The sequence below is a fragment of the Solea solea genome, chromosome 9 (genome assembly GCF_958295425.1).
Source record: "Solea solea chromosome 9, fSolSol10.1, whole genome shotgun sequence".
Lineage (NCBI taxonomy): Eukaryota > Metazoa > Chordata > Actinopteri > Pleuronectiformes > Soleidae > Solea > Solea solea.
Window position 1 is genome coordinate 20241051 of NC_081142.1, and position 72089 is coordinate 20313139.

At 38.4% G+C, this 72089-nt stretch overlaps 3 protein-coding genes and 1 long non-coding RNA gene across 8 annotated transcripts; all 4 read right to left on the reverse strand.

The window, feature by feature from the left end:
• Nucleotides 1-3975: 3975 nt before the first annotated feature.
• LOC131465144 (regulator of G-protein signaling 13-like) lies at nt 3976-7767 on the reverse strand. 2 transcript variants are annotated; one of them, XM_058637518.1, is made up of 5 exons: nt 6539-7767; nt 6150-6209; nt 5769-5830; nt 5481-5647; nt 3976-5294 (listed from the first exon to the last, which is right to left on the reverse strand). In XM_058637518.1, the coding sequence occupies exons 1-5, from the start codon at nt 6616-6618 to the stop codon at nt 5106-5108; spliced, it is 558 nt and encodes a 185-aa protein (XP_058493501.1). In that variant the 5' UTR covers nt 6619-7767; the 3' UTR covers nt 3976-5105. The 2 variants fall into 2 exon arrangements, with proteins under 2 accessions (XP_058493501.1, XP_058493500.1); XM_058637517.1 differs by having other exon boundaries at nt 5769-5833; nt 6539-7252.
• Nucleotides 7768-10866: 3099 nt separating this feature from the next.
• On the reverse strand, nt 10867-13821 carry si:ch211-117l17.6 (regulator of G-protein signaling 21). The gene is made up of 5 exons (XM_058638712.1): nt 13620-13821; nt 13445-13540; nt 13304-13359; nt 12378-12544; nt 10867-11410 (listed from the first exon to the last, which is right to left on the reverse strand). Exons 1-5 carry the CDS (start codon nt 13694-13696, stop codon nt 11225-11227), a joined length of 582 nt encoding a protein of 193 aa, XP_058494695.1. The 5' UTR covers nt 13697-13821; the 3' UTR covers nt 10867-11224.
• Nucleotides 13822-19020: 5199 nt separating this feature from the next.
• LOC131465955 (uncharacterized) lies at nt 19021-48226 on the reverse strand. The gene is made up of 3 exons (XR_009241357.1): nt 48134-48226; nt 22325-22425; nt 19021-19491 (listed from the first exon to the last, which is right to left on the reverse strand). It is a non-coding gene; the product is annotated as an uncharacterized LOC131465955 (long non-coding RNA).
• A 411-nt stretch (nt 48227-48637) lies between these two features.
• On the reverse strand, nt 48638-58410 carry LOC131465138 (regulator of G-protein signaling 1-like). 4 transcript variants are annotated; one of them, XM_058637507.1, is made up of 5 exons: nt 58323-58377; nt 52889-53002; nt 52323-52384; nt 49963-50129; nt 48638-49736 (listed from the first exon to the last, which is right to left on the reverse strand). In XM_058637507.1, exons 3-5 carry the CDS (start codon nt 52363-52365, stop codon nt 49548-49550), a joined length of 399 nt encoding a protein of 132 aa, XP_058493490.1. In that variant the 5' UTR covers nt 52366-52384; nt 52889-53002; nt 58323-58377; the 3' UTR covers nt 48638-49547. The 4 variants fall into 4 exon arrangements, with proteins under 4 accessions (XP_058493490.1, XP_058493488.1, XP_058493487.1 ...); XM_058637505.1 differs by lacking the exon at nt 52889-53002 and having other exon boundaries at nt 49963-50126; nt 58323-58410; XM_058637504.1 differs by lacking the exon at nt 52889-53002 and having other exon boundaries at nt 58323-58409.
• Nucleotides 58411-72089: the final 13679 nt, after the last annotated feature.

Genomic DNA, 72089 nt, shown 5'->3' on the forward strand with positions numbered 1-72089 from the left:
TCCTGTTCATGAGGAAGCAACTACGAACCAAATTTCCTGATAAGTTGGGACACTAAAGTTTGTAATTAGCTGTTGCAACTGAACCTTAATTTAACATACAATAGACATTCACGTCCGGATGTGCCATGTCAGTAATCATTACTGGACTAAGTCACTAAAGATTATGGCGACTTTTACCTTCAGTAAAAAGGTCTGGAACGATTACCCCAGGTAATGCTAACCCTGTGCACATAGGCCAGCAGTAAATATGTGTGTAAATATTCCCTCACATCCTGTTTACTAGTAGTTCTCAGCGGGTTTTCAAGCACGGAGGCGTTTGAAGAAGCATCCAGTTTTGCGCTAGGCGGTCAGACAAGTCTGCGGCAAGCCTGCGGCAAGCCTCGGGTGTTTTTCGTCCACATGACGGACACCGTTCTGGATCAAAAGAAGGTCTAAGGCCACAGGACTTCTGATTTGCTTTAGGTAAGCACCTCACTGTGTAGTAGGCCAAGGACATGTAGCTAATAAAATGCAAGTCAAATCCACCACTTGGCTAGTTAGTTAATATTAATTTGACTGAACTCCTAACTGTTGTATGGGTAATTCCAACGTTATGGATGTGGCGGAGGCGACGTGGTGCGTATATTACCCCTCCCACTTGTGGTAGTTTTATTTGGCCTGATGAGCTGATACGATACTCAGTATTGGTCCGATACTGGTCAAAATCAGTGGAATCGGATATCTTCAGCTGAGTCATGTTGTTAACAGCTTCATACTTAAAGGAGTGTATCAGACTGATTGGTAGATACTTGAATTTGTGATTGCGGTATCGTGCCATCCCTAAAAATGACATTACTCCACCTACCCATGTAAAATGAATCCTCGTGCTTTTGTCGACGAAGCCACACCGTTGTAACGTGTAGAATGAGGCCTGGTATTGTCACAGAGTTTCTGGTCAGGAGCATACATTATGTCTCTCCAAAGTGCCATTATAAAAGTTTCTGCATCAGTGGCATCTTCACATACTGTATATATAGATAGATAGATAGATGGATATATCATCCATACGATAAGCACGGATGCTCCCCCATACCATCACATGCTGGTTTTTGCATGTGATGGTAATGTTCTTTTTTTCTTCTCCCCATAACAAACAAAAACATAATTCAAATGGCATTCACTCCATCTCGAATGAGAACAGGCCCAGAAAAAAACACATGTGCAAAAACACTCTTTGCAAAATGCAATTTCAGGTTGGATTCCGTGATAAAGCATCAGACTGTGTTATGTGACAATGACTTTCCAAAGTACGAGGTTATGTCCAGCATGGTAGCATAAAAAAAAAACACCCTGGAGACAACATTCACAAATATTCTACAGCAATTTCCCCTGACTCTCAAAAAGGGAGGAGTCAGTTCTAAATGTTGTGTTTTAATAGGCAAGAGTTGAGCTGTGGGAGACTCTCACACACATTAATATGATGATATAACTAACTTTAATTGGTTAATTTGTTGAACGCAAACATATTTAACCCATTGTGTGACATTGCTGAGAGTTGAATTACTTTTAAAGGCGTTCCTTTGGCAGCATGAAACCTGTTTGGCTTTGTATTAAGTTTTTTTTATTATTATTCTTACTCTTGCACTTTGCAAATTGTATTTTTTATAATCATCATTTCACTATTTTTGCACTGCTCTGTCAATAAACTGCAGTTGAGCGAGCGTGCCATCATTGTTTGCAATGCTGTTTGAGTAGAACAACACAAATAATAGCAGTAATATTTCAGGAGCTATTTGCACAATGTGACTTCAGTTTGTTTTGCAAGTGCAAAATTGCACCAGTCATCTAAACAAGCAGCCTCAGGTGTGTTCTGTTTGGAGATGCTCTGCTGCGTCCTCCTGTGCAGCAGCTAGTGTTGAAACTTTGGCAGAAATTGAAGAAAAAAATAATCACATCATTTTTCTTTTTTTATTAATTGATTGTAATGACTTCAAGTTATAAATATAAAAGCATGGGTCAGTTCTCCAGGTCAGTGCTATCAGCCAGTGTTCAAAGCAAAAACGTAGAACTTTTTAACTTCAGTGTCTCATTATGATGAGAGTAGTACAGTGGCGTCAGAAAAATGACACCATCCACGTTTGAAATGGTCCCTACATGCTTTGCATAAAAGGAGACTCAATTTACCAGCTGCACCTCCAGCACACTCACACACCACCACAACAACCCCCATTGTTTTTATTTGGTTGTATAAAGCAACGGTGTCGGTGTCATTTAAAATTCAATGCACATCCATTAAAAAGTGCACACTGGAAGTTGTCATTAGTTAAACAAACATTCAATACTCACAGTTTCTTTAACTCTCCTTTTTGACAGTCTGTAGAGCAGGGGTCCCAAACTCGTGCATCTTTGTGGTTTTGTTTTACATAATAAATAATACGCCTTTATTACCCCTTACTGAACCCCTTTTTTTTTTTTTTTCACTTGACCGGCCCCCAACTGACCAGACTAGAAGCTCATAGGGGCCCAGGTCATTTGAGTTTCAGACCCCTGCTGTAAAGGTATGAAATGCACATTTACGAACGTCAGTGTGCATGTGGGGGAGGAGTGGATAATTAACACTAGAATTCATTAATTTAATTCTAGTGTGCTGGGTTTTCTGTGGGTTCTCCATGTTTCCTTCTGCCAAAAACATGCAGATGTGTGGATTGAGGTAAATTGGACATTTACCATAGGGGTGAGTGTTAAAGAGGATGATTGTTTGTCTCTATGTGTTTTGTCAGCTGGGATTGGCACTAGCGCTCCCATAACACTCATGTGGAAGATTAAGCAGTCAAAGGTGAATGAATGAATGTTATGTGCCGTCTCAGTTGCCTAACAAGTGCTATTAAACTTTCTCTATTAAATGACAATGTCGATTTTCCTAAAAGATAAAGCACAAACAGTATTAAACAACCTAATTTCATTATTGTGTTATAGAAGGGCTTCAGTAAAATAATTCCGTCCATCTTTTTTGTCTTGTGACCAAACTCCATTGTGTGTTGTTGTGCTCAAAAACCACAGGGGAAATGGAAAAGTGGAGTAAGACGCTGACTATGAGCTTATATCCGCCGACTCTGAGTCACGCGCGTGTTGACTAATCACAAGCTGCAATTCTGATATCTACTTCTTTTTTTCCTCAAAGGGCACTTTGATTTCATGCAATCGATGACAGCGTCTTCACTTGCATCAGCGGAGCTTATCAGTGACAGTGTTTCATTACGTGGAGGGAGAAAATCTAGTTTCTCACAACGAACGGCCGATTTCACAAGAAGCCGGATGTCTGCGCCTTCCTGTTTTTTAAAACCGGTTGCATGTCACACAGGCACTCAACAATTAGTCAACAGATATTGTCTTTGTGATTTAAAAGAAAAAGTAATGGTAATTGTCCCTCAGTTTTCTTCATTATTATCATTATTTATGAGGACATTTTCTTTTCTGTTTCTCTGTTTTTTTTTCACACGACTTGAATGGAGTGTAAAGTCTTGGCACTGTCAATGCACTTGCTTTGGCGAACATCACTCTTCCGCCAACTAGAACTTGGCACCGGCTCCGTGTTTCCATCCTAATGCGGTGGAGGCTTTGCTTGAAACATCCCATCCATTTTCTAACGCCGTGTGCGAGATCTAATTCACCGTCATCTTTAAACAAACCCCAGCACTGAGTGTGTAGCATGAAAAGGCACGAATGACACAAAGTGTAGTGGTGCGTATTTTTTCTTGTCTGTGTATATTTGTGAGCAACAGAAATCAGATAAACCCTCTGCAAAGTGAAACTTGAAAGGGCTTTTTGGGGGTTAAGACCTGGTTTTAAGGTTAGGTTAAGAGTTCGAATTAGGTATTTAGGTGTGAAAGTTAAGGTTAATAATGCATTAGCATTATGTCGATGATTGTCCTTGTAAGGCTGCTGCGTGAGAATGTGTGTGTTACTGCAAAAAAAAGAAAAACACCTTCTTCCATATAAGCAGTCTAAATAATTTAATGCAATTGAAATAAATCACTAACATTCAAACAAGCACACTGACACTGCAACACAGGTTCTACTCAAATGATACAATAAATAAAACAATGTTTAGCTTTTAAGTTAATCCACTCTTCACGACCCTAAGGATACATTCAAACGACGTGTTTCGGAAAGCAAACGCTCAGGCCTATTTTTAGAGCATGCAGTGAGCATGCCCTGCTATGTGTGTGCGCATGCAATGTGAAAACATACTAATTCTATTCCATTTCCACTCAGTTTATTAGACAAAATCACAACTGTTGACACTCGCACAAGTGTTGCCAGGATTCTTATGTGCTGAAGAGTTAAAGACGACGCCACCATTTGTTTAATGCAGGCGTTTGTTTAGATTATGTCTGTTATCATTTAAGAAAAAAAAATAAAAAAAGTACTCATCCCTAGTATTTTCCATGAGAAAAATCCCTTTTACTTTACTTGTTGCATTTTCACCTTAAAGATAATAAATATTTTCAACAAAATATCACCCACAGGCAGACTAAATCTAGAAAATAGAATTTTTGACTCTCAAATCAGTCCAATCCAGAAAAACGACAAAGGAAAAGTACGATTCTCTCTTTAAAAGAATCCCAGTAGTAGCCATCTTCCGCTTCCTGTTGATTTCCTCAGATCTGTCTTGAACAGCTCTTTTCTTTTCTTCCTGACAGCTTATCGTATGTCAGTGGCAGTTAAATGCCACCAGTAAATACTGCGCACACTCCCTCTCACACACAACCGCTAATCAACAGATGCATCTTATACATCCTCTATCGTAATCTGCACAGGAAACACCTCTGCAAAGAAGGCCAAAGGAGGTCCGTTGCACGGTTCGCTCACGCAGCTCCGCGCTCAGTACAGGCGTCCGTGACCCCGTGGATTCTGTGCCTTATCATCCAATGCACGTGCACGCTGCAGGGTCATAGGTCGAGTCATGGTTTGCGCCTCTCCCTCATTGTGAGGTGTGAGGCCTCTGTGTGACTCTCCTGCCTTCTTTGTTGTCAGTTCTTCCCCTGGAAGGAGCTCAGACATTCCAGTTATGGATTTCTTTTCTCAACGTCCTTTCTCTCCCTCTTAACCCGCTGACTTTGCTTTCATCCCTTTGTTGCGTCGGTGGCAAGGCTCTCCAGGAGAGTTCTGTAAACGTCAGAGCGGAGGAACCGCGGGTACGAGTCTCTCTCCATCAGCCCGAACACTATCTTCTGAGCGTCGTCAAAGCAGTGCATGGTGGGAGTCTTGACATTCCTTTTGATCTGCTCTCGGGTGTGATAGTCGATGTTGATCTGCAATGTGAGACATGAGATAGGAATGAGGGCATCCGAGCCAAGAGCGAGGTTGGAGCAGGCACTTCTGTGCGATACTCAGTAAGCTCCAATCTCCATTATTCAGTCTGATCTTAGCGTACACAAAGATTCAAGTTCATGTTTAAATGTGTATGAATGGAAAAAGCCCTCTGTGAGTCGCATTACCTCTTTAGGAGATTCTGTTTTGATGAACTGCTCGTAAATCTTCTTGGCTCGCGAGGACATTCTGAATGAAGGCCTGATCTTCTTGTAGTCCTCACAGGTGAGCCAGAACTCAATATTCTCGTCGCTGTACTCGGATTTGAGAAAGCAGCTGAAGGTAGCCAATCCGTCTGAAGAAAACGACAGAGAATATACCAAACGTGAAGCACAGATGTAGTTCTCCTTAAATCCCTATTCTCACAAATATAACTTTCTGCAGTATTTTCATACTTGGGGGAGAATGCAACCTACATTTAGACTCGAGAAGCCTTTCCAGTGACTGTGACCATTGTTGGACATCTTCTAAACTTAGCCTGCTGGGAGAGATTGCAAGTTGGATTACTCAAGCAGAATCAAATTTGGGGGAAAACAAAGCAAAGGGAGAGAACAGCAGAGGCTGCGAGGGAACAGAAGCAGTCCAGTCAAGAAAGCACAGCATTACGGGCTTATCAAATTTGTACAAAAATGTCAAGTCATGGGATATGATGGTGTGTGCGTGCATGCTGTGCCAAAGCAAACACGCTGTCTCTCGTTCATTTGAATCCTTTCATGATGCCATAGATGGAGATGATAGGAGCAGGCTGGCTATTTTAAAACTGAAATGTATGCAAAACACTCCGTAAGTCTCCTTACCTCTCTGAGCCTGATGAGTGTGAGAACATGCACTGGAGTCGACACATGAAGTCCTTTCCTCTGTGTGAAAATAAGAAATATGTTATCATTTATCCCTTGTCGGAATGTGGTGAGTCTCCGTTAGTGACCAGAGGAGAGAGTGACGTTAGGTTAGAAAGCATTGTTAACTTTAGGTTATTTCCCGGAAACCTCACCAATGATCTTTATAATACAGTATTTTCCTGTTTGTGTGTGTGTGGTTTTAGTCCTTCAGGGTTTGATAAGAGAACCTGAAGAAGCAATCCCTGTTAAACATTTACAATGACGGTAAAGAAATACGTTTTTCATGAAGCACCGAGTTGGCACATTTACTGGAAAGCCCGGCTGCTTAAAGTCAAAGTTTCACTCACATGTTCTTGTTTCTCCTCCTGTCATCTTTGTCCATGATGAAGTGCTGGGTGTTGAGTGATTCGGTGATTAGGCTGCTCATTGTTTGATTAAGTCCACACTCTCAGGTTCTCGATGCTGGTCATGCTGCGGCTGCGAGATACTTAGGAGGGTTCCCCCTGCGATGGGGCTTTATATACCAAGGTTTCCTGTTGCTATGGACTGGGGCTGCTGGGATACATCAGCAGCTCAGCCCAGACTCAAGAGGAAGCACCCCCTTCCTCCCCCTCCCCCTCCTCTTCTCCCTGTTCCTCCTTCTTCTCCTCCTGCCTCACTGTCAGAAACAACACATACTCACACTGAAGTGAATCTATGCCTGCCTCCTCTTGTTGCCTTCCTCGCTCTTATGTCTCTCTGTTTCCTTTCCTCTCCTTTCCATCTGCTGCTGTAAAGTCTTCTGCACACTGGACGAGCCAAACAGGCAGTCTCTGGCTGAAAGCAGCCTGTGTTCACATTATTTTTAAAGATGCAAATGACAGTGACTGTGATAGGCAAATTGTGACCTTCTCCCACTGTGTGTGTGTGTGTGTGTGTGTGTGTCTCTGGATCTTATCTGAGATGGGCCGGAAAAAAAAAAGGCAAACCTGTTGAAAACAAATGGAAGGATCCTCTTCCCGCCTCTCTGCAAGCGAGAAAATGTCAACTTTAATATATATTGATACCACAATTTGGCAGGAACTCGTGCAACTCCAGCCATTTTCAAAAAAGAAAAAGAAAAAAAGAGGAAACAAAAGAATTGATTGCAACAGAGTCTCAGCGAGGCAACGGGAAGTTATGACGTCATGGCTACTCTCTTGTTTCAGCTTCGAAACTATTACTTCACTGCTGAAAAACTTGAAACAAGGTCAGAGTCACGAGCTGAATCTTTTCATGAGAGTTAGAAAATGTCCAAGAACAAGTTGTGTAATGAATAAGGCTACACGGCTAATTCACCTCGAAATGAGAAGAAAACGCGACGTCAAATTCGTTTTTGGTAGTGCCCCCTGGTGGCCATTTGCTTTGCCCCCTGGTGGCCATTCAAGAGAATGTTTGTTTCAGGCACTTCTGCATTGGCTTCACTTTCTGGACCCTCAGATATTCTTCATGTGCAGTCTGTAGTGGCAGCAGAGGATTCTGCTGATGGTTGGAACTGAAAAGAGTGCAAAGTGTGCAAATCGCCAAAATTCAAAGTGGCCGACTTCCTGTTGCGTTGAGGCCATGGTCCCGATCTGTGTTTTTGTTCCTCTTGGTCTATAACATGTTCCCACCAAGTTTTCGTAAAATTCAGTGCAACTTAAAATTGGCTAATTTTTCACATTAGGGGGGGCGCTATAGAGCGAGCCCTCGGGCAACACATGGGTTCGGCCAATATGACATTTTCGCCCCAGTTTCCAGAGTTTTTATTCATGTTAATCCCCTCAAAGATGACCGCAAAGCCACTGGATAATAATCTGATGATAAAAATACGTTCCATTTGGGCCCTAACTAGTGCCGTCTGACCTTTTTTGTCAAACAAAAAACTGATTTACACAAATGGGCAGATCGACGATCGACTGTTTGATCTATGAGATGAAGTTGTAGTCGTCTCTTTTCAGGGGGACATTCATTGTGCTGCATTTAGTTGTTGACATAGAAAAACCTACAGATAAGTTCAATCCCTGGATCAAAATCAGCTGAGAGAGCTCGTTAGAATGAGTACACTTGTGGCACTAAACTAAACTAAATGAACATATTTGAGGGACGGCTGAGGTAGAGCGAGTTGGAGATTAAGGAAGAGAGTCAAGGTTGAGATGGCTTGGTCACGTGCAGAGGAGGGGATCAGGACTATATTGGACAAAGGATTTTGAAGATGGAGTTGCCGGGGTGGAGGAACGAAAAGAGAGGAGGAGGACATGAGGACAGTTGGTGTAACGGAAGAGGACAAGATGGAGGCAGATGATCCGCTAAAGGGAGAAGCTGAAAGAAGAAGAAAAAGAAGAGGGATTGGCTAAAAGTGACACAGTCTTAAGTAAACTGAGTGAAAAATGACACCCAGAAGAACATGTTTATTTCTTCATATCGATGCTGACACTGTGTCTGTATGAACCTCTTAAATTTCTGGTCATTGTTAGCGTGTTAAAGCAACGGCTAGCAGCTTCTGAAATTCAGTCGCATTTTTAACAGGTTGACCTGTATTTTAAAGGCTTGCATATGTTAGAAAGGAGACTATCTTGACCATTGGTCGATGTTTTTTCTCCTAAGAAGGTGTGCAGGTTTTTGTGAAGGTTTTCTCCTGTTGTGAAAGGCTTGCATTCCCCCACTAATTCCGATGTAACAGCGGTATGAGGATGAATCCGTGAGATAACAAGTAGTCTGATACCCTCTGAGCCAACATGGCTTCTGCCAAAGAATCCCAACAGTCTTGATTGGTTTTGTGTTAAACTGAGAATATTCAGCTTTACCTTGTCTCCTTCTGTATCACAATGCACTTCTCCAACAGAAGTCACGTGTAACAAAGCTGCTGTAGCACATTTGCAAGAAAGGCGGTGGAGGACCGACTGCATGCAAATGTAGCCACCCCACAGTCCCTTTCTCCATCCCGGTCAGATGTGGTTCAGCGCATTTGACTCTGAGGTGAGATGCTATTGCATACAGAACAACACAGTCTACTGTTCTTCCTCGGCCACAAAACACGGGTAATATAATAGCGTGACGTCCGATATTTTAGACACAATGTTCTTTGATGGATGAATTTCATTCAATTTCTGTCATGGTAATTGAGGGATATTTACTATTTAGTGTCAGTTTTACAAGGAGACAATATCCTCTTAAGAAATTCCAGCAAAAAAATGTAATTACCTATAAATCAAAAACACATGACAGACTTTCTTTATTTTTACATTCAGTTACCCTCACTGTTGAATGCTTTACGCTTTAAGGAAGTGGAAGAAGATTTACCACAGGAGTGGAGTAGTCACACAAACTTATCCAAGTCTCGTCCTGTTCCCCACCTGATGCCACAGGGCTGCCCTGTTACCAGCTGCCCTCTGGCTTTGGCTTCACTGTTGCCACTCTCCCTATTTTTGCCCAAACACGGTGAGAAGCACTGAACCAAACACCAAAAACAACGAACGGAAAGCTGTCCCCCATGTCAGTGTGTTTTGACACGACCTTTGTTTTTTCCCACTCTATGTCTACAGTTACACTATTGCATAACAGAGCGGTGTGCATACACATTATCAATAGCCTTTAGCATTCAGATCTGGCAGTAAAGTTCCCTGCGTGTAAACAGTCTTGACGAAACAGCACCGTGCCACAGATAGCGCTCACTTCCTTTTTCATTGCCATGGTGACCGTGCCGGGGCTTTGGGAAAACAGTGACAGATTGTGTGTGAAGCACAAGTGCGCCGTGTGATGCGGGAGACGTGGGACCTTTGTCGCGTATATCAGGAACAGCCCCTCACACCCCAGTGGACCGAGAGTTACTGACGTTTGACACGGAGACTGTGGGCGCTCGGCACAATCGAGATCAGAGCGCGCTTTTTCTTGTGACACCTGAGAATGTGCTCCAAATGTATGACATTTATATGCAATTTTATTTTAAACACAACACTGGAAACAAACTGTGTGTTCATTCCAAATTGAAGCATTATTAAACTTAAGATGAAAGCTGTATAATCCCCAACCCAAAAAAAACAATTTAATCCCAGTTTTGTCAGGGTTATGGTTAAGTTAAAGTTTAAGGTAAAGTCTCAGGAAGATAAGTCGTGACATCCAGTCATAATTTACTGTGACTTCAAAATAAGTTGAACCTTTTATTAACAGGGAAAAAAAAAGGACGATCCTCATTAATTCATGCACAGTTTTTCAGGTTGTATCTGTGAAGTAAAGCAGCTGTGCATCGCTGTCTGTGTGTGATGAGATTATTCTCCTAACAAGGCAGCACATTCAGACCGATCTGTTACGCACCAGGTTGTCTGATGACTCCGGTGTTGTCGTTTAAGCCCCGGGGTTATTATTAGCTGCCTCAGTACTCCCTTTTTAAGGCACACTTTTTAGGAATAAGGCCATTTACAGAACAGAGTAGGATCAAGGGTTACTGCAGGGTTACTTTTTTCCACTTTGGTTAACCCTTAGTGCTGCTGCGTGGAATCATCTGTGCACCTAATGAGAGGTTATATCACACATGTGACCAAAAACAGACACTCCTTGCCGGGTGAGCTATGGAAACTCTTCTTTATAGTCATGCCCATCCACACACACGTCCCGTTAGTCAATCAGATAAATATAAACTCAGACTTCTGACTATGAGGAGAAGGAAGATACAAGACTGTCCATTAATGCCCATTTATGGAGCTCTGAGGTTTTATTCTGCACATCAGAAAGCACGTATCGTTCCGTATCATTTCTCACACCGTTCTCACAAGCCGACACTTTCACTTAACGCATTTTAAACAATAATGAACTCCGCAGAGTCGTCTAAAACGCTCACATACTGTGCATGCAATCGTTATTTCTCCCCTACATACGAGCACATTGTCCCACTTACATTTACTTTTCTTCATCATTTTGAAACATGGCTCCAGTTTGCTTCCAAACTTAAAGAACACTACTAAAGAACACTACTCAGAAACAGAAAGATGTGCCAATTGAAATGCAATGTGGACCCGGCGACTTTGACGGAACAGCGGCTAAATGTACCACATAGACCCGGATTTGAGCTTCAGACTACGGTACGCGTCTGAGAGCAGGAATCTGGGGCAAGAGTCTCTTTCCATCAGCAGGTAAACATGTTTCTGGGCCTCGTCGAAGCATGAGCGGCTCGGTTTCCACAAAGATTTCTTGATGTTCTCCCTAATGTGGTGGTCGACATTGATCTGGAAGACAGAACAATGAAGAAATGTCAATATGCTGTGTATGTGAAGAAGACGCTTAAAAACAATCCTTTTATGAAGCTATCCGCTCTCTGACTCTTCAGACATCGTCTTCGAGTACCTAGATGAGAACTCTTCCTCCTTCCTTATTTTTGTTAGTCTTGTGAAAACACAGCACCGGCCAGTAGGGAAGTATTAAAATAGCATTCAGTCCCTCCTTAAAAGAACATTGTGCGATATTATCAAACCACTCTTTCAGACACCCTCGCCGTTGGACGTGTTATGTCTCCTTGCAATTCAAACAATCAGGAAATTGCAACCTTGCCATCACCAGTGGCACGAAACCAAACAATGTGCTGCTTTAGATTTGTTTTTGAGTCAATGGATGAGCCGTTCAACCGAAATTCAAGAATTCCAACGTCGTAACTAATGCACAAAACATTCAGTTTGCCATTTTGACAAATAGCAAGTATTTAAAACATCAATGTTTGGCGTTTCGAATGTTTGCTGCATTCCATTCCATTCAAGTGCAGCGGGTTGCCAGATTTTCCGGAATACGGAAAATAAGACGCTGCCTTTATTCCACTGTGTTGTACTGTGTTTATGGACAATCGCACACACAAACATAAACTCGTGTGTATTGCTTCATGGATTTAGAGTTAGCGAGATGCCTCTTCACCTCAGTGCAATAACAGTGAAAAAACACACAACATCTACTACCACAGACCGTTATTTTAATCAGTTGTCATCCATATTGCATCATATTTATTGATAATGTGAGGGGTCAACGCTCGTGTGTTGCAATGTTACTCTCCCCTATTTTGTAATATTAGTTTGAAACATGTGGTTCATATTTGGAGAAACAGAAGAGGTTAAGGGGGCGAAGATTTTTTGTGTAGAGTTTTGTGTGAAGTTGTTGTTCAGTCAGATCACTTCAATGTGATGAACCACCGACCCCTGAGCGACTGACCTCTCTGCACGCCATGGGACGGATGAACTCGGTGTAGATCTCCTCTGCTTTCCAGTGAAGTTTGTCCGGCGAGTCGGTCGATCTGAAGTCTTCACACGCGAGCCAGAACTCAATGTTTTCCTCGCTGAACTCGGACTGCAGAAACGTGTGGAATGCTGCTAAATACTCTGAGGGAAAAGATTTGAGAAGTATGTTAAAAGTGTGTTTTCCCTCATCGGTTAGAATTCCAGAAAGAACTGTCGAATGACATCATGCTATTTTGATTGAGCCTGTGAGCTTCACATGACTCTCTGTGTTTCTCAATAACCGTGACAGTGACATTTTTACGCTGCACAGAGGAAGTGATTTATTTTACGTCACGAGAGACAGAGGTAACGGCAACATTGCACTAGTTTAGCTTTGCATAGAAACTCGCGTGATTTAATTTCAGAATATAAACAGACATGGAGGTGGATTGTCAGCATCGCGTGCTGCGACGTTTCGTGCTGAAAAACGCAAAATAACTTGTGGATGAAGCCACGGCTGAGAAGACAGTATCAACTTATCTTGTACAAGTTACGGTTCCAAACAATTTGAAATCAGGAAGACCGAACTGACGTTAGTAGTGTGTCTGTTAATCCCTCACAATACAGGAACATTTGGCCAGATAATCTGTTCAAATCAGCCAGATCACGGCTGATGGGATAAACACCTCTTGTCCCCACCCACCCCTGTGCTACCAGTGTAGACACTCAAACACTCCCTCAGCATGGTCTGATAGTATTGCTTGACAGAGCCTGTTTTCACATGAAGGTACGTAGCAAACAAATACTCATTACATTGTTTCTGTTCACAAACAACATTACAACATCAACAATGACAAAAAGCACACAAACAGACAACAAAAGTTACACACTGCATCTTTAAATGTGTTTTCAAAAACATACTTTTATCCTGTAACAGTTTTTCCAGAGTTGGGTAGAGTTCATGGTCGGTCTGCCAACTGCAATATAAGGATAGATAATAAGAATTATCCTACAGTATATATACATACATTCAAGTTATTCTAATAGTACAACGCAAATTACCCGGGTTTTGAAGGATATGGCCCATCGTTTATTTTCTGCACCTTTAGGCCCTGGATGTCTGTCTTACGCCTCTTATAATTAAGAACAATATCAATCCTGCAAAACACACGGCAATCAAATTCAATACCAAGTTTCCCCCAAACGCCCTCCGACTGTCAGACTGTCGCGCGCTTACCTTCTGGGCCGCTTCACATTTTGCATCAGATCCCTGATCTCATAAAACCGAATCTTTGAAAACAAAAGTTTCGGCATTTTAACATCGTTTGTTAAGCGTTTGTTAAAAGGAAATCCTGTGAGGAGTCCCAGTTGTTGGACGTGTCGGTGAACAGGCGCTGTTTCCTCCTGTGTTCACTTTTAACAAGGCCGGGCAAAGGTGTCATCGCGATGACGGGCGAGGGCCTGCTGGTACAGGTACCTAAATGCCTTTGGGATAAACATTCAGCTACTGCTCACACTCACTGTTGTCACTGACTCACCGCTGTAAAATTCCAGGTGAAAGGGCATTTATTTTGACTCCGATTCCTGGAAAAAAATGGTCATTTGTTGTTGGCTCCGCGTTGCTCATGTATGTACGTGTACATATGGGCATTTTTATGTGGCAAATATTTGAACATGAAAGTCATCAGGAGGACACTGTGTGGCGGCTCTGAGTGTATTTGATGATACACACCACCACACCACAGAATAGATCCCTGGGCGTGTTCTGCAGGGGTTGTGACCTTTTTTGTGGATTATATGAGGTTGTTGTATTAGCAAAACATGTGAAAATTAATATGCAGTTCAATGACTTATAGAATGTTTGCCTGTTGCCAAAGTCTGACATTTAGAATGTTAAAGGGCCACTTCACCCCAAAAAGAGACTTTTTTTTACTAATTTCCAGCGATAAAATGTGTTATTTGATCACCAGACAGACACAGGTCTCATTCCCACAACAGCAGAGGATTGCAAAAATACACTGCCCTGCACCCACTTTGTTTCAGTCAAGTTTTATGAGTAAAAAATCAGTTAAATAAATACAAACTGACCAAATTTAATCCAACTTTGGTATACAATGTGAAATGAACAATCACATGTGATTTTAAGTTTATTCCTCATGGACAAAAATGAGTGAAGCAGTGGTTGCAGACCTATTTTGTCCTGCTTTCATAAAATCTTCTCTCTTGTGACAAAATATAAGCTTCAGAATCATCTGGAATATGAGGACGTGAATGAGCAACCTGTTGTTCAAGGTTTAATGTGTTTAAAAGTATTAAATGGGGTTATAAAGCAAACAATATTGAAGTAACTGATAATTGACAGAACAATAATTGTGATGTTAATGTAAAGTGACAGTCACGGTCCACTTTATTAGGTACAGAGTGTGTTCAGAGATGGTCTCCTTCATATCTTGGTTGGTTTTGGACGATTCTCTTGTTCTCTGGTTGCGTGTGAAAATCCCACTAGATCAAAAACTATTATTATAAATGATGCCATGTTCATAGTCACTTCAATCAACCTTTCTTCTCCATTCTGAGGCTTGGTTTGAAATTCAGCCGGTCGAGTTGCTGCGTTGTAATTGGTTGATTATTTATCTGTGTTAGCACTTAGCTGTGGAGATGCAGAATGCAGTGGCTGCATGGGGAGTGTGCGTTTGTAATGGAACAAAAACAGTTATATAAATAAGCAAATGCAAGCTAATAGGAAAGTTTACATCATACTGGTTTGAGTGGGTGTGGGTGTTTATGTGGGTGTGAGTGGTGCTTTACAGGAGTCCCTCAGGGAGCGCTCTATTGTGGAGACTGTAGGTGTGCTGAAGTGTACAGTAGGTTCTTCTCATACTTTCCACTGTAGACCAACAAAAGCTGCACACAAACGTGTTCGGGGCTGTTAAGTGGCCGACACCCTTGATATTATATGCTTGATTGAAGCGTGAGTTCATCGGGGGACGTGAGAAAGATGAGAGTATGCAAAAAAAGGAGAGAAAAAGAAAGTGACACGGCTACATGATCAGCTTGTGAAATGGCAGATGGTGTTGATGAGGCAGTTTGTATTTACCCTTTTTTTTCTATTAATTATATATATATATATATATATATAGATGTATATATATATATATATATGTATATATATATACACATACAAATGACAAAAGTCACTTGGACTAAGGAGTCCTGTGACAAGCCAGACGTGCTGAGTTAAAACAACAACTTTTGACATAAAGCTTAATAGAAAAAAAAGGGTAAATACAAACTGCCTCATCAACACCAGCTGCCATTTCACAAGCTGATCATGTAGCCGTGTCACTTTCTTTTTCTCTCCTTTTTTGCATACTCTGATACATACATATATATGTGTATATATATATTTATATATATGTATATATATATATATACATTTATATAAATATATACATACAGTACAATTTAAAGCTCATAATTGATGATGTATTGTTATTGTGATCCCCATTTCAAGTTTGGCGTTTCAAATGTGTGGCTACATGCTGCATCCTCCATCTAAAAATGGGCTCTGTCGAGACCGTGGTTGGTGGTTTTCCACTACACAGTCCATTACTTATAGTACCTGAAAAGCCTTAAAAAAACTTGCGTTACTCTCCCACATTTAGCTACAAAAGGTCTATAATCTATATTAATCAGCACTGCGTGAGCTCATATAGCGAGGGCTTGCAACATACATTTGTTTATATTTAAAAGGGATTCCCCACAGTTTAGTTGTTTTTTTATGTGTGCGACAGAGGCACAAAAAAGACCTGATACTTTCAGTAATCAATATCGGTTCCGGTTGTTTAGTTTTAGTTTGTATCTCACATCACACATTCATGCAGATACAAGCACACACACAATGGACTACAACTAATACAGTATATGCAGGGGGGAGTATAAGTCATCAAAAATAATGAATACATGTTTTTAAAGTGACCAAAGGACTTACTCATGACCTGTCACATTTATCTCAGTGGAGTCTTGACGCCAGTGTTTAAACCACAAGTTTAGTATCTTTTGGTGATTTACTGGCCTTATAAAGAGAATTATATCTAAACCTATCTATATCTTTAAAGTCTTCATTCATCATTTAGGAGACCACATATTCAGGCTTTACAAAATGTGTTTCTTTTTTTGTGTTCTTATTTAAATTGACCATTTTTTGTTTTATTTTTTGTTGACTGGACTGGACTTTTTTTTTAAGGTTTCTAAGCCTATAAGTATTTTGCTGAAGTAACTTTGCTGGAGTCTATTGTTGACTGTTTTTTTTTTTTGCTTTGTTTGTTTTTTATAATATCTGCACTAGTTGCACTGTACACTTACCTCAATCTGAGGTAAGTCATGGTTGCAACAAAGCAGAAATCAAATAGCGGGGCGGGACATTTTCACTTTTGTGGTCGCTATAGTGACACATCAGATCAACACGTCCACACAGTTTTGCCTTTTGTTATATGAGATATGAGAATAACCTGGCATTTGAATCACAGACGAATGGTTGAGTCATGATTACACACACAGAGTTAATTTCCCCTTCTGTGGTATAGTTGAGAAAGAGAGAGAATACAGTAAGGAGTAGACAGTGTTAATGTGATAGACCTGGACATTCTGTCAACATCCATTACAATCCTGAAGCCATTATGTCTGATGATGGGTGAGACTAAAATCATAATAGCTGAGGGAAAACAGTACATATTGGGCCTGATTTGACGACGTAGTTATGATAGAACTTATAATTATATGTATATTTAATGACTGACTGTAACTGAAAACACTGTAATTGAAACACTGCAGCTTTAATAACACGGTCAATTAACGCATAACCGCAGAATAAAAAACGCCAAAAGACCCAAGTTTGACCCAATTTTTATGATTTTATGATTTTTTATGATTTAAAAAAAATGATTTTTTTTTTTAGATTGATTATGGACACATAATGCGTCTGTGTCCAAAAATACTGCCTGCACTGTGACGACAACGAGGCGACTGAACACGACATGCGTCACCTCGGCAGCCACACATCAGATAGAAATCTTCTACTGCCACCACTGTGTGCTTAAAAATAAACCAATTATCTTGTGAAATGCACACGTCGATGAAAAGATATAAGCCAAACCTGTTCAACAGTCATTCCTTTGACATGAAGTCCTACTGTATTTTTAGCCTGTCAGCTTTTTTTTTTATTTGTTTTTTTTTTCTTCCTCGTTCATCAGAATTAAACTTTATTTCTCTTTTAATGTTGAGGAAACCCAGTTGTCTGAAAACCTTCCTCAAAAAAAATCCCCATTATTCTGAGCACTTTCATAATCTCTGCTTTTCACAAACATGTTATTTAATGTAATTGTAGAGTAGAGCAATTCAGAAAATATTAAAATATATATGAAAATGGACTTTTAAACCAAGCATAATAATAGACTTTACTGAATAATGGGAAACTTTGACTGCTCATCTTTTGTTCACTAAACTCTATTTATCCTCATTACTTTCAATTATTCTGAGCACTTTTTTATATATATTTCATCCAGAAGAAAACAACAGATGATCTACTTTTTAATAATTTATTAATGAGAGCAAACATAGCAAACTATCAAGCTGCTGCATGGTTTTACGGTTAAAATTCAGTTCTTCTGTTCACTCCAGATTTCCCAACTGAACCTGTTTTGTTTTTGTAATCATGCCGGATTCACGACTTGGTTGGAACAAAGGCCTTGTGTGTGTGTGTGTGTGGGGGGGGGGTTTTCTCCACGTTCTCCAGGTTCTCCGGTTTCCTCCCACAGTCCAAAATACATGCAGTTTTTGGGGGTTAGGCAAAACGTGACACTCTAAATTCACTTTCGATGTGAGTGTGTGAGTGAACGGTTGTTGTCTCTGTGTGTGGCCCTGTGATGGAGAAAACCTGCGCACGCACAGGGAGAACATGCCCTTTCACGCTGTATGTCACCTAGGATTGGCACCTGCCCATGTGGAGGACCTACATGTGGGCGATAAAGTGCTAGAAGATGAGTGAGTGAATATCTACCTTTGCTTACATATACTGTACACTTTTCTGCACACTTTAAGATCTCCAGTGCTCAATGCCAGTAGAATAAACAGGCATTTTGAGCTGATTGTCAGTCTCATATGTGTCATATTCTTAAATTATTACATTTAGACTAGTTTATAATGTGTGCTTTGGGGGGTATTTTACTGTATAATAATGCCTTCAAGTTATTATTTTAGACAGTTTGACCCATTTTGATAGAAATCACACGCTCACAACACCAGAATTCCCCCCCGCTTGTCAGCAATATCCCATTTTTCATCTGGCAACCTGTATAACACCAGGTTTTTGACATTTTCAGGGGGGACTATTGTGACACGAGTCTGACATAATAATGGGAAATCATGAACTATTTCGTCAGACTGACAGGAAGTGTGCTCGACGTGATGTTGTCTGACTGATACGAGCACAGACTTAAGCTCCGATGTAGGAAGACGCCATCGCGTTGTGATGACGAGTATAAAAAAACAGATATGACAGAAAAGTATGTTCTACGTGTGTCATGTGTTTCTGCGGTGAAGTTGTATCTGATGTGACTCACTCGTTCTTTATGAATTGCAGCACAGACCACACTAAACACTGGCACAGTGTGGTTTGTATGTGTGAATTATGTGAATCTATGCGGGACCTTCTGTCGTCTGAGTCACCAAACACACACACAGTCTCAACAGGAAGAGGTGTTTTTTGTAATGTATGTAATGACACTCCTCCGAGTGCCGTTCATGACCTTCGAGCGCCTAGAGCCGTGGTTCTCAAGCTGTTGTACGTGTACCACCAGTAGTACGTGTGCTTCCTCTGGTGGTACTTGGCGGAAAGAGCAGGAAGACTGTTCTACTGTATATACCATATATATGTGATCTGAATAATAATAATTAAATAATAGTACTTAGAGTCACATGATCTCTCGCTCCACCCTGATGTCACTACTGTCTTCTTCGTTGACGTTCTCTCAATGTGATTGTTTGCTTTTGCACTGGGATCGCAATTGGATTGGTTTACGTGGGCAGAGCTGTTCCTCGTCTGCTGGAGCCTGAGGGGGAAAAAATAAAACAATACATAAAAGTATATTACATTTCTGTCAATAAAGCCTTCTAAGACTGGACCTATAAATCAATGGAGCAATTGACATCAAAGTCATGGATGAAGAGTGTTGCAGTGGCAGTGAGTGAGCGAGAGAGAGAGGTGGAGAAACGACAGAGCAGATTTTTATCACTGTGTTTCTCGCAGACGATCACAGCTACAGTCACTCGAATGTCTGTGTGACCCCGTGTGGTCATGCCTGACTCCTCCTGATGTCTGAAATCCGTTTTTCTATCAGGCCGGACAAATCTTGATGAGTTACCAGCCGAGGAGGAGGAGGAGGAAGAGGAGGAGGAGGAGGAGTGAGGACATCAAGTCCAGTGTATCTCCATTGAGGAGCTAACTTTCACATTTCGACCCCATAATAACGTGTCCTCTTGGGTGACATGTTATAATGGTTTGTGCTTATTATGAGAAGTTGTTTTTTTGTTAAAGCCGAGGTTGGAAAATGTGTTTCCGAAACCCTTCTTTATCTTATTTATGCCAAAATCGTCCTCTGAACAAAGGCCCTCATCTCCTTTCGTTATAAACACGATTTATCACTTTATTCAGACTGAGTCATACCTGTACGCCCCAGTGTGGCCCCGCCCACGCTCTCACAGTACGTGACAGAGAAAGCAGAGAAAGTGCAGCCAAAATTCCAACTTCCAAAGGAATCACGTCCATTTTTGAGGGCGGAGCTTTGTTGACATATAGATTCTTCTCCGGAAAACACCACTGCTGCTGCTGCTGCTGCTGGTTTTTCGTTGGAAAATTCTTGGGAAACTATTTTTTTGTCCGACTGGGCATAAACAGAGTCCCTGCAGAAACAATGATGCATTTATTCACTTCCTCATTGGTGATTATCAGCAGCTACGATCGGCTGTGAGCGAAAAGGTCCGTTAACACGCGAGCCTAATAAAACTTTTTGAAACTAAACAAAAACAAGTGGCGAGAAGGGAATCCACTTCCTGTTTACATCAGCATGCGTCACATACATTATTATAAAAACAGATGACTTCTGAAATGGAATAGAATGCTTGTAAATAAATATTGCACTGTATTTCATGATAGTCTCAAAGCTTTAATGTTTACCGGAGCTAAACAGTGGCCTCATTTTTTTTATTTGCAACTGTTACGTGATCCGTGAAGTCACGTGGAGCCATTGTCAGCTGCCTCATGTCGGACGAACCACAGTTGAACAATATCGCCACACAATGAGAGCTGTAATCACCCAGGCGTTTGAACATGTTTTCACTTCCCTTAGATATATAGATTTTCGAGGCGTGCTGTCCTCCGGATCTGCCACCACTTCGCTGTGGTTTGCACTTCGTGCCCTCCCCCACCACCCCACCCCACACCGTGGCAGGGCGGACAGACGGGCGGGGGAATCAATGTTGCAAGGGTTTCACCAGAAGTCGGTGTGGAAGTGAAACAGCTCTCCGCTGCTGAGGTTCATGACGCGTGAAGCAGATTTAGGAGAGAGACACACTGACTCCTATTATTCCAGACAGAAGTCTGCTTCATGTGTGTTTTACCTTATTTCCTAATCTGTCTACCCACCGACTAATGACTAATGAATCATGTCGATCAAGTAATTTTACTCGCATTACTGTAATTAAGTCGATTTTTGTGTGTCCTGTATTTTACTTCGTCTTAAATCACATCTGCTAATTAAAAAAAAATAATAATAATAATTGTATTGGGGCTAATTAAGGTCCCTGAGTGAGTGAGAAAGTTAAAGCATTTGTGACCTTTGACCCACGTTGAATGATACATTATGTGTTTACGTATTTTATTTTGTCAACACTTTCATTTGTAAAGGTTTGACTTTAATTGAAAACAATTAATGTGAGATTTGGATTTTTTTGACACAAGAAAGTAACTTTTATATACATTTAAGTACATTTTAAACAAGCTACTTTTTTAGTACTTTTACTATAGTAGTAAAATATTATAAAAATAGTGGTACTTTTACTTGAGTAGAATATTTCAGTACTCTTTCCACCTCTGCGACCTACCAACCATACTGTATGTGTGTGTGCACAAATTCTTCTGTACATTTGTATTTGTCTCCATCTGGTGGTGATAAGCACACACTGGCAGAAAGAGTGGTAAAGTTGAACGGAAAGGAAAAAGTTTCAAGTTTTGTTTACAATAAACAAACTGAAAAACAAATCCAGAATTCTGTTTTGTTTTTTATTTAATTCATTTCATATTATGCACAAAAGTTACTTTCTGAGAGATTACAGCAGTGAGAAATCATTGATGTCTATTGCGAAAAAGCACAATTTATCTGAAACATTTTATACAATACATTTGCAACTAATTTATTTATTATTTTTTAGCCTCTTATTTATTTATTTTTTAAATTAAATTTACCTTGTGTTTTCCAACACGCAGTCAGTCTGAAAACCTGTCTTTGTTTTATTTGCCATTTCATTTAATGGTGACAAGCAGATTAATGTAACACGTAAGAAGAAGAGAACCAGCAAATATTTATTATTTATCGAACTATTGTTTTGTTCAATTGAGTTTAAGTCTTGTTCAACAAGAAAACAATACATTTTTCTATCTTGTGCCTTCACAGGTGCTCTTCATCGTTTCTTTGCACTTTACTGCCACCGACTGTACATCAGTGGAATAGCATGGAAGTGACATATCCCTACCCGGAGTATCTTTGAGATGTCTTCTCCTTGGGTTCTAACCCTAACCCTTCTGTCAAACATGCAAAATGGGGATGAGGTTAACGGGTCACTTTAAATTGATGTGTAAGTGTGAGAGTGTTTGTCTCTTTGACTGACCATCCTCCTGTCCAGGTTGTACCGTGCCTTTCCTCCCCCTATGTCAGCTGGGATTGGCTCCAGCTCCCCAGCTCCCCATGGCTGTCATGTGGAGCATAAAGCTGTGGAAAATGAATGATGAATGATGGATGATGCTGTTGGATGATGTTCTTCAACAGGAGGTTTTATTTTGTGGGACTTTTGTGAAATCTCCCTTACCAATTTCCCTTTCCTTCCCAGACTTGCTTGCCTTATCTCCCACCCACCAAGAACTCATGTCTCCATGAGTCCAATCTCTACGTCTTCTGCTCCCTCGCTGGGGCTTCACTGCCTCCGAGCTCCTCTCTTCCACCTCGTCCCGCATAAAGTCCTCTTTCAATCATGTCCTCCTTTCCCAGACTTGTGCCATCGACCTGTGTCCTATACAACCTTTCCACCGATGTTTATACTCGGCCTTAATTTCTTTCTTTCACTCGCTCCTCTCTCTCATTTCCTCTCATGCTCTCCTGAAAACCTCACCTCCCACACCCTTCATCTTGTTCCAGCTCATTTTCCCTCTCTACAAATCCTCCACATTCTCATTACTGACTCCCCTTTTTTTCCTTCTTCTCCCCAATCTTAATACTCTTTCCTCCCTTGAATTTACTTGTACTCTCTGTCTCTTTCTCTCATCCCTTTTGACCTTCCAATGTCCCCTTTCATCCTCTCCCATCCCCTATCCTGTCCTATTCTATCCTACTCTGAGTATTAAACTCATGCTGAGTTCCAGCAGGGACAGAAATACGATCAGATAACACCAGCATCCAATCAGACTGCCAGGAGTTGGTTCTGAGCAGATGTGCTTGCAAAATGTGACTCTCCAGAAGCTTCCAAAAACAAATAAATAAATAAAAATATAACTGCAAACAGCGATATTGGGTGCGGCGGTGCTGTCTCATGTAGACATTTACACAATAGACATTTGTGCCAAATTTCATGTGTGTAGGTGAAACTAGGTGTTGATTTAAACGTTTCTGGGGGGGGCCGTGGAGTCATTTTGCCATGACCCTCATCAGACTCAAAGGGGCGCGTTACTATCCACATAAACAACTTGGCCTACTTATTTAAATTTGTGAAACTTTAAAGGCATGTAAAAATTGTCTGTGTAGGTTGGAAAATGTGTGCAGGAGAAGAGTTTCTTAAGAGATTTTTGTGATTATTTGTCTGGATCTGAACAGAGTGTGTAACTGTAGGATCAAGCCCACGTACTCTAAACCATAAACTATGACGAGATACTAACCTTTGACTTTTCTGTCACATTTTGGACAACATACTAATGTATGACTTTTTTGTCACATTTTGGACGACATACTAAACTATGACTTTTTTGTCACATTTTGGAGGACATACTAAACTATGACTTTTCTGTCACATTTTGGACGACATACTAATGTATGACTTTTCTGTCACATTTTGGACGACATACTAACCTATGACTTTTCTGTCACATTTTGGACGACATACTAAACTATGACTTTTTTGTCACATTTTGGACGACATACTAACCTATGACTCTTCTGTCACATTTTGGACAACATAGTAAAGTATGACTTTTTGGTCACATTTTGGACGACATACTAATGTATGACTTTTCTGTCACATTTTGGACGACATACTAATGTATGACTTTTCTGTCACATTTTGGACGACATACTAACCTATGACTTTTCTGTCACATTTTGGACGACATACTAATCTATGACTTTTTTGTCACATTTTGGACGACATACTAACCATTGACTTTTTTGTCACATTCTGGACGACATACTAATGTATGACTTTTCTGTCACATTTTGGACGACATACTAATGTATGACTTTTCTGTCACATTTTGGACGACATACTAACCTATGACTTTTCTGTCACATTTTGGACGACATACTAATCTATGACTTTTTTGTCACATTTTGGACGACATACTAACCATTGACTTTTTTGTCACATTCTGGACGACATACTAATCTATGACTTTTCTGTCACATTTTGGACGACATATTAACCTATGACTTTTCTGTCACATTTTGGACGACATACTAAACTATGACTTTTTTGTCACATTCTGGACGACATACTAACCTATGACTTTTCTGTCACATTTTGGACGACATACTAAACTATGACTTTTTTGTCACATTCTGGACGACATACTAAAGTATGACTTTTCTGTCACATTTTGGACGACATACTGAACTATGACTTTTTTGTCACATTCTGGACGACATACTAATCTATGACTTTTTTGTCACATTTTGGACGACATACTAATCTATGACTTTTTTGTCACATTTTGGACGACATACTAACCATTGACTTTTTTGTCACATTCTGGACGACATACTAATCTATGACTTTTTTGTCACATTTTGGACGACATACTAACCTATGACTTTTCTGTCACATTTTGGACGACGTACTGAACTATGACTTTTTTGTCACATTTTGGACGACATACTAACCATTGACTTTTTTGTCACATTCTGGACGACATACTAATCTATGACTTTTTTGTCACATTTTGGACGACATACTAACCTATGACTTTTCTGTCACATTTTGGACGACATACTAAACTATGACTTTTTTGTCACATTTTGGACGGCATACTAACCTATGACTTTTCTGTCACATTTTGGACGACATACTAACCTATGACTTTTCTGTCACATTTTGAACGACATACTAACCTATGACTTTTCTGTCACATTTTGGACGACAGACTAAATAAAGTATGACTTTTCTGTGACATTTTGGACGACATACTAACCCATGACTTTTCTGTCACATTTTGGACAACATACTAACCTATGACTTTTTTGTCACATTCTGGACGACATACTAACCTATGACTTTTTTGAGTGATTTTAAACGACATACTAACCTATGACTTTTTTGTCACATTTTAGACGACATACTAACGTATGACTTTTTTGTCACATTTTGGATGACATACTAACCTATGACTTTTTTGTCACATTTTGCACAACATACTGACCTATGACTTTTTGTCACATTTTGGACGACATACTAACCTATGACTTTTTTGTCACATTTTGGACGACATACTAACCTATGACTTTTTATCACATTTTGGACGACATACTAAAGTATGACTTTTCTGTCACATTTTGGACGACATACTAACCTATGACTTTTCTGTCACATTTTGGACGATATACTAAACGATGACTTTTTTGTCACATTTTGGACGACATACTAACCTATGACTTTTCTGTCACATTTTGGACGATATACTAAACGATGACTTTTTTGTCACATTTTGGACGACATACTAATCTATGACTTTTCTGTCACATTTTGGACGACATACTAACCTATGACTTTTCTGTCACATTTTGGACGACATACTAAACTATGACATTTTTGTCACATTTTGGACGACATACTAATCTATGACTTTTCTGTCACATTTTGGACGACATACTAAAGTATGACTTTTCTGTGACATTTTGGACGACATACTAACCTATGACTTTTTTGCGTGATTTTAAACGACATACTAACCTATGACTTTTTTGTCACATTTTAGACGACATACTAATGTATGACTTTTCTGTCACATTTTGGACGACATACTAATGTATGACTTTTCTGTCACATTTTGGACGACATACTAACCTATGACTTTTCTGTCACATTTTGGACGAAATACTAACCTATGACTTTCCTGTCACATTTTGGACGACATACTAAACTATGACTTTTTTGTCACATTCTGGACGACATACTAACCTATGACTTTTCTGTCACATTTTGGACGACATACTAAACTATGACTTTTTTGTCACATTTTGGACGACATACTAAAGTATGACTTTTAAGTCACATTTTGGACGACATACTAAACTATGACTTTTTTGTCACATTTTGGACGACATACTACAGTATGACTTTTCTGTCACATTTTGGACGAGATACTAACCTATGACTTTTTTGTCACATTTTGGACGACATACTAACCTATGACTTTTCTGTCACATTTTGGACGACATACTAAACTATGACTTTTCTGTCACATTTTGGACGACATACTAAACTATGACTTTTCTGTCACATTTTGGACGACATACTAAACTATGACTTTTCTGTCACATTTTGGACGACATACTAAAGTATGACTTTTCTGTGACATTTTGGACGACATACTAACCTATGACTTTTTTGCGTGATTTTAAACGACATACTAACCTATGACTTTTTTGTCACATTTTGGACGACATACTAACCTATGACTTTTTTGTCACATTTTGGACGACATACTAATGTATGACTTTTTTGTCACATTTTGGACGACATACTAATGTATGACTTTTTTGTCACATTTTGGACGACATACTAATGTATGACTTTTCTGTCACATTTTGGACGACATACTAAACTATGACTTTTTTGTCACATTTTGGACGACATACTAACCTATGACTTTTTTGTCACATTTTGGAGGACATACTAAACTATGACTTTTTTGTCACATTTTGGACGACATACTAATGTATGACTTTTCTGTCACATTTTGGACGACATACTAATGTATGACTTTTCTGTCACATTTTGGACGACATACTAACCTATGACTTTTCTGTCACATTTTGGACGACATACTAACCTATGACTTTTCTGTCACATTTTGGACGACATACTAAACTATGACTTTTTCGTCACATTCTGGACGACATACTAACCTATGACTTTTTTGTCACATTCTGGACGACATACTAACCTATGACTTTTTGTCACATTTTGGACGACATACTAATGTATGACTTTTCTGTCACTTTTTGGACGACATACTAAATAAAGTATGACTTTTCTGTGACATTTTGGACGACATACTAACTTATGACTTTTCTGTGACATTTTGGACGACATACTAACCTATGACGTTTCTGTCACATTTTGGACGACATACTAACCTATGACTTTTTTGTCACATTCTGGACGACATACTAACCTATGACTTTTTTGCGTGATTTTAAACGACATACTAACCTATGACTTTTTTGTCACATTTTAGACGACATACTAATCTATGACTTTTGTGACATTTTGGACGACATACTAACCTATGACTTTTTTGTCACATTTTGCACAACATACTAACCTATGACTTTTTTGTCACATTCTGGACGACATACTAACCTATAACTTTTTGTCACATTTTGGACGACATACTAACCTATGACTTTTTGTCACATTTTGGACGACATACTAACCTATGACTTTTTTGTCACATTTTGGACGACATACTAACCTATGACTTTTTATCACATTTTGGACGACATACTAAAGTATGACTTTTCTGTCACATTTTGGACGACATACTAAACTATGACTTTTTTGTCACATTTTGAACGACATACTAAAGTATGACTTTTCTGTCACATTTTGGACGACATACTAACCTATGACTTTTCTGTCACATTTTGGACGACATACTAAACTATGACATTTTTGTCACATTTTGGACGACATACTAATCTATGACTTTTCTGTCACATTTTGGACGACATACTAAAGTATGACTTTTCTGTGACATTTTGGACGACATACTAACCTATGACTTTTTTGCGTGATTTTAAACGACATACTAACCTATGACTTTTTTGTCACATTTTAGACGACATACTAACCTATGACTTTTTGTCACATTTTGGACGACATACTAACCTATGACTTTTTTGTCACATTTTGCACAACATACTAACCTATGACTTTTTTGTCACATTCTGGACGACATACTAACCTATGACTTTTTGTCACATTTTGGACAACATACTGACCTATGACTTTTTGTCACATTTTGGACGACATACTAAAGTATGACTTTTCTGTCACATTTTGGACGACATACTAACCTATGACTTTTCTGTCACATTTTGGACGACATACTAAACTATGACTTTTTTGTCACATTTTGGACGACATACTAACCTATGACTTTTTTGTCACATTTTGCACAACATACTAACCTATGACTTTTTTGTCACATTCTGGACGACATACTAACCTATGACTTTTTGTCACATTTTGGACGACATACTAACCATTGACTTTTTTGTCACATTTTGGAGGACATACTAACCTATGACTTTTTTGTCACATTTTGGACGACATACTAACCATTGACTTTTTTGTCACATTTTGGACGACATACTAACCATTGACTTTTTTGTCACATTTTGGACGACATACTAACCTATGACTTTTTTGTCACATTTTGGACGACATACTAACCTATGACTTTTTGTCACATTTTGGACAACATACTAACCTATGACATTTTTGTCACATTTTGGACGACATACTAACCATTGACTTTTTTGTCATATTTTGGACGACATACTAAACTATGACATTTTTGTCACATTTTGGAGGACATACTAACCTATGACTTTTTTGTCACATTTTGGACGACATACTAACCATTGACTTTTTTGTCACATTTTGGACGACATACTAACCATTGACTTTTTTGTCACATTTTGGACGACATACTAACCTATGACTTTTTTGTCACATTTTGGACGACATACTAACCTATGACTTTTTGTCACATTTTGGACAACATACTAACCTATGACATTTTTGTCACATTTTGGACGACATACTAACCATTGACTTTTTTGTCATATTTTGGACGACATACTAAACTATGACATTTTTGTCACATTTTGGACGACATACTAACCTATGACATTTTTGTCACATTTTGGACGACATACTAACCATTGACTTTTTTGTCATATTTTGGACGACATACTAAACTATGACATTTTTGTCACATTTTGGACGACATACTAACCTATGACATTTTTGTCACATTTTGGACGACATACTAAAGTATGACTTTTCTGTCACATTTTGGACGACATACTAACCTATGACTTTTCTGTCACATTTTGGATGACATACTAAAGTATGACTTTTCTGTCACATTTTGGACGACATACTAACCTATGACTTTTCTGTCACATTTTGGACGACATACTAACCTATGACTTTTTGTCACATTTTGGAAGACATACTAACCTATGACATTTTTGTCACATTTTGGACGACATACTAACCTATGACTTTTTGTCACATTTTGGATGACATACTAACCATTGACTTTTTTGTCACATTTTGGACGACATACTAACCATTGACTTTTTTGTCACATTTTGGACGACATACTAACCTATGACTTTTTTGTCACATTTTGGACGACATACTAACCTATGACTTTTTGTCACATTTTGGACAACATAGTAACCTATGACATTTTTGTCACATTTTGGACGACATACTAACCATTGACTTTTTTGTCATATTTTGGACGACATACTAAACTATGACATTTTTGTCACATTTTGGACGACATACTAACCATTGACTTTTTTGTCATATTTTGGACGACATACTAAACTGTCGTCCAAAAAAAATTTTGTCACATTTTGGACGACATACTAACCATTGACTTTTTTGTCATATTTTGGACGACATACTAAACTATGACATTTTTGTCATATTTTGGACGACATACTAACCTATGACTTTTTTGTCACATTTTGGACGACATACTAACCTATGACTTTTTGTCACATTTTGGAAGACATACTAACCTATGACTTTTCTGTCACATTTTGGACGACATACTAACCATTGGCTTTTTTGTCACATTTTGGACGACATACTAAAGTATGACTTTTCTTTCACATTTTGGACGACATACTAACCTATGACTTTTCTGTCACATTTTGGACGACATACTAACCTATGACTTTTTGTCACATTTTGGAGGACATACTAACCTATGACTTTTTTGTCACATTTTGGACGACATACTAACCATTGACTTTTTTGTCACATTTTGGACGACATACTAACCATTGACTTTTTTGTCACATTTTGCACGACATACTAACCTATGACTTTTTGTCACATTTTGGACAACATACTAACCTATGACATTTTTGTCACATTTTGGACGACATACTAACCATTGAGTTTTTTGTCATATTTTGGACGACATACTAAACTATGACATTTTTGTCACATTTTGGACGACATACTAACCTATGACATTTTTGTCACATTTTGGACGACATACTTACCATTGACTTTTTTGTCATATTTTGGACGACATACTAAACTATGACATTTTTGTCACATTTTGGACGACATACTAACCTATGACATTTTTGTCACATTTTGGACGACATACTAACCATTGACTTTTTTGTCACATTTTGGACGACATACTAACCTATGACTTTTTGTCACATTTTGGACGACATACTAACCTATGACTTTTTGTCACATTTTGGACGACATACTTACCTATGACTTTTTTGTCACATTTTGGACGACATACTAACCTATGACATTTTTGTCACATTTTGGACGACATACTAACCTATGACTTTTTGTCACATTTTGGACGACATACTTACCTATGACTTTTTTGTCACATTTTGGACATCATACTAACCTATGACATTTTTGTCACATTTTGGACTACATACTAACCTATGACTTTTTGTCACATTTTGGACGACATACTAACCTATGACTTTTTGTCACATTTTGGACGACATACTAACCTATGACATTTTTGTCACATTTTGGACGACATACTAACCTATGACTTTTTGTCACATTTTGGACGACATACTAACCTATGACATTTTTGTCACATTTTGGACGACATACTAACCATTGACTTTTTTGTCATATTTTGGACGACATACTAAACTATGACATTTTTGTCACATTTTGGACGACATACTAACCATTGACTTTTTTGTCATATTTTGGACGACATACTAAACTATGACATTTTTGTCACATTTTGGACGACATACTAACCTATGACTTTTCTGTCACATTTTGGACGACATACTAACCATTTACTTTTTTGTCACATTTTGGACGACATACTAATGTATGACTTTTTTGTCACATTTTGGACGATATACTAACCTATGACCTTTTTGTCACATTTTGGACGATATACTTACCTATGACCTTTTTGTCACATTTTGGACGACATACTAAAGTATGACATTTTGGTCACATTTTGGACGACATACTAACCTATGACATTTTTGTCACATTTTGGACGACATACTAACCTATGACTTCTTGTCACATTTTGTACGACATACTAACCCATGACATTTTTGTCACATTTTGGACGACATACTAACCTATGACTTTTTTGTCACATTTTGGACGACATACTAAAGTATGACATTTCTGTCATGTTTTGGATGACATACTAAATGATGACATTTTTGTCATATTTTGGACTACATACTAACCTATGACTTCTTTCACGATTCGGACGACAAACTAAAGTATGACATTTTCGTCGACATGCTAACGTATGACTTTTTTCCACATTTTGGATGACGTACTCAACTATGACTTCTTTGGGTGAAATACTAACGCTATAGGAAGTACTAAGAGTAAACGTAGTTCACCTCAAACGGGACTTGAACCCACAATCCCTGGTTTAAAAAGCCAGTGTCTTATCAACTAAGCCACTCCTTAGGCTCTTTTTCCGGGGCCATAGTGTACTTTGACTTTTTTGTCACATTTTGGACGGCATACTAACCTATGACTTTTTTGTCACAGTTTGGACGACATACTAACCTATGACTTTTTTGTCACATTTTGGACGGCATACTAACCTATGACTTTTTGTCACATTTTGGACGACATACTAAAGTATGACTTTTCTGTCACATTTTGGACGACATACTAACCTATGACTTTTCTGTCACATTTTGGATGACATACTAAAGTATGACTTTTCTGTCACATTTTGGACGACATACTAACCTATGACTTTTCTGTCACATTTTGGACGACATACTAACCATTGACTTTTTTGTCACATTTTGGACGACATACTAACCATTGACTTTTTTTCACATTTTGGACGACATACTAACCTATGACTTTTTTGTCACATTTTGGACGACATACTAACCTATGACTTTTTGTCACATTTTGGACAACATACTAACCTATGACATTTTTGTCACATTTTGGACGACATACTAACCATTGACTTTTTTGTCATATTTTGGACGACATACTAAACTATGACATTTTTGTCACATTTTGGACGACATACTAACCTATGACATTTTTGTCACATTTTGGACGACATACTAACCATTGACTTTTTTGTCATATTTTGGACGACATACTAAACTATGACATTTTTGTCACATTTTGGACGACATACTAACCTATGACATTTTTGTCACATTTTGGACGACATACTAACCTATGACTTTTTTGTCACATTTTGGACGACATACTAACCTATGACTTTTTGTCACATTTTGGAAGACATACTAACCTATGACTTTTCTGTCACATTTTGCACGACATACTAATGTATGACTTTTTTGTCACATTTTGGACGACATACTAACCATTGACTTTTCTGTCACTTTTTGGACGACATACTAACCTATGACTTTTCTGTCACATTTTGGACGACATACTAAACTATGACTTTTTTGTCACATTTTGGACGACATACTAAAGTATGACTTTTCTGTCACATTTTGGACGACATACTAACCTATGACTTTTCTGTCACATTTTGGACGACATACTAACCATTGACTTTTCTGTCACTTTTTGGACGACATACTAACCTATGACTTTTCTGTCACATTTTGGACGACATACTAAACTATGACTTTTTTGTCACATTTTGGACGACATACTAAAGTATGACTTTTCTGTCACATTTTGGACGACATACTAACCTATGACTTTTCTGTCACATTTTGGACGACATACTAACCTATGACTTTTTGTCACATTTTGGAGGACATACTAGCCTATGACTTTTTTGTCACATTTTGGACGACATACTAACCATTGACTCTTTTGTCACATTTTGGACGACATACTAACCATTGACTTTTTTGTCACATTTTGGACGACATACTAACCTATGACTTTTTGTCACATTTTGGACAACATACTAACCTATGACATTTTTGTCACATTTTGGACGACATACTAACCATTGAGTTTTTTGTCATATTTTGGACGACATACTAAACTATGACATTTTTGTCACATTTTGGACGACATACTAACCTATGACATTTTTGTCACATTTTGGACGACATACTAACCATTGACTTTTTTGTCATATTTTGGACGACATACTAAACTATGACATTTTTGTCACATTTTGGACGACATACTAACCTATGACATTTTTGTCACATTTTGGACGACATACTAACCATTGACTTTTTTGTCACATTTTGGACGACATACTAACCTATGACTTTTTGTCACATTTTGGACGACATACTAACCTATGACTTTTTGTCACATTTTGGACGACATACTTACCTATGACTTTTTTGTCACATTTTGGACGACATACTAACCTATGACATTTTTGTCACATTTTGGACGACATACTAACCTATGACTTTTTGTCACATTTTGGACGACATACTAACCTATGACTTTTTGTCACATTTTGGACGACATACTAACCTATGACATTTTTGTCACATTTTGGACGACATACTAACCTATGACTTTTTGTCACATTTTGGACGACATACTAACCTATGACATTTTTGTCACATTTTGGACGACATACTAACCATTGACTTTTTTGTCATATTTTGGACGACATACTAAACTATGACATTTTTGTCATATTTTGGACGACATACTAAACTATGACATTTTTGTCACATTTTGGACGACATACTACCCATTGACTTTTTTGTCACATTTTGGACGACATACTAACCATTGACTTTTTTGTCACATTTTGGACGACATACTAACCATTGACTTTTTTGTCACATTTTGGACGACATACTAACCATTGACTTTTTTGTCACATTTTGGAGGACATACTAACCTATGACTTTTTTGTCACATTTTGGACGACATACTAACCTATGACTTTTTGTCACATTTTGGACGACATACTAACCTATGACTTTTTTGTCACATTTTGGACGACATACTAACCTATGACTTTTTGTCACATTTTGGACGACATACTAACCATTGACTTTTTTGTCACATTTTGGAAGACATACTAACCTATGACTTTTCTGTCACATTTTGGACGACATACTAACCATTGACTTTTTTGTCACATTTTGGACGACATACTAATGTATGACTTTTTTGTCACATTTTGGAAGACATACTAACCATTGACTTTTTTGTCACATTTTGGACGACATACTAACCATTGACTTTTTTGTCACATTTTGGAAGACATACTAACCATTGACTTTTTTGTCACATTTTGGACGATATACTAACCTATGACCTTTTTGTCACATTTTGGACGACATACTAAAGTATGACATTTTGGTCACATTTTGGACGACATACTAACCTATGACATTTTTGTCACATTTTGGACGACATACTAACCTATGACTTCTTGTCACATTTTGTACGACATACTAACCCATGACATTTTTGTCACATTTTGGACGACATACTAACCTATGACTTTTTTGTCACATTTTGGACGACATACTAAAGTATGACATTTCTGTCATGTTTTGGATGACATACTAAATGATGACATTTTTGTCATATTTTGGACTACATACTAACCTATGACTTCTTTCACGATTCGGACGACAAACTAAAGTATGACATTTTCGTCGACATGCTAACGTATGACTTTTTTCCACATTTTGGATGACGTACTCAACTATGACTTCTTTGGGTGAAATACTAACGCTATAGGAAGTACTAAGAGTAAACGTAGTTCACCTCACACGGGACTTGAACCCACAATCCCTGGTTTAAAAAGCCAGTGTCTTTTCAACTAAGCCACTCCTTAGGCTCTTTTTCCGGGGCCATAGTGTACTTTGACTTTTTTGTCACATTTTGGACGGCATACTAACCTATGACTTTTTTGTCACATTTTGGACGACATACTAACCTATGACTTTTTTGTCACATTTTGGACGGCATACTAACCTATGACTTTTTGTCACATTTTGGACGACATACTAAACTATGACATTTTTGTCACATTTTGGACGACATACTAACCTATGACGTTTTTGTCACATTTTGGATGACATACTAAACTATGACATTTTTGTCACATTTTGGACGACATACTAACCTATGACTTTTTGTCACATTTTGGAAGACATACTAACCCATGACATTTTTGTCACATTTTGGACGGCATACTAACCTATGACTTTTTGTCACATTTTGGACGACATACTAAACTATGACATTTTTGTCACATTTTGGACGACATACTAACCTATGACGTTTTTGTCACATTTTGGATGACGTACTAAACTATGACATTTTTGTCACATTTTGGACGACATACTAACCTATGACATTTTTGTCACATTTTGGACGACATACTAACCTATGACTTCTTGTCACATTTTGTACGACATACTAACCCATGACATTTTTGTCACATTTTGGACGACATACTAACCTATGACGTTTTTGTCACATTTTGGATGACATACTAACCATTGACTTTTTTGTCACATTTTGGACGACATACTAAACTATGACACTTTTGTCACGTTTTGGACGACATACTAACCTATGACATTTTTGACACATTTTGGACGACATACTAAACTATGACATTTTTGTCACATTTTGGACGACATACTAACCTATGACTTCTTGTCACATTTTGTACGACATACTAACCCATGACATTTTTGTCACATTTTGGACGACATACTAACCTATGACTTTTTTGTCACATTTTGGACGACATACTAACCTATGACATTTTTGTCACATTTTGGACGACATACTAACCTATGACTTTTTGTCACATTTTGGACGACATACTAACCTATGACATTTTTGTCACATTTTGGACGACATACTAACCATTGAGTTTTTTGTCATATTTTGGACGACATACTAAACTATGACATTTTTGTCACATTTTGGACGACATACTAACCTATGACATTTTTGTCACATTTTGGACGACATACTAACCATTGACTTTTTTGTCATATTTTGGACGACATACTAAACTATGACATTTTTGTCACATTTTGGACGACATACTAACCTATGACTTTTTTGTCACATTTTGGACGGCATACTAACCTATGACTTTTTGTCACATTTTGGACGACATACTAAAGTATGACTTTTCTGTCACATTTTGGACGACATACTAACCTATGACTTTTCTGTCACATTTTGGATGACATACTAAAGTATGACTTTTCTGTCACATTTTGGACGACATACTAACCTATGACTTTTCTGTCACATTTTGGACGACATACTAACCATTGACTTTTTTGTCACATTTTGGACGACATACTAACCATTGACTTTTTTTCACATTTTGGACGACATACTAACCTATGACTTTTTTGTCACATTTTGGACGACATACTAACCTATGACTTTTTGTCACATTTTGGACAACATACTAACCTATGACATTTTTGTCACATTTTGGACGACATACTAACCATTGACTTTTTTGTCATATTTTGGACGACATACTAAACTATGACATTTTTGTCACATTTTGGACGACATACTAACCTATGACATTTTTGTCACATTTTGGACGACATACTAACCATTGACTTTTTTGTCATATTTTGGACGACATACTAAACTATGACATTTTTGTCACATTTTGGACGACATACTAACCTATGACATTTTTGTCACATTTTGGACGACATACTAACCTATGACTTTTTTGTCACATTTTGGACGACATACTAACCTATGACTTTTTGTCACATTTTGGAAGACATACTAACCTATGACTTTTCTGTCACATTTTGCACGACATACTAATGTATGACTTTTTTGTCACATTTTGGACGACATACTAACCATTGACTTTTCTGTCACTTTTTGGACGACATACTAACCTATGACTTTTCTGTCACATTTTGGACGACATACTAAACTATGACTTTTTTGTCACATTTTGGACGACATACTAAAGTATGACTTTTCTGTCACATTTTGGACGACATACTAACCTATGACTTTTCTGTCACATTTTGGACGACATACTAACCATTGACTTTTCTGTCACTTTTTGGACGACATACTAACCTATGACTTTTCTGTCACATTTTGGACGACATACTAAACTATGACTTTTTTGTCACATTTTGGACGACATACTAAAGTATGACTTTTCTGTCACATTTTGGACGACATACTAACCTATGACTTTTCTGTCACATTTTGGACGACATACTAACCTATGACTTTTTGTCACATTTTGGAGGACATACTAGCCTATGACTTTTTTGTCACATTTTGGACGACATACTAACCATTGACTCTTTTGTCACATTTTGGACGACATACTAACCATTGACTTTTTTGTCACATTTTGGACGACATACTAACCTATGACTTTTTGTCACATTTTGGACAACATACTAACCTATGACATTTTTGTCACATTTTGGACGACATACTAACCATTGAGTTTTTTGTCATATTTTGGACGACATACTAAACTATGACATTTTTGTCACATTTTGGACGACATACTAACCTATGACATTTTTGTCACATTTTGGACGACATACTAACCATTGACTTTTTTGTCATATTTTGGACGACATACTAAACTATGACATTTTTGTCACATTTTGGACGACATACTAACCTATGACATTTTTGTCACATTTTGGACGACATACTAACCATTGACTTTTTTGTCACATTTTGGACGACATACTAACCTATGACTTTTTGTCACATTTTGGACGACATACTAACCTATGACTTTTTGTCACATTTTGGACGACATACTTACCTATGACTTTTTTGTCACATTTTGGACGACATACTAACCTATGACATTTTTGTCACATTTTGGACGACATACTAACCTATGACTTTTTGTCACATTTTGGACGACATACTAACCTATGACTTTTTGTCACATTTTGGACGACATACTAACCTATGACATTTTTGTCACATTTTGGACGACATACTAACCTATGACTTTTTGTCACATTTTGGACGACATACTAACCTATGACATTTTTGTCACATTTTGGACGACATACTAACCATTGACTTTTTTGTCATATTTTGGACGACATACTAAACTATGACATTTTTGTCATATTTTGGACGACATACTAAACTATGACATTTTTGTCACATTTTGGACGACATACTACCCATTGACTTTTTTGTCACATTTTGGACGACATACTAACCATTGACTTTTTTGTCACATTTTGGACGACATACTAACCATTGACTTTTTTGTCACATTTTGGACGACATACTAACCATTGACTTTTTTGTCACATTTTGGAGGACATACTAACCTATGACTTTTTTGTCACATTTTGGACGACATACTAACCTATGACTTTTTGTCACATTTTGGACGACATACTAACCTATGACTTTTTTGTCACATTTTGGACGACATACTAACCTATGACTTTTTGTCACATTTTGGACGACATACTAACCATTGACTTTTTTGTCACATTTTGGAAGACATACTAACCTATGACTTTTCTGTCACATTTTGGACGACATACTAACCATTGACTTTTTTGTCACATTTTGGACGACATACTAATGTATGACTTTTTTGTCACATTTTGGAAGACATACTAACCATTGACTTTTTTGTCACATTTTGGACGACATACTAACCATTGACTTTTTTGTCACATTTTGGAAGACATACTAACCATTGACTTTTTTGTCACATTTTGGACGATATACTAACCTATGACCTTTTTGTCACATTTTGGACGACATACTAAAGTATGACATTTTGGTCACATTTTGGACGACATACTAACCTATGACATTTTTGTCACATTTTGGACGACATACTAACCTATGACTTCTTGTCACATTTTGTACGACATACTAACCCATGACATTTTTGTCACATTTTGGACGACATACTAACCTATGACTTTTTTGTCACATTTTGGACGACATACTAAAGTATGACATTTCTGTCATGTTTTGGATGACATACTAAATGATGACATTTTTGTCATATTTTGGACTACATACTAACCTATGACTTCTTTCACGATTCGGACGACAAACTAAAGTATGACATTTTCGTCGACATGCTAACGTATGACTTTTTTCCACATTTTGGATGACGTACTCAACTATGACTTCTTTGGGTGAAATACTAACGCTATAGGAAGTACTAAGAGTAAACGTAGTTCACCTCACACGGGACTTGAACCCACAATCCCTGGTTTAAAAAGCCAGTGTCTTTTCAACTAAGCCACTCCTTAGGCTCTTTTTCCGGGGCCATAGTGTACTTTGACTTTTTTGTCACATTTTGGACGGCATACTAACCTATGACTTTTTTGTCACATTTTGGACGACATACTAACCTATGACTTTTTTGTCACATTTTGGACGGCATACTAACCTATGACTTTTTGTCACATTTTGGACGACATACTAAACTATGACATTTTTGTCACATTTTGGACGACATACTAACCTATGACGTTTTTGTCACATTTTGGATGACATACTAAACTATGACATTTTTGTCACATTTTGGACGACATACTAACCTATGACTTTTTGTCACATTTTGGAAGACATACTAACCCATGACATTTTTGTCACATTTTGGACGGCATACTAACCTATGACTTTTTGTCACATTTTGGACGACATACTAAACTATGACATTTTTGTCACATTTTGGACGACATACTAACCTATGACGTTTTTGTCACATTTTGGATGACGTACTAAACTATGACATTTTTGTCACATTTTGGACGACATACTAACCTATGACATTTTTGTCACATTTTGGACGACATACTAACCTATGACTTCTTGTCACATTTTGTACGACATACTAACCCATGACATTTTTGTCACATTTTGGACGACATACTAACCTATGACGTTTTTGTCACATTTTGGATGACATACTAACCATTGACTTTTTTGTCACATTTTGGACGACATACTAAACTATGACACTTTTGTCACGTTTTGGACGACATACTAACCTATGACATTTTTGACACATTTTGGACGACATACTAAACTATGACATTTTTGTCACATTTTGGACGACATACTAACCTATGACTTCTTGTCACATTTTGTACGACATACTAACCCATGACATTTTTGTCACATTTTGGACGACATACTAACCTATGACTTTTTTGTCACATTTTGGACGACATACTAACCTATGACATTTTTGTCACATTTTGGACGACATACTAACCTATGACTTTTTGTCACATTTTGGACGACATACTAACCTATGACATTTTTGTCACATTTTGGACGACATACTAACCATTGAGTTTTTTGTCATATTTTGGACGACATACTAAACTATGACATTTTTGTCACATTTTGGACGACATACTAACCTATGACATTTTTGTCACATTTTGGACGACATACTAACCATTGACTTTTTTGTCATATTTTGGACGACATACTAAACTATGACATTTTTGTCACATTTTGGACGACATACTAACCTATGACATTTTTGACACATTTTGGACGACATACTAAACTATGACTTTTGTGTCACATTTTGGACAACATACTAACCTATGACTTTTTGTCACATTTTGGACGACATACTAACCTATGACATTTTTTTCACATTTTGGACGACATACTAAAGTATGACTTTTTTGTCACATTTTGGACGACATACTAACCATTGACTTTTTTGTCACATTTTGGACGACATACTAACCTATGACATTTTTTTCACATTTTGGACGACATACTAAAGTATGACTTTTTTGTCACATTTTGGACGACATACTAACCATTGACTTTTTTGTCACATTTTGGACGACATACTTACCTATGAATTTTTGTCACATTTTGGACGACATACCAACCTATGAAATTTTTTTCACATTTTGGACAGCATACTAAAGTATGACATTTTGGTCGCATTTTGGACGACATACTAACCTATGACTTTTTGTCACATTTTGGACGACATACTAACGATGACATTTTTTTCACATTTTGGACGACATACTAACCTATGACATTTTTGTCACATTTTGGATGACATACTAAAGTATGACATTTTTGTCATATTTTGGACGACATACTAACCTATGACTTCTTTCACGATTCGGACGACAAACTAAAGTATGACATTTTCGTCGACATGCTAACGTATGACTTTTTTCCACATTTTGGACGACGTACTAAACTATGACTTCTTTGGGTGAAATACTAACGCTATAGGAAGTACTAAGAGTAAACGTAGTTCAGCTTACACTGGGCTTGAACCCACAATCCGTGGTTTAAAAGGCCAGTGTCTTATCAACTAAGCCACTACTTAGGCTCTTTTTCTGGGGCCATAGTGTACATTGACTTTTTTGTCACATTTTGGACAACATACTTACCTATGACTTTTTGTCACATTTTGGACGACATACTTACCTATGACATTTTTGTCACATTTTGGACGACATACTAACCTATGACTTTTTGTCACATTTTGGACGACATACTAACCCATGAAATTTTTGTCACATTTTGGACGACATACTAACCTATGACGTTTCTGTCACATTTTGGATAGTTTTGTCACATTTTGGACGACATACTAACCTATGACATTTTTGTCACATTTTGGACGACATACTAACCTATGACTTTTTGTCACATTTTGGACGACATACTAACCTATGACTTTTTGTCACATTTTGGACGACATACTAAAGTATGACTTTTCTGTCACATTTTGGACGACATACTAACCTATGACTTTTCTGTCACATTTTGGACGACATACTAAACTATGACTTTTTGTCACATTTTGGACGACATACTAAAGTATGACTTTTCTGTCACATTTTGGACGACATACTAACCTATGAATTTTCTGTCACATTTTGGACGACATACTAAACTATGACTTTTTTGTCACATTTTGGACGACATACTAACCTATGACATTTTTGTCACATTTTGGACGACATACTAACCATTGAGTTTTTTGTCATATTTTGGACGACGTACTAAACTATGACATTTTTGTCACATTTTGGACGACATACTAACCTATGACATTTTTGTCACATTTTGGACGACATACTAACCATTGACTTTTTTGTCATATTTTGGACGACATACTAAACTATGACATTTTTGTCACATTTTGGACGACATACTAACCTATGACATTTTTGTCACATTTTGGACGACATACTAACCATTGACTTTTTTGTCACATTTTGGACGACATACTAACCTATGACATTTTTGTCACATTTTGGACGACATACTAACCTATGACTTTTTGTCACATTTTGGACGACATACTAACCTATGACATTTTTGTCACATTTTGGACGACATACTAACCATTGACTTTTTTGTCATATTTTGGACGACATACTAAACTATGACATTTTTGTCACATTTTGGACGACATACTAACCTATGACATTTTTGTCACATTTTGGACGACATACTAACCATTGACTTTTTTGTCATATTTTGGACGACATACTAAACTATGACATTTTTGTCACATTTTGGACGACATACTACCCATTGACTTTTTTGTCACATTTTGGACGACATACTAACCTATGACTTTTTGTCACATTTTGGACGACATACTAACCTATGACTTTTTTGTCACATTTTGGAAGACATACTAACCTATGACTTTTCTGTCACATTTTGGACGACATACTAACCATTTACTTTTTTGTCACATTTTGGACGACATACTAATGTATGACTTTTTTGTCACATTTTGGACGACATACTAACCTATGACATTTTTGTCACATTTTGGACGACATACTAACCATTGACTTTTTTGTCACATTTTGGAAGACATACTAACCATTGACTTTTTTGTCACATTTTGGAAGACATACTAACCTATGACGTTTTTGTCACATTTTGGACAGCATACTAAAGTATGACATTTTGGTCACATTTTGGACGACATACTAAACTATGACTTTTTTGTCACATTTTGGACGACATACTAAAGTATGACTTTTCTGTCACATTTTGGACGACATACTAACCTATGACTTTTTGTCACATTTTGGACGACATACTAATCTATGACTTTTTTGTCACATTTTGGACGGCATACTAACCTATGACTTTTTGTCACATTTTGGACGACATACTAAACTATGACATTTTTGTCACATTTTGGACGACATACTAACCTATGACGTTTTTGTCACATTTTGGATGACATACTAAACTATGACATTTTTGTCACATTTTGGACGACATACTAACCTATGACTTTTTGTCACATTTTGGATGACATACTAACCCATGACATTTTTGTCACATTTTGGACGGCATACTAACCTATGACTTTTTGTCACATTTTGGACGACATACTAAACTATGACATTTTTGTCACATTTTGGACGACATACTAACCTATGACGTTTTTGTCACATTTTGGATGACGTACTAAACTATGACATTTTTGTCACATTTTGGACGACATACTAACCTATGACATTTTTGTCACATTTTGGACGACATACTAACCTATGACTTCTTGTCACATTTTGTACGACATACTAACCCATGACATTTTTGTCACATTTTGGACGACATACTAACCTATGACGTTTTTGTCACATTTTGGATGACATACTAACCATTGACTTTTTTGTCACATTTTGGACGACATACTAAACTATGACACTTTTGTCACATTTTGGACGACATACTAACCTATGACATTTTTGACACATTTTGGACGACATACTAAACTATGACATTTTTGTCACATTTTGGACGACATACTAACCTATGACTTCTTGTCACATTTTGTACGACATACTAACCTATGACATTTTTGTCACATTTTGGACGACATACTAACCTATGACTTTTTGTCACATTTTGGACGACATACTAACCTATGACATTTTTGTCACATTTTGGACGACATACTAACCATTGAGTTTTTTGTCATATTTTGGACGACATACTAACCTATGACTTCTTGTCACATTTTGTACGACATACTAACCCATGATATTTTTGTCACATTTTGGACGACATACTAACCTATGACGTTTTTGTCACATTTTGGATGACATACTAACCTATGACTTTTTTGTCACATTTTGGACGACATACTAACCATTGACTTTTTTGTCACATTTTGGACGACATACTAACCATTGACTTTTTTGTCACATTTTGGACGACATACTAACCATTGACTTTTTTGTCACATTTTGGACGACATACTAACCATTGACTTTTTTGTCACATTTTGGATGACATACTAACCATTGACTTTTTTGTCACATTTTGGACGACATACTAACCTATGACATTTTTGACACATTTTGGACGACATACTAAACTATGACTTTTGTGTCACATTTTGGACGACATACTAACCTATGACATTTTTTTCACATTTTGGACGACATACTAAAGTATGACTTTTTTGTCACATTTTGGATGACATACTAACCATTGACTTTTTTGTCACATTTTGGACGACATACTTACCTATGAATTTTTGTCACATTTTGGACGACACACTAACCTATGAATTTTTGTCACATTTTGGACGACATACTAACCTATGAAATTTTTTTCACATTTTGGACAGCATACTAAAGTATGACATTTTGGTCACATTTTGGACGACATACTAACCTATGACATTTTTTTCACATTTTGGACAGCATACTAAAGTATGACATTTTGGTCACATTTTGGACGACATACTAACCCATGATATTTTTGTCACATTTTGGACGACATACTAACCTATGACATTTTTTTCACATTTTGGACAGCATACTAAAGTATGACATTTCTGTCATGTTTTGGATGACATACTAAATGATGACATTTTTGTCATATTTTGGACTACATACTAACCTATGACTTCTTTCACGATTCGGACGACAAACTAAAGTATGACATTTTCGTCGACATGCTAACGTATGGCTTTTTTCCACATTTTGGACGACGTACTAAACTATGACTTCTTTGGGTAAAATACTAACGCTATAGGAAATACTAAGAGTAAACGTAGTTCAGCTCACACGGGACTTGAACCCACAATCCCTGGTTTAAAAAAACAGTGTCTTATCAACTAAGCCACTCCTTAGGCTCTTTTTCCAGGGCCATAATGTACTTTGACTTTTTTGTCTCATTTTGGACAACATACTAACCTATGACATTTTCGTCACATTTTGGATGACATACTAAACTATGACATTTTTGTCACATTTTGGACAACATACTAAGCTATGACTTTTTGTCACATTTTGGACGACATACTAAACTATGACATTTTTGTCACATTTTGGACGACATACTAACCCATGACATTTTTGTCACATTTTGGACGACATACTAACCTATGACGTTTTTGTCACATTTTGGATGACATACTAACCATTGACTTTTTTGTCACATTTTGGACGACATACTAACCTATGACATTTTTGTCACATTCTGGACGACATACTAAACTATGACATTTTTGTCACATTTTGGACGACATACTAACCTATGACATTTTTGACACATATTGGACGACATACTAAACTATGACTTTTGTGTCACATTTTGGACGACATACTAAAGTATGACTTTTTTGTCACATTTTGGACGACATACTAAAGTATGACTTTTTTGTCACACTTTGGACGACATACTAATGTATGACATTTTGTCACATTTTGGACGACATACTAACCATTGACTTTTTTGTCACATTTTGGACGACATACTAACCTATGACTTTTTTTTCACACTTTGGATGACATACTAACCATTGACTTTTTTGTCACATTTTGGACGGCATACTAACCTATGACTTTTTTGTCACATTTTGGACGACATACTAACCTATGACATTTTTGTCACATTTTGGACGACATACTAAGCTATGACTTTTTGTCACATTTTGGACGACATACTAAACTATGACTTTTTTGTCATATTTTGTCACATTTTGGACAACAAACTAACCATTGACTTTTTTGTCACATTTTGGACGACATACTAATGTATGACTTTTTTGTCACATTTTGGACGACATTGTAACCTATTACATTTTTGTCACATTTTGGACGACATACTAACCATTGACTTTTTTGTCACATTTTGGACGGCATACTAACCTATGACTTTTTTGTCACATTTTGGACGGCATACTAACCTATGACTTTTTTGTCACATTTTGGACGACATACTAACCTATGACATTTTTGTCACATTTTGGACGACATACTAACCTATGACTTTTTTGTCACATTTTGGACGACATACTAATGTATGACTTTTTGTCACATTTTGGACGACATACTAACCTATGACTTTTTGGCACATTTTGGAAGACATACTAACCCATGACATTTTTGTCACATTTTGGACGACATACTAACCTATGACTTTTTGTCACATTTTGGACGACATACTAACCATTGACTTTTTTGTCACATTTTGGACGGCATACTAACCTATTACTTTTTGTCACATTTTGGAAGACATACTAACCCATGACATTTTTGTCACATTTTGGACGACATACTAACCGATGACTTTTTGTCACATTTTGGACGACATACTAACCTATGACTTTTTGTCACATTTTGGAAGACATACTAACCCATGACATTTTTGTCACATTTTGGACGACTTACTAACCTATGACATTTTTGTCACATTTTGGACGACTTACTAACCTATGACATTTTTGTCACATTTTGGACGACATACTAACCATTTACTTTTTTGTCACATTTTGGACGACATACTAACCTATTACATTTTTGTCACATTTTGGACGACATACTAACCATTGACTTTTTTGTCACATTTTGGACGACATACTAACCTATTACATTTTTGTCACATTTTGGACGACATACTAACCATTGACTTTTTTGTCACATTTTGGACGACATACTAACCTATGATATTTTTGTCACATTTTGGGACGACATACTAACCTATGACATTTTTGACACATTTTGGACGACATACTAATGTATGACTTTTTTGTCATTTTTTGGACGACATACTAAGCTATGACTTTTTTGTCACATTTTGGACAAAATACTAATACGTCTAATATTAATGTTTGGTTTGTGAGCGTCAGGAGGCCTCCACCTCATCTTGATTTCTAAAAAAAACTCCAAAGCAGATTTTTAAAATGGAAGTGAATAGGAGCTTTGACCAGAACTTTTGCACTTTTAGGTGATGGTGTCATGTGAAAATGAAAACAATACATAGGGTTAGAGAACAACCATAGCAAGGTTTTTTGTAAATTGCATTGCATTGCATTGCAATATAGAATGGACAAATACAGGACAGGGAACAAACCCCGGAGAATTCTATGGAATTCCTTGAACATCTATAATGGATAGATTGCCATTTTAGAAAACGTGATTATTTGATATCTTAGTACCATTCAATATGAAGCTACAGCAGGTTAGCTTAGATCAGTGTTTCTCAACCCTGTTCCTCGGGGGAACACTGCCCTACATGTTTTAGAAGTTTCTGTCCTCGTCATTAAACTCTGCAGAAGCCTGATAATAATGACCCATTTCTTTGAATCGGGTGTGTTGGAGGAAGGGAACTTCTAAAATATGCAGCGGGAACAGAGCGGGTTCCAATGGACCAGGGTTGAAAAACACTGGCTTAGATGATCTTATTTTGGCAGGAAGATGAGAAAGAGTTGTGTTTCACCTTGGTTTTCAGATGTGAACTGTAGAGGGTGCTGCTTGGCAGGTTTTAACGTTCAGAGCCAGAGATGATGAGGTTAATAGGCATCAGCGGTGCAGCTGTGATAAAAAGAAGGGACAAACCAAGGACAACTATAGGACAGGGAGAGGACAGAGGGTTCTGAAATGGCTGCAATGTCAGTGTATATTGTACAAACTATTAATTTTTCATGTCAGTGAGATGTTTCTTACAGTTTTTAATGGCTGTCTCGTTTGTGCTGAGCTTCATATGCTGATTAGGAACGACCCTCGTGAGTCTGCTTCCAATGGAGATTAAGTCTGTAACCTGGATTGTGCCACAAATGGTCTAAAGCTGCCCTACATGTGTGTTTTTTGCAAAAAATTTAAACTTAAATCTCTTTTGGTGATATGACATCTTTACATTTTCTTTTAAAGGTCTGTTTCACCCATTTTTTCCCACTTGTTCAAATGAAGAATAGACAGATCCAACTGTCTGATATACCAAATAACAATTTAATTGCACTGGGTTTAATAGCCAGTTTAGAAATTTCCACAGTTCTACAAAATATACATGGTTTCAGAGGCTCGTTTTTTTGTTTTTTTTTTTGAAGAAATTCCTGGTGACAGTTCTTCTATTCCTAATCTGTAATTTAAAAAACAATAGATCAATTTACAGAAATTTGTCCCAATAGTGGGGAATATTTCATGATATTTCTACAATTGCATGAACACTCTGTGATCATTAACTTATACCATTGTTGAAAAAAAAAAATTTTAAGATAACATACACAGAAAAAGTAACTGCAGTCGTTTTGTTGTGTGATCCACTGAAAACAAAATGACACGAGCAGTGATTCACGGACTTAATACAGTGCTAGTTCAGGGAACCCTCCCAGATAAGAACACACATTTCTGTATTATTCTATACATCAGAAGATGTACACAGATTTCCTGATGTATCCAAACAGAATAAGTGATAAGTGGAGAGGAAACACACCATTACTCGGTTGACAGCAGAATAAATATTGATGTGTTTTTCTGTATGAGATCAATTTTCAAAACACGGGGTACGATGGACTCGTCTGTGCCACACATTACACTCAATTCACCCTTGAAACGTGTCATTCAAAATAAACGTCAAACTTTCCGAACATGATGTCAGACTTCGACTGAATTATAGGTGTCTGTGTGCAATATAAGGCAATGATAGCAAGGAAAAAAGCTGCTTCATACATTATTTAGATAATGTCTGACTATAACATCCTGTCAATCCCTGTACCGACGGCTCTGTATCTCCTTTCAATTCTGCTTCATTTCACACAGCCAAGCCGTTTTGTGTTAGAACTGAAATTCTAAGGAGAGTCCACAGAAGAGCAGAGTCAGTCATTTGGAGCCGCGTCGGGCCGAGCTCGATTTCCTCAAGTTGCTTTCATGGCTTGCTCTGCCTGTTCCTGGAGAGCTTGGTAGATTTCGGATTTCAGAAATCGTGGATAACAGTCATTTTCCATCAGGCTGTATATCAGTCTCTGCGCGCTGTCAAAGCAATCTGGCCCTGGCTGAGAGAGATTCCGGCTGATTTCTTCTCTTGTCACACAGTCAATATTTATCTGGGTTCAGAAAACAGCAACTTTTATTTCACCCATGACTCGTTTTCATTTTAGAGATAGTATAATATTATGAGGAAAGAACTATGTGTTCAAGCAGTCACAGAAAAACTGTGTTTGGTGAGTGAAACCATGCAGGAGTGACGGGGACAAGAAGACCAGCGGTCGACGCGGACGTGAAAAACACAGGTGTTTACTTGTTTCACATCCTCGTGTGTAAATGCCGTACCTGTCTCAGAGCATCGACCCGGACGAACTCTGCGTAGATCCCGTTGGCGGCGTCCGTCATTTCTGCCTCACTGGTGATTTTCTTGTAGTTCTCGCAGGCCAGCCAAAAGGAAAGGTTCTCCTCACTGTATTCTGTTTTCAGGAAGTTCTCAAACACCAGCTGGCCTGCTGTACACACACAGAGACCCAGAGAGTCCAGAAACAGTTTCCTCATAAATACTCAACACAAGGTAAATCACAGTGAGGTGAAGGGAGGGAAATAATGAAATGAGGAAAATATTCTTTCTCGTCTGACTGCATATTTCACTTATATGGTTATGATTTTCCCTAAAACACACAACAAGAAGAATTACTTTCCAGTGAAAATCTGCAGACTAATGCAACTATTATTTAATGTACACCCGTTAAAATTTAAAGCTGCAGTGCATAGGTTTGGGTGATTTTTGTCAGGCTATTGGACGACTTTTTTTTCTTAAACATAATTCTTTGATTATGATGTATAATATTGGAACTTTTCTCTTCACAAAGACCAAACAGAGAGCCACCTGGACAGCTAAAACACACATGAGATCTGATTTTTCCAAGGCTGATTCAAACCACATACAGCGGTTCTGATAAGATTTTTAGAATCAGAATCACAATAACAATCGGTATTTATTGCCAAGTACATTTAAGGAATTTAACAGTAATATAACATAATTTATACAGTAACACAAACACAAATTATGTACATATCCATTTCAATCTGAATGTTTTATTCACTCCGATAGGATTACGAAGTGTCTTCCCTGGGATTCCACAGAAGGTGGTCTATTTTTGCCAGGATGATGCAACACAAACGCTTCAATTCAGCAGAATCCAGCACGAGCAAGACAGGAAGTCAAACACCGATACAACATTAAGCGTTTTTTTCAGAATAAAAGTTCTGCCTCCCTCGCAGCGCGTCTCAAACGTCAACAACAACATTTACATGGATCCGGAGAAACAGAAGTTAATTGGAGGCTCGACTTAACCATTTGGGACAGAAACAGGCACAGATTTCTGTTCTGTCCATTTTGTTTATTTTGTCCAGACCACTTGTTTTATAGAAATCCATGTGAAAGACGAGTCTAGACAATGTCAATATGGACACTTGCAATATATGATGTGATCGTTTGGTCAGGTAAATCCGATTCTGATCAGTTATGCTTAATCTGATTTGTGCTGCAGTCTAAATAGTGAAAGTTTATTATTTCAGTAATCTTTCACTCACATCCCCTCTTTCCCTCTACACAGTTCTTGTTTGTTGCATCATCTTTGTTTACAGACTTCTTTCAACTGCCAGGTATGTGTGGAGGGCCATTTCACATCAAAACCTTCATCAACAAACCCTGGAACCTGATGTGCACTCCCACAGCATCACACAATTACACACACACACACACAGACACCGACTGTATGTTTCTTATCTTCCCCTCACACCCTCCTCCCCTCCCCCCCTTACCTTTGTTACAGGCTCATTCAAAGAATGTGTGACTCTAACCCAGGTGTAAAATACTTAGCGCGTCTTCTAAGAGCGCAACCAAAACCGCTAACTGCAAGCACCAGTGTCATTCACACAAATCGCTTCACATCAATCCCAGGTGGCGCTCTGACAGTAATTGACAGGAAACAAAATATGTCTGGGGGCTGCGACAAATCACTTTGGCTTCATATCCGAGCCCTTAATCATAAACACAGTCGACTCTTAAAAAAAATCACAACGAGATGTACTGTACGGTAAATGCCGTCAGATTGCATCTGCCACATGCACAACAATTTATCTCCCCCCCCCCGACTCCCCCCCTCCACTGTTTACCTATTTGTCATGCGTGACACTGCATTTTTAACAAAGGGAAATGGAACAACTGCCACGCGGGACAAAATTTATCTTCCGCAGGACAGTTAATCTTGACGCCGGAGACAATGGGGTGAAATATTACAGATCAGCAGAATTCATTTGAGTAAAGTAATGAGAAAGGAAAGGTGGCAGAAATGGGGGGGGGCGGGGGGGGCATCTGTCCCTTCAGTCGTTCTCAAACAGAAGGAGAGAGAATGTGGTCACCTTTATAAATGAAAATGAGCTGGCTTGGAATCAGCCTATCTACATTGGCAGCTCACGTAAGGCCCCCTTATCTCTTTTAAATATATCTCCAAATGGATTTGATGAACTCGCAGGAAGAATATATCCTTCATTCGGCTCCTCGAGAAGGCTGAGAGCGATTTGAGATGAGGTGCAGGACCGGAGCAGCAGAGAATAGCAAAGGGTGAAAAGAGGGGGACAGAGAATTGAGAGGGGCTTTGACAAGAGAGTGAGGGAAGTAAATCCATAAGCTGGCTCACTTTTACACTCGAGTAGTTGGTCGAGTGACTCTCCCCAGGCCATGACATCAGCTATAGCAGCCCTGTAGAGCAAAAAAAATGTTACAGGTCAGATAATTAAATATCAGGGACCACAACTTAACCCTTTAACACCGAGTGTATCACAAATTTAACACGCAAAATCTGGTGTTCATGTGCAACTCAAGTTTTCGTTTTTTCTTCATTTTAAATTGTTAATACACTATTTTAACGTGCAGTAAATTGTGAATAACTGCCAGATACTGAAAGTTATTCTGGAAAAATGGACAAAAACACTTACTCACAGGATCATTTCTGGCCCTTTTATGGTTATGAGGGTTAGGTGTTAAAGGGTTAATTTCTTCTTGACAACACTAACATTGAAACAGAGCGTAAAAATGGCAGTTATTTTACTTCAAAATACATATGTATGAACAAGGACTATAGAGATAATGTGAATCAGCTCTATTTACAGAATACTGACAATGAGTCATCTCTCTTTGTGGACTGTGTAAAAAAGTTGTAAATAGTAGAGACAAAGCCGGAGAGAACTTTGCTGTTGTTTTCACCTCTAAGAAGCCGTCGTGTCTTTCTCTTTATTGTTTTCTTTCTCAAAGTTGAGAACTTCACTTCTTAGCTTCAGGCTCAACGCTTTCATTTCCAACAGCAGCAGCAGCAGGAAACTGAAGGCGAAAAAAAAAGCTCTGAAACCCAAAGTTAGAAACGAGCTGATGAACTTAGGAGTGACTGTAATATGAGTATAATTGGCAATACGGCAACACGAAACACAAAAGGTCTATTTGAAGTTGAAAAGAGAGATTGACAGACATATTCCGAACACTTCCTTTTTATGCTGTTGGATTTTTTTTTTTATAATTACCCCTAGTGCAATATTTGTATTTTATATATATATAAAGAGATTGTTAGTACTGACACAATATTTAAGTGAGGCAACACTGCACACTTTTGGATACTACACTACAAAATGTTGTCTTACTATAGGAGCGTGTGGCATGTTTTGACACAGAGGTCCAAATCTTAAGAGTCAGACGTCTAATTCAGACACTTCACAATTAAGAAAGACACTACGGCGGCGTATTAGGGCGTAAGTATGAATTTAAAAAAAAAATAACCTGGGGGAAGGGGGTCAAATTTTGGGTAAAAAGTCGCAGATTTACGAGATTAAAAGTGGCAAATCTACAAGAAAATAAAGTCACAGTGGGCATTTTTCAGCACCACAGACAGCGTCAGATTGCGCTCACATGAAAGAGCCACCAAGCAGGCCACCTGTGAACCATCAATACAAAGGAGATTGTAGTAATCAGTGGGTTCCCAGTTGTGGTGGACTGTGATGCTGAGAATGTCCCACATGCTTGCTGCAGTAGAGAGGCTGGGATTAACCTATACCCACACTAACGTGTCCGCGTGGCATTCCCTGATAAAAACAAAACACTATTTTTAGTAAATCTGCTACTTTTTTTTCATGGATTTGCCACTTTTGATCTCATAAATCTGTGACTTTGTCCTTGTAGATTTGCTACTTTAATCTCATATATATGCGACTTTGTTCTCGTAGATTTGCTCCTTTTAATCTCATAAATCTGTGACATTGTCCTTGTAGATTTGCTACTTTTAATCTCATAAATATGCGACTTTGTTCTCGTAGATTTGCTCTTTTTAATCTCATAAATCTGTGAATTTATTTTCTCATAGATTTGCCACTTTAAATCTCATAAATCTGGGACTTTATTTTCACGTAGATGTGCTCCTTTTAATCTCATAAATCTGCGACTTTATTTTCTCGTAGATTTGCCACTTTTAATCTCAAAAATATGCAACTTCTTTCTTGAAATATTACCCCCCTCCCCCTGGTCTGTGATTTTTTTTTTGTTTTTCATACTTGGCCCTAATACGCCGTCGTAATCATCTACTTTCCAGTGTTGTAGTAAACTATTTGCTTGTGCTCATTAGGCCCCCTGACAGTCAACCATAGTGGTTTGGTTTTACATGATTTAATATTCCGTGGGAATCACAGCAACGAGTCCTCGGTTCACTGACATCAGCCGGGAAGTCTTATTTCTGTAAATCTAATTGGAACGTGTCCACAATCAGTTAGATTTATGTAAGTATGTCAGCTAACAGCGCGACTGGCTGCACCCTCCTTGTGTGAACTCTCCTTGATGTTGTCTATGTACAGTGCCTTGAGATAATGTATGTTATGATTTGGCGCTATACAAACAAAATTGAATTGAATTACTACACGTTTTTTTTGGGGGGGGGGGGGACTTTAAATTAGATTTTAACGATATCTGTGGTGGTGTTGCCGTAGCTGCAGAAAAAAAAAACGTCCCAGCGGTGAATGTGACACGAGGATTTACAGCAGGTGAATATGTTGAAAAGTGAAATGTAAATAGAGAAGGAGTGCCCGCGCTGACAGACTCTCAGGCTCAAACTGTGTTGAATGTATAAGAGATGCTGTCCAGATTCTCTGTGGTGTATATAAATATGCATTATCAGCTGGCAGGTGCAGCCGCGCCAGTATTTATGGAGACGTGTGTAATTCTTTTTATTTTTTAAGTTGTGATTAATCGCCGGAAATCTCTTGGCTCTAACTCGCAAACACACATATTGTATTCCATGGTGATTTCAGCTGTAAGAAATGTAAATAATGCTTTTTTCCGGCTCCAAGCGCACAGCAACAAACAAAGACTAAATCAGCCGCTGTCAGCGTGAAGGTGTACTTCAAAATGCACAGCTGCTTTTACCAGACAGCCAAGGCCAAACTCAGCAGTGAGCAGCTGAGCGGGGGCAGCTAGCACTTGTCAGGGGAAAAAAAGAAGAGGTACTACTGCTGCGGCTTGTACTTGTAACAATGTAGTTTAAGCCTCTGTTTATCTCGGGCAACAATCTGTCAGTTGTAATTACACGGAAATCAAGGGTGGTTGAGTTTTTAAAAACAACATGTGCAGTAGTACTATACAGTAGTGAATGATTATTAATAAATATCTTTATGAGAATCAAAGCAGGCCACACCAGGTAGGTGTAGTGGTTAGCACTCAAGACCCGGGTTTGAGCGTGGAGTTAGCTTTTTTTTTCCCGTGTGTGCGTGGGTTTCCTCCGGTTTCTCCAGCTTCCACCCGGAGTCCAAAAACATGCAGAATTGGACACTTTAAACTGACTGTAGGTGTCAGTGAGAGAGTGGATGGTTGTTTGTCTCTATGCGGCCCTGTGGTCAGCTGAGATTGGTAACCCCCTAATGTGGAGTATAAAGCGGTCTAAATGAGAGAATCAAACCAGAAAATAGAGGAAATATAGTACAGTATAGTCCTTTATTGTCATTATAATTAAAAGATAACACCGACCGAAAGAACACCGAGCCGCAGCAACTGTGTGCGCCGCCATCTTTACTCCTCCATCATATTTCCTATCATCAAAAATATGTATGCGTTATTAAAATAACAGATTTATTTGAATAATAAAATAAAAGTGTGAATTTTTGTGTGTGACTTCCATCTTGCATGAAATAGTTAATGGAGGAAAAAAATCATCACCATTATTATTATGCTATACTTAAAGTTGATACCAGTATAATTTTTTATCAACAATCTCTGCTGCTGCTTGTATAAATGACATTGCAGTTCTATAAACATGTCATCACTAACTCTAACTGTCTTTTATAAACTTATAACTAACAACAATTATTGTGTATCTGCTCCTGGTCTCTCTCTTCTGTCTCTACCTCATCTCCCCCACCTCTCCTCTGTCCCCAATTTTTCCTTTGACCCCAATCGGTCGAGACAGATGGCCGCACATCTTTGATAAAGATAAAGATTTCTTCTTCTGTTAAAAGGGAGTTTTTTTTTCTCTCGACTGATGCCTAGTGTTTGCTCATTGTGTGAATTGTTGGGTTTCTCTGCTCTCCATGATGTTGTCTATGTACAGTGCCTTGAGAGAATGTATGTTATGATTTGGCGCTATACAAACAAAATTGAATTGAATTGAATTGAACATCCACATGTTGTAAAGCTTTAACTCACTGGAAGATTGCTAATATAGCTTTCAATCACACGACTCCATTCAAAATGCCAAATATCACTTAATTTCCCAACAACACAGCACTGCATGTACATTGTGATATTATAACACTGAGCCAGTAGCACTGAACTCACCTCCACCTCCACCAGTCATCAGCACCCGACTGCCCCAGGCAGCACAGTCCACCAAACCCACTCTACCAACTGAGGTGTCACACTCATTTCTTTTCTGCTGTGACAGCTGTCCAACTGACTGAGGAGAGAAGTATGTGTGTGTGGCTGAAACCTTTCAAGGGTAAGACTCAGCTGAATCAACAACAGACACAGTTTTCCTTTTATATTCGATATAAAAGAGTGTATAAATATGTTTGCACGATTAGAAAGGGATCATGTGGTGCTACTCACGAGTGTAGACAAAAAAGGCTTCCATGGTCAAGTCATAGCAAGTGCCTTTCACCAGCAGAACGTTTCACTTTATCACTTTATATACATTTTTCACATCACACATGGAATTTAGAGAATGTAAGTACCAGTGTATGTTCGCCAGTCTGCAATACGGATGTATCCCACCCACAAATTGATTTAACCCTTAGAACACAGAGCATTTTGGCTGCTTTTTTCCATAATGTGTTTAAACGTACAGTATATACAGATGGAATTAGATTTAAAGTTTAAAGTTTAAAGTTTATAGTCCGACAAATGTTTTTGTTGTCAATTATTTTGTTGGACGTCGACGGGGACAACTTGGGAGTTCCAGACGGACAGCGTCTTCAAGCCTGTGACAAATTCCGGTGCATTGAGCTGTCGCTACAAAACTCAGTAGTCAATCAGCAGGCAGCTTTCTAAGGCCCGCCCACAAATACAAAAACCATGGCGCAAATAACAATTTATTTTATTTTCAAACAACAAAATACAAAATGTATGAATCATTAAATGGATATTTTATTTGCTTCATAAAAAGTGTTGTTTGTTTTGTGAGAAGTCTAAATTTAGGCCATAAGAGTGTCTTATATCCTTTTTGTTTCAGCACAAACCATAGACAATCTGAAAAAAATAAAAATAAAAATTATTTTGACCAACTATAAAATCACACCTGAGCAAAAAGTACTCAAAATGTTTAAAATCCGATTGAATTTGTGAAATTTGGAACTATGTCACAGTTCAAATTTTGCTTTATGAACAAAAATGAAAGAAAAAAACTGTCTATTTTGTGCACTACAAATGTGTTAAAAACTAACTAACATAACTGTGACTCAACAACACATGAGAACACGGAAAAAAAATGCAATTTGTAAAGCCTGAATATGTGACCTATAAACACCCCACCCCCAGGATGTCCATATAAGGAGTTGTGTATTATTCCCACGGCAATTTACCAAGGGCTCAGACTTGTGCCGCGTGAGCACTAAGGGTTAACTAAACTTTAGCCATAAACAGTTTGATCGTTCAAAAGTAGTTCATTGAAAACGCCTTGAAGAAAAAGTTTTGACAGCTGTGATAGTGGAACTTTTAAAGTCCGTCAGAAGTAAGGGACGAGGCATCAGATAATGTCGCCACTCATTTCTCCGATTGCATCACAGAGCGCGCAGAAGACATGCAGCTCAAAGGAACTCTTGCTCCTCTTTGGACCTTTTTTCATGTTTTCTGAGGGATGGAAGAGAAAGCGTGCTGGAGGCATACTGAGCAGCGCAGAGCTGCAGAACACAGAAACACGGAGAAGAGACGCTGCACAGATCACAGGCGTCCCATCAGAAACACTCGCTCACAGACTTATGGATAAGAGACAACCGGCTCCAAAACATATGCCAGTTGTATTTTAGTAACATGCTTTGTGTCTGGAGTCAGTCATTACTGAGCAACAAGGCCAACCCGAGGGGAGGTAAAACATTCATGCTCAACAATATCAAAACACTCACCGCCAGAATGCAAAAATCTTAGCGTGTAAAGCCAATTTGGAGCGTATACTTACAACATGTGTGTCCTGTTGCCAAAACAGACTGAAGTATGTTCCGTTACAGCAGAGAACGTTCTCAACAAACACACTCTGATCCTTCCTTGAACTTCCCTTAACGTACCTCCTACCTTACAGGTACAAGCCCATACATGTTATGTTGTCGTACAGGTAGGCTGAAGGTTTGCTAAAATGTCTTGCTCCATTCATTACTTTTTTTTTTATTATTATTTTTTTTTTACCACAGTGTTTTGGCTGAAAATCCCAGATTTGTTGCTTTTTGTAATGCATTTTCTGAAGCCAGCAACAACACAGCACTCTTGAGACTTGAAAAAAAAAAAAAATAAAAAAAAATGCTTCGAGCCATGATTTAAGCAAATCATTAGTTTACAAAGCAAAGCAGATGGAGACAGAGAAGCACAGCTGTGACTAACGTGGGCCAGATATTACTGCTGTAGGCCTGAGCATTGGTTTGGCTCCAGTTTTGATTTCGAACACTTTTCTTCAGTCAATGACAATGACTGAAGCCTTGGTTTAACTTAATCAGTGATGTCTACGGAGCCCAGGAAAGGATAGTCGGGAGGAGAAACAATGTCAATTTTTGTTGTGTACTTCTGGTGATGGGAACCAGAACATGTTTAAACACTATGACATGTTTAAACCCGTGTAATGCAAAATTACGTCACTTAAAACCTGCTCCAATTTTGCTCCAATGAAATGCAAAGTTTGAGATTCAACGTTGTATAACTGACTCGGAACTTTTTAGTCTTGGCCTCTTGTCTTGTTCATTATCGTCTCTGATATTAACTAATTTGGACTTAAACCAGAGATCACTTCAATCATCTTGATGAAGTGATGTTTCTTAACCTGAGCTCATATCTTAAATAGGCTTTGCAATGTTAATCCCAACTGTCCCTCAATATTATGTATGATTTGACAACAGGACAAACTGGTACAGACCAGGTCATTCACCACTGATGACTCTATATGCTGAATTGCACTGTATTAAATTTAAGTTATTTTGTGAGTTAGGCAGACAACAATGATCTGTGCCTATTGCATACACACCCTTTTTTTGTGGACCTTTGAACAAACGGGCTACTGAAGTGGATGTTATCATTTTCCTCCACAACAACTCAAATGCTGGCGATACTAAAATGCGACGTCAACTGACTGGCAAGCATACATAGCTGCAGACGTTCCTGTGTTTGGTGGCTGACGAGAGGATTCAGAGACAGCTGGGCGCATATAAAACTGCGCCGACCACGCCCACATTGAGGAGGTCCTATGTAATGGAATGGAAAATGACGTGCCTGATCGTCGAGGAGTGCAAAAACCGTATAATTGTTGGGTTCTGGTTGGCCTTGGACAGAAAGTTCTTCAGGCGTCTCTTACATGTAGTGTTTGGCATGCACTACAGATTTATTCAGCACGTCAAGGTCGCACTATTTACCTCTGGTTATGGCTTAGTAGTTTTTCCTGAACATGTTACAGGGAACTTATTTGATTAGCATGAAGCAGACAACCGAAACGAGAAGTACGAAGCTCTTTGACCCAGTTCTCGCCGAACCCTCATAAGCACCGAACTCCCCGGGGAGACAACCGATGGCAGAAGAAAGCAGATGCTGGAGTATCAAGCAGTCGTATACGGTGCAATGGCGTCATCTAACATAGAGAGGGGAGAGACAGCGAGAGGGATGGGGCTATGAAAATGACTGATGGAAGCACAAATGGCAGAGCAGTGATGGGGAGGAAGGGGGGGTGGGGGGATTCGGGGGAGTTAATGGATACAAGGGACAATGCTGACAGCTGAGGGGGCCTACCTGTCCGCCCACCTCTCGTTTTTTCCATCTTGATTTGCAAGTCCTCAATGGGACACTTGCAGGGGCCGGCCAGGAAAACAAGAACAGGTGTCATAAAACACATCTGCGACTGGGATTTGCATCTCTAATGACCCCAGTGGAGATTGTTGAGCGGATGACGCTCGCAACAAAACCTGTCAGACACACTCCCGGAGTGGAATTCATCACCGTAGCCTCAGCTGCATCAGATCTGCCGTACTATCACTTAACAATGAGGGGGGAAAACAGCCGTTTCTCAGCTGTCGCAACTCAATAACATGTTGTTTGTCAAGGGACTGTTGACATTGTCCGACCGTGTGTGTGTGTATTTATCCGCAGCTCAGTCACTCGTCCGTGTTTAATGACTACGGGACGCAGTTTATATAACGCACCTGGTTAATGTATTGCACAGGAAGAGGTAGAGGATATTTCACACGTGTGAGGGGATTACAAATTCAATCGCCGCGAGACTGATCGACTCCAAACATCTGAGCTGCCCTGATACCATCAAACGTATTTTATGCTTACAACCACAGGGCACTGAGCAGGTCAACCGGCTTCAGATTCGACTGATGTCAATTTAAAAAAAAAAAATAATTATCTAATCTCCATTTTGCACGAGCATTCCTGCAGTAATATGTTAGACACTCTTCTCATGTTATACTGTAGCGGTGCATTGGGGTTATATTAAATGTAAATGACTCATTAACCCTTTCACAGATCTGTGCCACAGGTGCACCCATGGTAAATTGCCATGCAAATAATACACAACTCCTTATATGGACATCCTGGCGGTCTTCTTATGTGTTGTTTAGTCAAAGTTACGATTACATTTATATCGCATTTTTAGTAGTGATATAAAGTAGCACTAATTGTGCAGAAGTCACAAAATAGACACAATCTTTTGTTTTTGCTCGTAAAAAACAAGCTAAGTGAACTTTGAACATTGACGTATATCCAAAATTTCACAAACTCAATCCGATTTTAAACATTTTTAGTACTATTTGCTCATTTTCATCAGATTGCCTATAGGTTATGCTGAATAAAGGACACTATTCTTATAGCCTCTGTATGTATAGACTGTATGTTTAAACATGGTAATGGGAAAAAAAGCAGCTGGAATGCTCTGTGTTCTAAGGGTTAAAGTACAATTCACATTTTAACTGGATAATGTCCAAAGGCAATATTTGTTCCAATTAATATTGATTATTTTTTTTATGTATTGCTCATAGTAGTTGGTGTAATATTAATGAATTTCATTATATGGCCATGGAAAAGCCCTGATCACATGACAGAGGGTACAGTCAAATCAAATAACAGGGTACATTAAACATAGTTGCAAGTCAGCACTTGCCACTGAACAAATCATTGCTTAAATGGACAACAAAAAAGGAGAAAAAAAAGATTATAATTTGAAAGTAATGGCATTGGCCGAGGTCCAGTAAAGCACTTCTCGCCCCTTCTAATTTATATATAAAAAAAGATCAAGCTTGGTGAAACACAATGTCAAAATCCAGGTCAGTGGAGCCATGCCAAGCAGCCATAGTTCACAATGCAGATAGCGATAGTTTATTTGCTCATTTGCAGCAGCCAGGGAGTTCATGGAGACTGAATATTGGTTTCTACATTCACCACGTTTCTTTAGTAGCAGGACTCCAAAAGAATACTAATGCTAGCCTTTGTCTGCGCGAGTGTTTAAATATGCAACAAATTGCAAACACGCTCATCATTATACGATGATAATGAGCCGATGTTATATTTATAGCTCGTCTTGATGTCAATAATTAATCAAGGCAGGTGCTTGTCATTGTATGCAAACCTGCATATCGTGACAAGGGGAAAACTGGAGCATCCGGTTTGTATTCTAAACTCAAATCAGTGTTCAAATACCTGAAGTAAGGGGGTGACCTTGGGTAACAACTTTGTCTTCTGAACCAAAATTGTGTTGTTTACTTGTATGCAGACTTGCATTTCCACGTTAGTGTTTCAATCCCTTGTGGACGCTCTGATGGAACAATATCCTGGTTTTGGAAAGGGTAAGGTTTAGTGATTTATTTTATGTTGTAGGCACAGAAAGCACCTGGTTAGGGCTAAAAAACAAAAACAAAAAAAAACAGATTATGTTTTTTTTTTTCCTCAGCATTTATGTGCCTGAGGTGATAAGAAATGTATTCATAACCATTATAGCTATATTAACCTTTCTCCATTGTTCCTTGACCAATCCGGTATTTCAGTGTATTTTTAACTGCTCTTGTATGAACACAAAACAACAAACACAAGTCACCGCTACACTTTCCTTGTACTAACGCATGAACCAATTTAGTGTCCCCCTCTAGAAGTGTGTAACTGTGGTGATTACACAGACAGACCACATTGTGTTCAGAGTTTAATAAGGGCAAGGTGGGGAAAAAAAGCTTTACATATGGGAGTTGTAAGATATGATAGATTTGTTTTACATCTACAGGGTAGACTGAACATAATGCAGTCTTACCCATTCATTTCCTGTGGGGGTCATTTTTGGACTGGGAACACCAAAGATGTAACTAAGCTCAGTAAAGCACTCCGAAATCGATGAAAGCGGTGATCAGCAATTTTATTTGTCCGGATGCTCAGTGTGGAGGATATCATGAGGTCCTGAGGCAGTACGACGGGAAGTTGTAAAGGTGAAAAAGCAGTAAGACGATCTACATTTCACACTTTCTCAGTGGGGCTTTTGGAGTCATTTGGATGCCTTCCATTTACCCCAGAGCAATCAGATTTGAATCTTTTTTTAATCTGTGTACAAGTTGCTGAAGGTCATTTTTTCCCCTCCTGTCTGTTTGTGTGAGAGACACAGACTGTGCGATGTGAATGTCACACAACAGCCGTGGACGGGGAGAGCATCTGTTCAGAAAGTAAGGTCTGCCTCAAACCACTCACCTTTACTTAGGAGACCTTCATAATTAAACTGCACATGCAAATGCTAATCTACATAAACCATTAATATTAGATTCAGGTGAAGGCCATTGGAGGGAGACACACAGCATAGTGATTAAACTTCCCAGTTGCAACTTGTTATTTACATTGTAAATGCAGCCTTGCGTTCTCATATGTGTGTGTGTGTTCATTCATTCATTGTCTACTGCTTTATTTTCCACATGAGGGCTGCAGGGAGCTGGAATCAATCCCAGCTGACAATGGGCGAAAGGCGGGGTCACACACTGGACAGAGAGGATCAACCATTCACTCACACATTACGGTCAATTTAGAGTGTCCCATTTAACCTCTATGTGTTTCTGGAGTGTTGGGGGGGAAACCAGTGAACACAGTGAATGGTGGTTCAATGCAAATCTGGGTCAGGCAACAGTTTGTTTAGATTTAAATGAGTATAAACTCATTTAAAACGTTCATTACATTTTAAATATTGTATTTCAACATCAATTTGATTGTGATGTCTCCACAAGAGTTCTACAGACAATGTAAAAACATTACCTCAACCCCAAAGAGGAACACATAGTTGAGTATAAAAAGGTTTACTTTATTTACCAAACAATGCATTTGAAAACCCCACTTACAAATATTTGAAATGGCAGCAGACAAAACAGGTTAGTGCTAATTCAGCTCATGCATACTTAATAGATGATTAACTATCTCCATATATTGGCATGACTTTGCTCGTCCCAACAGACCCCACGAGGACTCGAAGTGTTGAACATGGATGTTTAATTATTGGACATACTCTCTAATGAAACTCAGAAACAGCCGGTGTACTCACACTGTCCTGCTTCGGCTATAAGGATTGCAGTTTTTCATACTTTCCCTGTATTTCGGGCAGTAGTTTATTTATTTATTTTTTTTATTTATTTATTTATTTCGGTCATGACATTTAGATCACTCATCACATAACATTGCAGTTCACACAATATACATAACCGAAAGGGAAAGCGGGAGAAGCAAAGCTTAACTAGTCCCGCCCCCATTATCATCATACATTTCATTTCCTTTTTTTTTTTTTTATGACATTTTGACAAAGAAAACATGTTTCAGCATCCGGTAGTGCATCACAGTGGAACAGTGCGCCTCCAAGTACTTTGCAACGGTTTGTGGAAGAGTCTTTTCTATTTCAACACAGTGCTGCTACTGTGTCTAACACCAGGTCCACATCGAGTCCTGACCTCAACCGCAGTCCAGACCTTGTGGGATGAACTGGAACCCCCGCCCTGGAGCAGGGTCTCACCCCATGACACTGGATGCTGACATCAGTAGCGCTGCAAATCTCCAAAAATCAGGTGGAAATTCTTAATTGTCCACATACTTTTCGCCACATCATTCCCCTGGGTGCGTCACATAATGTTCTTTCTAGTAAAGTTTGCTCACAGAGGTCAAGGAGAATGAGAAATGTGTTTATAGAGACAAGGAAAATCAGGGCAGGATTTATGTTAGAGGAAAAAAAAAAAAAAATCTAGTTAATTGTAATTAACTTCTCGTGACACATATTTGGTCTGGGATTTTAATTTCTAATCAATTTAATCTGCGTGCCGCTCTCCGCCTCTCGCCGCTGCTCTGATTACAGATGGAAAGTGACTCAGAGAGTTGATTAGCCTTCTTCACCCCCGTTTGCCCTTGTCGACCCCATTCTCTAATTACACCGTGTGCAACACAGAGCTCGTAAAGGTGCGCTGAATTGTGAACACGTCACTCCCATGACACAAACAAAAATCAATACAATATCAAAGTAGAAGCCAATGTAGCCCTTTTTTAAGGGGACATTTCAATGCTGTAGATTCTGGAGGTACGTGACAGATATTCACCAAAGCTTTGTGGATCATAATGCTGTCATGAAAATTATCAGACTGTGGAACATTGTAGCTTAAACAAAGCTCTGTATGCTGTAATGCCTTTACATTAAAACATGTTATGATTCCAGGGTTTGGTCGACTGTACATTTCAGCTCCACTGTGGGGAGCTGTGTCCCTGCTTCTGATCTGTCTCTGTCTCTCTGTAGCACCGCGGTTTTTCATGTCTTCCTCTCTCTGCCTGTCTTCCTCTGTCTGTCTGTCTGTCTGTCTGTCTGCCTCTCTGGCACATAGCATCACATGCAGTGGCTGTGGGCCGTTGTTGCTCACATTAAAAGCTCCACTGGGAAGTCAGAATCTCTTGGACGGATGCTCTGTGGCCTCAGTGTTTCGCAGCTCTGTCACTTGAACAGACCATCTGGGTGGAGGAGGTGGTGTGTGTGTGTGTGTGTGTGTAGGTGGTGGACAGGCAGACAGTCATGTGTGTTCATGTGTGTATTTCCCTGTATTGTGTGTGTGTGTTGCTGCTTTCATTCCCATGCATCCATGCATACGCTAACAAATGCCTCTTTCACATTCAAATTAGCAGGTACACCTGAGATTTTTAATCCAATAAAAAGGGGGATTAATACCACTCCCATTGCCAGTGTTTTTTCCTGCATTGTGGTGTGTTTTTTCACCTCTGTGTCACCTGTGTGTGTCTGCACTTGTATTCGTTACCTCTTTGGGACATTTTCAGGCATAAACACTGACCTTGTCAGACCTCTTTTAGACCAAAACCTGTTCCCGATGAAGCAGAACTGAATTTCTGAGGAACTGGTTGGGTGTAGAGCTGAAATTCGAATTGCGGTTAGGTTAAGGTTAGGGTTAGGCATTAACTGGTTACAGATGAGGTGTCTGTGGAGCTTTGCCTTTGAAAATCATTAAGGATTATGAATAATTATGTACCATATCTTTGGTATGAAGCGGCACATTCGAAAAAAGTGGACGGAATCAGGGAACTAAAACACGAGCATGCTTTTACTTTGAAACAGGAACAGGGCAGGGCGGTGATTGTGACATATGTGACAGATATAAAGGTTGAAACTGTGTAGTGTGTAGTTTTCATTGTTCATTTTCGCTGTGAGACGTGTCTCAGTGTTGTTCACCTGAGTCTCGTGTCCCAGAAACAAAGCTGATAAAAAAGTAACTTGACCCAAGATTGAACACATTAAACACAGTGCCTCTGGTCCAAAAACCCAAACAGTTTAAAGTCTGCACAGTATAGGGGTGCAGTATTTGGCATGTGTGTGTTAATGTGGAGGTAGCCACTTGGTGTCTCTGCCTATGCAATTATCCTCTTCTCTGTGGGCAGCACTCGAGTTGGGATGAAAAAGGTGCTGTAAACTCTAAATTAGCAACTGCACGGCATGCAGCTTTTATGGGCCAGGAGTGTTTTTGTCTACTTTACGAAGATGGATAGCCAAAAACAAATTCTAGGCCAACAATTATAGAAGCTAATTTTCAGACACACCTCTCTCCAAGAAACTGGAGCTGGAGTCTTGGACTTTATTGTCTTATCCCTGACATTTTTGTAGTGGTGCATGATTTAACGTCCTCCTTCTCATAATGTCAAAGGGAGTTCAGTTAAAACAGCACATATCTATCTCCATATAAATGTAGTAAAACTTCTTTCAGCCATGATTATTCATAAATCTTGAAATATCATACATCAAAAAAAAAAAAAAGTCATAACAAACTAAGAATACATGACATTAAATGTTATAAGATTTTAGCACGGCTTTTTCTCTTGTGGGACAGGAGAGACTCGAGGCTAAGATTTTGTCGAGCACCTGAGAAAACTTAAAAACGACCGTCCGCGATGAAACCGACATTTTTCTCTCAAAAGTTATATTTTCCGGACTGACTGAATCACATTTCTGAGAGTTTGTAAACCACATCACTTTATATCCATCATTTCATCCATTGTGTTAGACTTCATTTATGTATCCTACTAATATATTTACTTTGCCATTACCCTTTTTTTCTCGACTTTAAATTAAAGACATTTAGATCAAGTTAGATAGACAGACAGATAGACAGTTAGATAGACAGATAGATAGATAGATAGATATACAGATAGACAGATAGATAGATAGATAGACAGATAGACAGATAGATAGACAGATAGATAGATAATAAGATAGATAGATAGACAGACAGATAGATAGACAGACAGATAGACAGATAGATAGATAGATAGATAGATAGACAGACAGATAGACAGACAGATAGACAGATAGATAGATAATTAGATAGATAGACAGACAGACAGACAGACAGACAGACAGACAGACAGATAGATAGATAGATAATTAGATAGATAGATAGACAGACAGACAGATAGATGGATAGATAGAGAGACAGATAGATAGATAGATAGATAGATAGATAGATAGATAGATAGATAGATAGATAGACAGACAGATAGATAGACAGATAATTAGATAGATAGATAGACAGACAGACAGATAGATAGATAGATAGAGAGACAGATAGATAGATAGATAGATAGATAGACAGACAGATAGACAGATAGATAGATAGATAGATAGATAGATAGATAGATAGATAGACAGACAGATAGATAGACAGATAATTAGATAGATAGATAGATAGACAGACAGACAGATAGATGGATAGATAGAGAGACAGATAGATAGATAGATAGATAGATAGACAGACAGATAGACAGATAGATAGATAGATAGATAGACAGACAGATAGATAGACAGACAGACAGACAGACAGACAGACAGACTGTCTGAAATATTATAATCTCTAAATATTGAGATTTTATAAATTTCCCTGGTAATTGTTGGAGATGAACCCATGTTTTTTTAAGATTGTAAAAGTCTTGTTCGGCTTGATTCTTGTGTCGGGCGTCATGACCCTTCCTGTGATGGCACTCTATCAGTGGCCGGCAGTCTGGCGACGTCACGCATAGTATCACCTCACGCCAGAATTAAAAAGCCAAATTTCAGGGGGTTGTTAATGTTGAGCTAGTGTGTTCAGGGAGGAAGGGGAGAAGACGTGAAGGTTGCACCGTTGTTGTTCTTGAGCCAGAGAAGAAAGACCCTCCACCAGCTTTTTCATTGTTCAACATTTGCTTATTTGTTTATGCATTTATCAAGCCCTAAGATGTAGATCAAGACAAGGTAATTATCCTCTGATTGAGTATTCATAAATGATTATGCTATTCTTTTTGCCTTTAATGATGCAGATTACGACTAATTACCTCGCCTTAATGGACACAGGGAGTCTTTATGAGCTGTGGAATAGTGCAATTAGGCAACTGTTTATCTGGTGGAGCCATGTGTAAATATCAGTCGCAGGTGTCTATTTGTAGTTAATGTCGGCGTCCGTTCGTCTTACTCATCGTCTGTGTGGAGTTTGATGGACGTCCAGGAGAAAAAGGGCCTGACTGGACATTAAGGAAACTGATTCCAGTGGCAGGCACGTGGACAACATGGCAGCATCAATAGGGGAAAACACTCGTTTGAGGTTTTGTATCGTGACAAAGTTTTGAATCTCAAAGTTCTTTAAAGAAATGAGTGCAAAGCAAACGCAGAAATTCTCCTCGTCACACATTTTATGTTAGGAAATAGTGGCTGAGAACATTTGAAAGAAATGATACTAATGTGTGACATCAACAGACTGCAGGACACGATTGTTCAGAAGAGTCATGAGTGCAACATCTGACAAAATAATCAAACCCACCATTGGGGTAGGGGCCGACAATGTACTCACTATAGTAGACCAAACTACGCCACTGTATAATTAGTATTCATTATATAGGATAGTAGCTTAATATATCTCCCACCCCTGCTGTAACCTGATAAGTGTAAAGTTAATATATACTGTAGATATTATAGTTAACGAAAACTAACTAATACAACACTGAAACGAAGCATTTCCAAAAAATAAATAATAAAAGCTACCAAAGCCATTCTAAAAAACTTATTTTAAAAACAAAAAAAGTCTCAAACTATTACAACTTTGCTACAAACCAAGGACACTCGCTTTGTGTGTGTGCTACGTATAGCTAAGACGGAGACGTCTTCGTCCAGAAAACGTGTCTTAACTCAGTGCAAAAAAAAAACATGCAGAAAAGCTTTGCCGCTTAATTTAAAATTCCTAAAGATGAAGAAATGAAGTACAGAAGAAGAACAGAAAGAAGAGCAAGACTCGTGCTCTGGTGCAGAGAGAAAGAGAAGGCAGAGCTTTAGCTGAACCAGCTCTGTGTATGTGTACAGTATGTCATTAAACTGTGACCACAACAATGGAAATGTTGTTATAGAAGTGGTTTTGCTTTGACATTTATATATTTAGTGTGAACACTGACACACAGCAATGTTCACCCTCTTTGGCCCTCACTCAAGACTGTGTGTGTGTGTGTGTGTGTCGGAGCAGAGAATCTTGCTGAATTTCACATGATTTGAAACCTAATTTTTAAACACTTAGTGAGAATTTTAATGACTGAAATTTGGCAAGAAGGCACTCACACATTTTCTTGTGGGGTGTAAGTCGGATGTGATATTTAAATTCATTGCTTTACATGCTCTTTAAACTCTATCAAAACCTCCCAGGGATCATCAAAAGCATGCGTTAAGTTGCTTCAGATTTTATTCATAAGTTGCCAACATCATTTATTTCCTCCTCCTCGTGCAAAATCTGTTTCAGCCTGACTTTTTTTTTCTTTTTTTACTTTTCTTTTTTTTTTTTCCCGATGATTGTCTCATCTGTTGAAAAGCCTCTCTCACAGACTCCAGTGAATCATGTCACAATTTGCTGCTGGCACTCTTGTCATTAAAACTTTTTGCACCACCCTATGATACTACAACTTTCGCCCCTGATAAGGCTTTCTTGAGTGTGTGAAGAGAAAATTAGTTCAGGAGGAATTGAGCAGGGAGAGGACGCAGGCCTATTATTCTGAGGGCTACAGCCAAACACAAACCCACTGCTAGTAAAGTCTCTCTTAGATGAGGGTATTTTAGCCTGTGGCAGGCATAACAATTTAATGATGCAATCAGAAAATACCCATCACTGGTAAGTTTTGCATAGAGATTGTTCTGTTTCTGCCGTGTAAGCAGAAACCCCCTTTTTTTTTTCCTGATGGCGGCATAAATCTCTGGAGAATACAAAATGATTTCAGGTAGTGTTATTTCCCCCTAATTTCGGCTTTATATTTCACAATGAAGCTCTGATTCAAAAAGCACCCAGTTACACCAAAAAAATGCAATCTAAACAACTTCCATCTCAATAACATTTAGAGAAACTCAGCCACTTTCTAAAAAAGAATCATCCCACGCTAAAAGAAACCTGTGGGCATTAATAAATTCATCATTGTTTTCTGATGCCAGTTTTACTGGGATTTGTGATAGTGATTTATTTATTCTGCCTCTGGGAGTTTCTCACAGTGCTGTTCAAACACCCCCCCCAAAATAATTAAGTGTGTGTAAGGAATTGTTGAGATTTCATCAATGGCCATTAATGAACAAGACTTGTGAAATTGTGCTGTAAATCCTGGCTCCCAGCGCAAACTCCACTCCTTTAGTCTCCGTATGAGACTAAAGGAGTGGAGGAAAAAAAAAAAGTACAATTTCCATTTGTGTTCATTACAATGCAGAAAAGCCGTGCTTTACAATGGAGGTCACACCGAGGAATGAAGAGCTCAGTGCTGGAAACTGCACTGACATTCCAGACCGGCTCATTAAAAATAGATAAATGCATGTCTGCATATTGCGAAATGTTCGGTTGCTATTACATGACACTGCCTTTATGAGGCCTGCTGTTATTTTTGAGTTGTTTTCTCACAGTGTTTTTTTTATGCTGCAGCTGCTCCACAATGTATAAGCTTTGTTTTCAACATTCACTTCGTTATTATTAGGAGCCAAACCCGATCTTGCTGCCTGAAGCAACAAGCGCGTGGGGTCTTGAAATAAATGAATGGATCATTATCGGTATGATGTCAGGGCACGTGGTCATCCACAACAATACATGTGGTCACTGCAGCTGAATTCAGCCGCTGTCGTCAACGTTAGATCAGTGCCTTTTTTCCTGGGAGCACGTCTCCTGCCAGCACAGTTTCTCCTGCAGCTTTCTGTTTTGCTACTGTCGAGCTTTAAAGCTGAGTCATTCAGCATCAGTGAAGAGTTTACTGCATGTCCCGAATGCAAACCACCTCTGTTTGCACCCGCCCGCTCCCCACAACACACACACACGCGCACAGTCAGCTGTGACAAATGAATTATAATACCAATTAGTTCTGGAGACAAACAAACTAAATCAAGTTGGGAACTTTTTATTTCTTTATGTGTGGGGACAGCACCTCCTCTAGTGTCTCAGCATCCCTTCCGTCCACCTCTCCAGCCGAGGCAAACCTGTTTAAGTGCTTGTTAATGTAAATACATTATATGGACAAAAGTATTTGGATGCCAGACATTACACCAACAGGGACTTTAATGACGTATTGGAATACATTACAGGACTTTATTAAGGACTTTAAGAGCTTTAACAGCTTCCACTCTTCCTCGAAGACTTTCCTCAAGATTTTGAAGTGTTTCTATAGGAGTTTACATCCATTCATTCATTCTGTGGAGCATTTATGCCGTCAGGCAATGATGGTTGAGAAGGTCTAAGGCTCATAATCTCTGTTCCACTTCATCCTAAAGGTGCTCGATGGGGTTGAGGTCAGAGCTCTGTGTGGGCAAGTTCTTCCACACCAAACTCAAAGTCAAACCATGTCTTTATAGTCCTTGCATTGTGTCCTGGGGGACAAAACTGTAGCTTAACTGAAGCGTTAAGATTCTCCTTCATTGAAGATAAGAGGCCGAGAGTCCAAACCCTGATTGAAACACCTGAATTCAATACTTCACAGGTGTGGCCAAATACCTTTGTCCATATAGTGTATCTGCTCAGCCAATCACATTGCAGCAACTCAATGCATTTAGGTCATGGGTGTCAAACTCAAATGACCTGGGGGGCCAATGAGCATCTAGTCTGGTGAAAAGGGGGTTGGTCTCGAGAAAAAAAGCGGTGAAAAAAAAGAACTGTTCAGTAGCGGGTGGGCAATATAAGATATTCATGATATATTAGACAGGATTTCAAAGTAAAATGTGCTTGTTTTG

Excerpts from the sequence above, each read along its gene's own strand:
- LOC131465144 (XM_058637517.1), bottom strand. The coding sequence starts at position 6,618 with ATGAGCAGCCTAATCACCGAATCACTCAACACCCAGCACTTCATCATG. Across the intron at positions 5,648-5,768 it reads AAGGCTTCTCGAGTCTAAAT|ACGGATTGGCTACCTTCAGC; the intron begins GTAGGTTGCATT and ends CGTTTTCTTCAG. Across the intron at positions 5,295-5,480 it reads AAACAGAATCTCCTAAAGAG|ATCAACATCGACTATCACAC; the intron begins GTAATGCGACTC and ends CTCACATTGCAG.
- si:ch211-117l17.6 (XM_058638712.1), bottom strand. The coding sequence starts at position 13,696 with ATGCCGAAACTTTTGTTTTCAAAGATTCGGTTTTATGAGATCAGGGAT. Across the intron at positions 13,360-13,444 it reads CCATATCCTTCAAAACCCGG|TTGGCAGACCGACCATGAAC; the intron begins GTAATTTGCGTT and ends CTTATATTGCAG. Across the intron at positions 12,545-13,303 it reads AAAACTGTTACAGGATAAAA|AGTATTTAGCAGCATTCCAC; the intron begins GTATGTTTTTGA and ends CTTTTCCCTCAG.
- LOC131465138 (XM_058637504.1), bottom strand. Across the intron at positions 50,130-52,322 it reads CCAACTACTCGAGTGTAAAA|CAGGCCAGCTGGTGTTTGAG; the intron begins GTGAGCCAGCTT and ends GTGTGTGTACAG. Across the intron at positions 49,737-49,962 it reads GGGTCGATGCTCTGAGACAG|ATAAATATTGACTGTGTGAC; the intron begins GTACGGCATTTA and ends TTCTGAACCCAG.